The 72,089-nt window shown below is 36.4% G+C and overlaps 2 protein-coding genes across 2 annotated transcripts; both read right to left on the bottom strand.

The window, feature by feature from the left end:
• Window positions 1-40,385: 40,385 nt before the first annotated feature.
• GCK72_015265 (uncharacterized protein) lies at window positions 40,386-46,004 on the bottom strand (the record flags this gene model as incomplete). Its single annotated transcript, XM_053730742.1, has 6 exons — window positions 40,386-40,694; window positions 42,173-42,407; window positions 42,460-42,609; window positions 44,236-44,429; window positions 45,077-45,167; window positions 45,883-46,004. 6 exons carry the CDS (start codon window positions 46,002-46,004, stop codon window positions 40,386-40,388), a joined length of 1,101 nt encoding a protein of 366 aa, XP_053585514.1.
• Window positions 46,005-52,556: 6,552 nt separating this feature from the next.
• Window positions 52,557-61,987, bottom strand: GCK72_015264 (uncharacterized protein; the record flags this gene model as incomplete). Its single annotated transcript, XM_053730741.1, has 7 exons — window positions 52,557-52,824; window positions 53,608-53,685; window positions 53,738-54,043; window positions 54,200-54,289; window positions 54,356-54,574; window positions 55,478-55,600; window positions 61,860-61,987. 7 exons carry the CDS (start codon window positions 61,985-61,987, stop codon window positions 52,557-52,559), a joined length of 1,212 nt encoding a protein of 403 aa, XP_053585513.1.
• Between the last annotated feature and the right edge of the window lie 10,102 nt (window positions 61,988-72,089).

The raw sequence follows: 72,089 nt of genomic DNA, 5'->3' as shown, positions 1-72,089 counted from the left end.
AAAGGACAAACAAAACCGCTTAGATCTCTCCCCTCTCTGTATGCTCTGTATGATTAAACAATGTCTGCGTCTCTCATCATCCACAAACTATTTCCATGGAGATTTCAAAAAAGTTTTCAATTCGAAACGAGCAACAAAAAGAGCCGATCTGTTCAGTTATCGTCGCGTTCTTTTTTGAGAAGAAGTTTTTTTGAAACTCAATGATCAAGATGTCATTTCTTTGGGAAAAGCGCGGGAAAATGTTGTAGGTCAAACTACAGAGTAGGAGAGAGAGAGGGAAGGGGAGTAATATGATCCATTAGTTCAAACCGAATAATTTAATTTTTTGAGAAGTGGAAGTTTGAGGGTGATGTTATGCTTATTCTTAAAATAGAAACTGCATGGTGAAATGGATGACGTTAAGATCGCAGAGAAATGAAATGAATCAGAAATCGAAGAAATGTGAAACAGTAAAAGTTTTTGCGCTTTAAGAGTTCACTTTGAGTTTTTTAGGACTAAAAAATTTTGAAACAGGCAACTTTTATATTAGTGCTGTATGTTACACATTTTCAGAATGTCTTATTGTGATAACTGTGTAAAATAATTCTAGATTTTTGATTAAATTTCTTATAAAAAATAGTACTTGTCATATCCTTATCCACTTTGGAAAAAATGATTTTCTTTTTTTAATTTCAAAATTTATTTGTACAGCCTTAAACTACTTGTAACGGAAGTTAACGATGTTTTGATAGTTAAAGTAACAGATTTTTCTTTTTTTTGTTTTTATCATTATCCCGTGGCTGGAAAATTTCAGATTTGATTAACAGAGAGCCTAGAAATTTGAAATTATTGAACAGTGAAACCTACTCAGATAGAAAAAATTTGAAACAGGAGATTTTTGTTTTCAAAATATTGTTCTATACTTTAAATTTAAAAATTTCGAAATAGATACGATACTTTTCTAAAATTGTGCAAAATAACAAGTTCTGCTTTTCAGTTTTTCGACTCCTGATTAAGAAGATACTGAAACACTAAAAATATTTTCTCTGTTTCAAGAATTTGTCTTGTATTTTTTTATTTTCGAATTTGCTCAAATTATAAGTGGTAATAATATAGACTAATAATTATTAAATTGAATTTGTTTTTTTTAATTCAAGATAAACATAACATTTTTCTGAGATGGTGATAAAAATTCATTCTCAATAATGTTAATCACAAGAAAAAAGGATGTTCTATAAATAGAGAAACAGGAAACATAGCAAAATCTAGAGATCTGGTAATCGTGAAACCGTGAACATTTGAAATGTATTGTTTTTTTAAAAATCATTGGGAGGCCTATTAAAAAAAAATTTTCTAACCCTTTTTATCTTGAATATTTATTACTACTCATAGTCAGACAGCTCATATTTTTCTCCTAACAAAACACAATTTTTGTAAAAAAAAAGTAAATTACCAAAACCGTTATTAAATAAGAATATGAAATCAAAATACTAATTTTTCCTTAGAAACGGAGAAAAAGTCATAGTAAAGAAAAAATACGTGCGTGATCTAATTCATTTTCCTTATTTTTGTTTTTCTCCCCTCTTCTTGGTGACCGTTTATCTTATAAATAGAGGGATCAGCACAAAGAAAACATGATAATGAGGTCAAATATTGTTGAGGAGACAGAGTTGGAACGAGATCAACAGAGAAACCCTTTTAGAATAGGTTATATATTGAGAATATTCTAGAAAGAATGTTATATTTTCAGATAAACACAGACATTCTATTAGCACGACACACGTCTTACAACTGCACTCCACCGAAATGCCCTGGAAAAATGTCCTTCTTTCTAAAAATCTCTCAATTTCGCACACAATTTTCTTCGGTTTCGGTAGAGCGCGGTTTTAAGACGTGTGTCGTGCTAATAGACATTAAAACATTGGTTTTAAGATTGTGCAAAAATTATTATTTGTTTTTGGAAACATTAATTAATTCGTGAAAATTTGATGATGCCTCTTATCAGATTCGCTTGAATCAGAACTGGTCCAAATCAGAAATCTAGCTCTCATATCATTTTCGGTTCTGATTTGTACCAGTTCTGTTTGGGCGAAGTTCTAATCTTTGAAAAAATTTTGAAAATTTTAGAACTAACTTTATATGAGATTTTGAATTAGGCATTATTCTAGAAACAGAAACTATTCAGGATTCACGATACTCAGTGTTCAATGCCAGCATTGATCAAAACAACAGCAAAAGAAGGTGTGAAAAAAACAGCGGACCCTAAATTTAAAAATCATTTAAGAGACCAAAAAGAAGGCGTTGGTTTTTGACACGTTTGAAATATTTATTCAAGGTGTTCAATCTCTAAGAATGAATAGAAACACACTTAACAGCACAAAAATATAGAAAACTGAGAACAGAAAAACAAACGATTTTAGGTGTCTATTTAAGTTCATTGAAACAGTAAAACTAAACACAAATTATGTATTTTTTACTGTTTCGCAAAAAAAACAAAACATGAGTTTGAAGGAGTAACTGTGATACGCTGCTTGTTACTGTGAATCAATTTGACAAAATCATGTTGTTCAAAATACTGTCTACATTTTTAGGTATTTCAGAATAGTAATTCGCTGTGTCGTTACGAAAAAAACCTTCAAAAATGTGTTAATTTCTGAAACAGAAAAAGATTTTTCAAAGTTTTTACGGACCTTAACGAATAGACATATTAATTTCAACGTATACTTGAAAACTATTGAAGTTTATCTGAAACAGTACTTTTCCAAAAAGCAAATGTTATTGAAAAAGTAACTGTTTCAATTAAAAACGACTAATAATTGGGCCACATTTATGGGTCTCTGGTAATTTATTATGATTAATAAACAAAGAAACAGAAAAACAGTCAATAAATATAATTCTAAAAAAGAAAAAAGAGATCACCAAATGGGAAATGTTATAAAGAAAATTATGGGAGGAGGCTCTCAGATAGCAAAAGGAGGACATGTTCATCGTGATACTGAACCGTTTTTCAATTAGATGGGTGATGGATTCATTGGGGAGAAAACAGGTGGTGGAGCAGTAAGAAAAGAGAATCGAGTAAAAAATCAATCAAAAAGAAATCATTTCCTGCGAGGAGCTCTACGATGACGTGCCTTCCCCCTCGTCGTCGTCGATACTTGGAGCCACCTGAAACAGTTTCTATTTTTCAAAATGATTCGAAAACTTTTTTTCAAAAAGGAATCACTTTTATGGGATTTTCGAGTAAGGTCGACCAGACCACGGACACTTTTTATCTCCAAAAAATTAGAGAAAAGGGACCAAAAAGAAGTAGAGGGGTCCAATGGAATATAGTGATTTACATAATTGCAGAGAGAGCATCTTCGGAGCGGAGAAACAAGCGGAAATTGCGTTCTTTTCTTTTTTTTACTGGAAAGAGGATATATGGGAGACAGAGTACTCTGCTGTAGGGCTGTTAAAACAGGCGTTTTACGGCGGCAATCGCCGGTTTCATTTCCGGCGCGGCGGCAATCGCCGGAAATGAAACCGGCGATTGCGGCAAGTACAATTTTAAAAACCGGCGTTTAACGCCTGTTTTTATCATTTTTATTCATTTTCAGTATATTTTCTACTCAAAAAAGCGGCGTTTGACGCCGGTTTGGAAATGAACTTGCTTTTCATGCAATTAACGTGAAAATAAGAGCCTTGCCGGCGATTGCCGCAAGTAACAGCCCTACTCTGCAGTTGACACTACAAACAATTCGGAGACATTAAATGGAGAAAATTGGAATTGTTGAGAAAACAGAGGAAATTAGACATGGGAAAAGTGCAGGAGTGAAATAATGGAAATTTAGAAAATTCTGGAGTCATGTAAATCAAAAAACAGGTGTCAAAGAAAGTGATTGATACAATGAAAAATATTTTTGTAGTAAGTTTAGCGGTTTTTTGAAACGGTATGTTTAGGTCCATCTTCTTAATTTTTATCAAAAAATATGCCGATAAAAAATGAGCTCAATTAACTATTAACTGATTCCTGAATCTAGAGAAAAGATTTTTGAAACAGTATGTTTTTTAAATTTCAAAATCATTCAAAAACCCGAATTAGCATTACAACTAGAAAATTTTCGAAAAATGTTTCCTTCGTGCCAATAATTGTTTCAAAACTTATTTGATACTTCAATACTGGTACATTATTGACACAGTAGGTTTCAGAAACAATATGTCTTGAAAGCACTGATAATACAATTGCTTAGTTTAACCGAATATGATTTTGGTAATTTTTTGAAACAGTAAATGTTTTCAGCTGAAAGGACGAATTTAGAATGAGATTAGGTAATTTGGAAGTTTCATTTATTTCATCCAAAGGAACGAACTAATGTTTAAAACATGCATTTCTAGACCAGATATATTTTTGAAACAGGGAATTTTACATATTTAATAAACTGAATTATTCTCATTATTCATATCACCTTTTTCTGAAAAATGGTAAATTTTAAAAACAACAAGGAAAAATATTCATAAAATCACCCCAAAGAATTTATCAGTGAGCCCACTCAATTGTTTTTGTTGGTAGTTCAAAAACACTGTTTCAAAAATAGTGCATAAAATTGACAACCGTCTTTTTAACATTCACTTTCAATATTCATACCAAAACTATATTTTTTCCTAGGCCTCTAATTGCACTATTATGTCAAACTGACAGAGTTTCCATGAATAAAAAATATGAAACAGTAAAAACTTGCAAAAACTGTCCAAGACATACCAAGAGTTGCTGTAGATTCTCGAAGCGGGCACCTGAAAATAAAAAATTTTAAAAAATTTACTGTTTCAGAGAAACAAGACAAAAATAAGAAAACATTGAAGAGACAATTGGCACAGGGCACTCAAGTGGTGTAGATTTACGGAGGTTTGGGGTGATTTACGAGGTTCAAAATTGTTCAAAAAAGTCACAGTGACCTTATTCTTTTCCTTCTGGACTTTACTTTTTTCCAAATCCGAATGCATTTCAATCAAATTTAGTTCGTTTTATTATTTCCCGTCTCCTTGTTTTTTTCAATGTTTTCCATTCGTTTATGACGTCCCAGAAAGGGCAATCTGGAGAAAGGGGAAATGAAGAAAACCATATATGAGAAGTGGTTGGAAATAGGAAGAAAACAAGAGATTCAGTAGAGTTGATAGGAGTTTGATTAAAGCAAAATGAATTGGAAATTTTGAAACAGTAGAATTAATTTACTGTTTCACTGAAATTTTATAGATCTGGATTAATGAAATACATCGATACTAACGGTTCTAAATGATCGAAATCTATTCCAGAAAACCTTAAAATTGTAGTTTAAGCTTCGGGTAAAACTGCCTCAAACTTTTTGAATTTTTCGAAACAGTTTATTTTTTCACTGTTTCAAATTTTTTTTTTTTCGTTGTCACATGTCCTTTCAATGAATTGGACACTTGATTATCTTAAAATTGGAAATAAATTATATTCAAAACACGACTGTGAAAAAGTTTTTAAAATATTGGTACAGTGATTATTTTTGAAAACTATATGCATTTTTACTGTTTCAATTTTTTTTCTCAAATTAACAATTGGCTCCGTATCAAATGCTAACTAAAAAATGGTACCAGGTTGATTGATAGCTCTCAGAATAGCTATCAATCAACTCGGTACTATTTCAAAGTTAATCGATAAAAACTGTCGACTCGGCTTGCCCGAATGACAATGATATTAGCAGGAAACTTTATTACTGACTGGTTAATGCCATGGGCTCGGTCTGGAGTTATGGAACGTGGCCTATATCATCGGAAAGCTGAGAAAACGCTGATTCCAATGATATATTCTGTTCTTGCTCTCGAGGTCTGGTGTTCGAAAAAAACAAGGTCAAAGTTAGAAAAAATGACTAATTATTGCCTTTCTAACACACGAAAACATTTTTGGAAATTTTCTTGCTATTTTCGCGTGTTAAAAAAGCAATAATTTGTCATTTTTTTCTAACTTTGACCTTGTTTTTTTTGAATACCAGGCTTCGAGGGCAAAAACTGAATATATATTTGGAATCAGCGTTTTCTCAGATTTCCAATGATATAGGCCACGCTCCATAACTCCAGACCGAGTCCATGACCTTCCCAAGTGAGTTATTCAAAATCTCCAATTGTGATTGTTAAATAGTGCAACTTTCAGAAAGTTGGAATTTATTTCTTCTTTCAAATAAGGTGAACTGAGAAACACATTGAAAATAAGCAATTGTTTTGCTATTCAAATTGAAAAATGTTTAAAAATCTCTGATAACGTATAAATGCAAGAAAAAAAATTAAAAATTTACACTGTCTCAGACAATTTTTAACTTCAAATCTCCGGTATATCTGAGATATATGTATGTTTTGACAACAACGAGCAAATGTCAATGAATCGAATTAGATTCTCAAAAAAAATTCTAAGCATCGATAAATCAGCGTTGGATTTTGAAAGAGAACATGAATTTGAAACACAGAAACAGTAACAATTTTTCAAAAGTTCACTGTTTTCTCCTGTTTCAGATCTTACAGTTGATGTATTTGAATGGTAATAATGCTTATTTTGTGTTAGTCTCTCAACATGAAAAATTGGAAAATCGCACTACACGTGACTTTCTGCTCAACAATTTTCGATATATTCCATAAACTACTATAAACAGGTGAAACAGTAAACTTGGTCATAAATATATATATTTCAAAGGAGGTTCGTGGAGTCGGAGAAAATGTTAACAATAGATTCTTGATTTTGAGAAAATTCAGTAATAAATAAAAAAGAAGGGAGACTTCAAGAAATCACGGAATTCAATTACTTTCAGAATCCATTGGAGAACAAGACTTTCTGATACAGAAACAGAAATTATTTTTAAAAATAGTATATTTTTTCTGTTTCAATTCTTGTCAATGTTTTGATAATGATGGGAAGTCGGTGATCTTCCAATTTTTGAAAATTTATATTAAATTAAAAAAAAAATTATTACTAATTAACAAAGAGCGCATTGGAAACAATATGTCGAATGCCACTGTTTCAAGTTAGATAATTCTGTCATGTAGAACATTTTACCACATTAGATGAAGCGAAAAGTATTTCTAAACTTTGGCGTTGTATGTTAATTTGAAATTTCTGTTTCAAAAAATTTTGAATTACAGAGAACATCTGAAAATACAATTCCAGTCTATTACACTATTGCTCCACTAACAAAAAGCACAAAAATATAATAATCTTAGATTTCTTAGATTTTAATCATTCCTTAGTTTGAAAAAATGAAATTAAAATAAATTTGCGACTAACGAAAGTTTACTTAATTTATAGAAAACAATTTATACCAAACAACTTCCGTTCAATTATTTTAGTTCTGAATAAAAAAATTTCTGTTTCAAAAAATTTCTGAACTAAAAACACTGACTCCAAAACGAATCTGCCGGCACTCCCGAGAGCAACCGAGTAGTTCTTTGAGTTCTTATGGAATCGGGATAATTAGGGAGAATAAGAAGCCAAAAAAACACGAGGAAACAGGGGAATAAAAGGTCAAAAAGAAGGAGAAAGGATATTCTGGAAAAGGGAGAATTAGGGAGGATGATGGAGGGTCAAGCTGTGTAAATAGGAGTTGCTACTAGAAGAGAATGAGGTGCAAAAAATGAATCACAGAGGAGGAATGATTAATCAGGTGAAGAAATGGAACAGACATGAAATGGGGATTGTTTTTTGCAAATGCCAATTACGCAACCGGTGTCAATCATACAGTTTCTGATTATAGCTTTGAGAAGGGTGTCAGCTGACCTAATTTCAGTATTTTCGACAGTTGCAAAGCGTAATAGTTGCAAAATGACTAATGGCTAAATGTAGCAGATTCAAGAGGTCTCTAAGCCTGAATAGAAAAGAATTGAAGCATTTGAACCTCACCAATTGAGAAATATTCAAGTGGGAAAAAGAAGGTATTTTAGTGAAACAGTGAAATATTTATTTTTAGTTTTACAGTTTTAGGTTTACAGATCCCAAGATAATTTTATGGATTTCTAGATAAAAAATGTCCTGTTTTTAGGAATTTTAATCATAATTTCAATGGTTTCTAACCCGGAAGGATTCAAACCCGCGTCTACTGAAGATAACCTCAGCCCGGATAAGTATAGACTATTACAGCGCCATGCTCGATCAGTCTAACCGGAACCGACACAGATAAGAATGGTGGGGGAAGTTAATTTCATAAAAAATACCCTGTTTTTAGGAATTTTAATCATAATTTTATTGATTTCTAATTTTTTTTTCTAATTTTTCGATTTCTAAGCGATGAAGTATTTTACTTCTGGGGTTTATAACTCACGTGTATCAAATTGATCGTCTTGTGATTCGTCTCGATCCATTGCTTTCTTGTCCACCGTTTCTTGCACTCGACCGTTCCTTATCTATCACGACTGTTGATTTCCTCTCTATTCGCTGTGCTTCAACACTGAAAAGAAAGCATAAGCTTGTAAACGAACTGAGCAAATGGGGAATATAAGAACGAGATAAATCGTGATTACGTGGATTTTTCAAAGAAAAGAGAAGGTAGAAGAGTCACCATCCGGTACGGTGAGATGGTGAACGACTGAGCCAAGAAGATGATGATGACGAGACTGGGGGGGGGGGGGGTCAGTGGGCGGAGTCTAGTAGGAAACATCCATCTGTTGGTCAAATAGGTCGTAAAAATTGATTTCCCATAGAGATAAGTAAGCTGGTGGTTTTTGTTAACAATAAAGAAACAATAGGCAAGCGTCTATCTATTTTAAGTTGTCTTGGGAAAGGGCACGGGAAATGGAGGAAGGAGGTTGATGAGGTCAAACAAAAACGTGAATATTCAAACGAAAGTGAAGTTGGGTGACAGGAGACGATAGTCATCTGGCAAAGGACAGGTTGGCCCTCTTATCCTACCGTTCAAGGTTCCAAGTTTCCCACAAATTCATCCGTTCGGACCGATTTCCCAAGGAGATAAGGAGGCAGATGGTAAGACGTGAAGAAACGTGTCCAAAACAATATACCGAGAGAGACAATGTGTAAATTAGTTGGCATGTTTACGCTGGAGACGTTATGTTGGAGGGGTCAGGGAAAACGTAAGTTTTGTATGACAGTAACTAAAAAAGAACTAAGAATAGTTGGGTAATTTGATACTTGATTGAAAGTGGGATTGTGACTAGAATAGTAAAACGAACTACTGATTCACGAAGAATGAGTAGCAAGTATTAGCTGAAATAACGAGAAACACACAAAATGTAAGAAAAATGGCGAATATTTGAGAGAAAGTCACTATAAATTATATCAAAACCGAACTTTGACACAAACTAGAACCTCAAAATATAAACCAACGAAACTCAACTTTTTGATGAAATAATTAATTTACTTCAACGCCACGCGACTAAAATCTACAATAAAACAAGAGAAACTATAAATCACTTGAGTTTCCAGACCCACGTCGTATGTCACTGTGTTGCCGCTTTGACCTACGGACACGCGCGCATTTCTCGTCGCTATTTCAGTTGTTTTCCCTTTCAAAATGAAGAATTTCGGCACTCTTGGGCTGGCGGAGGCACGTTTTGTGTTTTAGACCAAATTTATAATTTTTCTTGTATTATTGGAGGTTAGAGTCGCGTGGCGTTGAAGTAAATTAATTATTTCATCAAAAAGTTGAGTTTCGTTGGTTTATATTTTGAGGTTCTAGTTTGTGTCAAAATACGGTTTTGATATAATTTATAGTGACTTTCTCTCAAATATTCGCCATTTTTCTTACATTTTGTGTGTTTCTCGTTATTTAACTAAGACTTGTTACTCATTCTTCGTGAATCAGTAGTTCGTTTTACTATTCTAGTCACAATCCCACTTTCAATCAAGTATCAAATTACCCTGGATGGTGACTTTTCTATCTTCTCTTTTCTTTGAAAAATCCACGTAATCACGATTTATCTCGTTCTCATATTCCCCATTTGCTCAGTTCGTTTACAAGCTTATGCTTTCTTTTTCAGTGTTGAAGCACAGCGAATAGAGAGGAAATCAACAGTCGTGATAGATAAGGAACGGTCGAGTGCAAGAAAAGGTAGACAAGAAAGCAATGGATCGAGACGAATCACAAGACGATCAATTTGATACACTTGAGTTATAAACCCCAGAAGTAAAATACTTCATCGCTTAGAAATCGAAAAATTAGAAAAAAAAATTAGAAATCAATAAAATTATGATTGGTGTCGCGGAATTAATAGGTCTCAATTCACGACCTAACACAGTCTACCAAAGCCACTCCGGCACAAACACACTTACAATGGTCTCCACCGGACTACAACTTCACATGAACAATATACTAACTAATTCACGTGGCCTTTCAACCTTCCTTCCTGGCAAAGCAACTCCTCTCGATTCTATCAAATACCCGTGACCTTGGCCTTCAATCGTGACCGCCCGACGTGCCCTGGAGATAACGATCTGCCCTACTTCCAGTGCATATAAGGAAAGAAAATCAGTCAGAAGATCACTCTCAACCAGCTTCCTGCGAAGCCGCTTACTGCCAGCCTCCCCGCCATCAACATGTCGTTGCCGCCGTCATCCGTCAAGAAGGAGTCGTCTGCGAAAGAAGAGAAGAAGACCGCCCAGGCCGTCCCTATGGAACTTGGACACGCTCCTCCCGTGAAACCGAAGATACCTCTCTCGAATGAACTCGGTTAGTATTTGTATCCTTGTGCAATAAAGTTGTTAAACCTCTTCTTGTTTACCTCGCCAAACTAGTCTGACTTGGGTCCACTCCTATAAGTCAGAACATGGTGCATCGACCTGTGGTACACAACCCAGTGGTGGCGAGTGTGATTCTAAGAGGGGTCCCACAAGAGCAGGAACCGCACCACTAGCGGTCACCGGCACATCCGGGGAGCTAGAGTCAAAAATACATATATGCTCCGCCATTCCATCACGAGGAACACTGCAAGGAGCAGAGCACATTTCACATTTACCCACACTAAAGGTACTATTACAGCAACTCCCCCAACAAAGGAGAAGTCAAAGGACAGAAAACATCCACATCTGAGTAGCGATTTGATCAACAAATTGATCCACAAGTTGGATGCGGTTGAATCTCGTCTCGATCTAATCGACAAGTGTCAGGAAACCAAAAAAAGAAAGTCAACCGGATCATCCGGAGACCCTCCCGCCAAGAAAGACACCCGCTGTGTCTTTTGTTCAGCCAGTCATGCAGCCATCAACTGCAACGAATATGTCACGTCAGGATCACGGTGGGAGCGCCTTACGGTCCTCCGCCTCTGCCCACATTGTGGCAGAGGCGGCCACTCTCCGAAGGAATGTTTCAAAAAGTTGAGGAAATGCTTGCATTGCCAGAAACATCATCTAACGGCACTCTGTACTGAACAAGCATCCGAATCCAACAACACCACCAACCACTGATATCAACTGTCTGACACCCGCCACAACAAAAAAGCTACGTGAATCGATCCTACTCGCACCTCAATGGCTTCTTATAGTACCTTGACAATAAATATTTTATTGATTACCTTCTTGTTCTCACATTTTTACACAGATTACGAAGTCACAAGAATAAAATATCCACTGAACCACCTACAGTTTGCTAGTTACTTACACAATACAGTACACCTTTCAGCAAACCATTCTCGTACTACACCTCGGAACTGCATAGGTACGAGCCCGCAACAAACTCATAAGTCAACAAGACACACTATTCCGTCGGAAGTTACGTAGACTCATATGTCTCTCATCCTGTCAAGGGCCCAACGGCAGCCTGAGCAGGGCATAAGATACCTAGTAATTCGATATTTCTAGACCAATGATAAGAAACGACCAAAGTTCCGTAATACGCACAGATGCGAGCTGTAACACATACTCTCGATCACTACCAGGTCTTATCAGTAAACGTTCCGGGACGTTTATCAGGAATATCGGTCTTTTTGTGACTTGAAAGCCCACGGCTTTCCGGAGATTCCGACACGTCTCTGACCCGTACCACGGAGAAACACCTCCAGGAGACGCTAATACAGTACACGGGATCGAATCAGCAAGATTCGAACAAACAATCCAGACTTCATACTCACGAGACCCTCACATTAATGGACCAATATTTCAGAGCAACCTTCGGGATCCAACCGTCGTGCACGTTCTTCTCGTCGCAACAACACTTCGAAGAAAACCGGTGGAAACCGCAAGAAAAGAAACCATCACGGGTCATCGAAGTCGACCACCGTCAAGCAATGGAAAAACCTTGCTCCGGCAAAATCCATTTTCTCCAAACGAGCCAAGAAAACAGCTCTTATGATCGAAGGAATCCAACTGATCCTCGACAACCCTGACGAGCCGGAGATTGCCTCAATCCTCCAGGCGAGTTACACCAAACTATCCGAGCAGCTCACCAAGCTCGACAATTCTGACAGCGAAGCATTGTCGCTAGTCCTGAAACATCCAGCGTTGTGCTCCAACTCTGAAGTTCGCATAAAAAACGTAGTCGAACTTTGCGATCACCTCAAGGAGCGTGGCTACCCCGCGCTGATCACAAAAGGTAAAGCAATCCTTCAACACATCGAAGTAATGCTTAAAAACCTGGCTGACACCCAGCCACTGGCACCCAGGCGCAAAACATCGGACGAGACAATCATCAATCCACGAGTCCAGTCCGCGCTCCAGGCACTGCCGTCGACCAGCGAGTCGGACAACAGTCAGGATCACGATCACCAGCGCACTCATTCCAATATAACGGAGGAAGAGCATACTTTATCTTCTCCCTCCAACGACAATCAGGACCGCACTCACGTCCGACAACTTCATCAAAAGACGATTACGGTCGGTCCCCCACCAAGGACAACACGGGACACCACTTCTTCCCCAAATCTTCTGAACCAAACGGTCCAATCTTGACTGGCACCCAGCCAAAGAAAGGACATCAACAAGACAAGGATACCCATACCAATTCCAAAACAACTACTACTGCGTTCCCAAACGATAACACTTCCAACCCTGAGGTAACATATGAGGTGTTGGAAACACTATTACGCCGTTTCAGCGAAAAAGTGAAAGTTGAGGTCACCGAGACTATTCACAAAGCGGTTCAAAAAGTAGACAAAAAAGTGGAAACACAGGCCAGAACACAAGGTATATTTCTGCAATCTATGCAAGCCATGAAAACCAATCTGGAGATGGTTCAAGACCAACTTGAACATCAACAACAACAGCAACAATCACGTTGTGCCCACTCACTACAGAGCGTGGACCCTCAATCCACACACGACGCTCATCAGTTATGCCTCAGCAACACACAAAATGCAGGAAACTCCAACGATGTCAGTGGAGCCAACAACACAAAGTCTCCAGAAACTGCCAGTCCGGTGATTCAAAGCCCGAGCCCAGCTCGCGGTTCACCAATCGGCACTCACAGCACACAGTCCGCAGACCTTAACACCATCTTCAACACTTTGAAACCATTCTCTGGAGAAAACGAACAATACTCTCTATTCATCACTCGTTTCAATTCTCTTGTTCACACTAACCCATCGATCGATACCATCATGAAACAGAATATCCTGATATCCCTGCTAGAAGGTGATGCGAAGGACTTTATCACATCTGATGAGTTATCGGAAGGGGCATATGATGAATTACGCACAAACCTTGAAAAGGTATACAACCGCAAAAATGATCGACGCAAACAGTTGATCGAAAGCTACAGAAATTTGCCGTTCCACCAATCGGATTACGAGCAGATGGATAAGGATGTGATGAAACACGTCTGTCTCACCAATTCTCTGCAAAAATGCCAGGTCTCAATAAACGACCCGTTCTTGATCGACACCTTTGTCGACAAGCTACCAATTCGCATAATGCGATCTTTCATCAAGCAGACACGGAACTCGACTCCATCCTTTTTGGAGGCATCCACCCTGGTGCAGACTCTCATTTCAGAAAACCGTGCACTTGACGATGCGGAACAACGAAAGAAAAACCGTACGCAGCTAACCGAGATCTGCACAGCAGAGGTTAATAAGCTTTCGATCTCCGCAAAGTCACCTCGGAACAACGAAAGCCGACACAAGCAATCACGGCCCCCAAAGCCATCAAAATGGAGATCAGCTCCCTGCACATTCTGCCAACAGAATCATCCAACGAACACGTGTCAAATTCCTGCAAAGGAGAAACGCGATTCGATCATGAAACAAAATTTGTGTCTCAATTGTCTTCGCAACGATCATCTCGTTTCGGACTGTCAATCAAGATTTAAATGCAACACGTGCAACCGGAAGCATCATTCAGTGATCTGCCAAGAGAACGAGAAGCTTGAGAAGCTTGACACCTTAGTCAATTGCGTCAACACCAACGAGAATCTCAAAACGTTTTTTCGGAACAACGGAGTTGACCTCTAGACAGAACCACCAAACTGCACGGTACGGTCTCTCACCTCGACCAACACAAACTCCACATATTCATAAACACGTAACACCTGTCACACCAGGTAACACAACACCAGATACCATCATGTCTACACCAGACATACCAACAACAATAGAAGATTCGACACAAAACACCGTCTCTCTTAATCTGCAAACCAACATTACCACAATCACTGTCAATTTGTCTGTAATATCAGACCCACAGTACACATTACCATTCCTCCAGCTACTGACACCATCTGGAGCAAGAATCAACGCCTTAGTTGATAGCGGAGCGACAACTTCTCTCATTGCAAAACCAGCAGTGCTGAGATTACGATGTCCGGTACACTATCAAAAATTAGTTAACTTTCGAGGATTCGTTTCATCCTCAGGACCACAACAAGTCAAATTCTACAAATTAGACATCATGGACAAATCGGGAAAGGCATGGAGCACTATCCTTCCCGAGTACCCCCAACTCCCTACGGTCGTGAAAGCACCAACTTTCTCACAAAAAGACTTGGAGTACCTAATTCAAAAGAATTTTGACCAACAACAACTCACAGGTCTCCAGAAATTCAATGGGAAGCCGATTGATCTCATTATAGGAAACAACGTCCTACCCACCTTACTTTCCACGAGCACAAGACACGTCTTACCGAGCGGTCGGATCGTGGAAGATACACAAGTAGGCGTAATAACCCACCCAAGTCCAGTGCCAGATGCACTCCAACGGGCCACGGAAACACAAGATGACTCTTCAGATCAGAACAATGACTACAACGAGTCATACATTAACACTGTCGACATGTCCGATTATGATCGCCCAGAAGAGTTATCAGTCGAAATCAGTCAGTCACCACAAGTGACAAACGCACGCCTGGATTGGCTTCTTGAACAATCTTGGAAACTCGAAGTCCTCGGAATAGAACCACCAACTGCTATTCTACAAAGAGTACAGCTCAATCAGGATCTCATACTGAAGTACAAAAAGACAGCCATTCTAGACAAAGACAACAAATTATATGTTCTGTTTCCATTTAACGGAAAGGAAGCCACACTTCACAACAACTATTTAGTCGCTGTTAAACGCCTCATATCACTATTAGAAGTACAACTAGCTTCCATGACGGATCGGACAACGTACAACGACATTATTCAACAGCAATTAAATTCTGGCATAATTGAACTAGTTCCAGAAAATGAGCAACACATCGGCCCACATTATTACATCCCACATCGAGTAATTATCAAACCCGACGCTCAAAACACAAAACTACGCATCGTACTCGATGCCTCTTCACACATGAAGAATGAACAGTCACTGAATCAATGCATACACCCAGGCCCATCGATTCTGAAGTCGATTCTGGGTATCCTATTCAGATCACGGACCAAGCCGTTCCTCATGATTGCCGACTTGGAGAAGGCCTTCCACCAGGTCAGACTTCAACCTCAACACAGAAATTGCACCAAATTTCTTTGGTTGAAAGACCACACTAAACCGGCCACGCCAGACAATATCGTCACTTACCGGTTCACACGGCTGCCATTTGGCATAACCGCGTCACCCTTTCTCCTGGCGATCACAATTCTCAGGTACATGGAACTTAACCCACATCCAATCCATGAAAAGATCACACAAAATCTTTATGTGGACAATGTTATGTTCACACCAGAGTCCACAGAAGAACTCCTCAAAAACTACCAAGAATCCGTAGCGACCTTCTCATCGATGCATATGAGACTCAGAGACTTCTTGTGCAATAACAAGACAGTCATGAACGCAATACCTGAAGAAGACAGATCCAAAAGCACGATCTGTAAGCTCCTAGGACATCATTGGGATGCTGATAAGGACACCTTGACCATCAAGATAGCTCAGCCACCAGAAGGCATTCCAACGAAACGTCAACTCGCTTCGTTCATAGCTTCAACATACGATCCTCAAGGACTAATCTCCCCACTCGGAGTGGCAAGTAAATCCTTGATGGCAAAAGTATGGAAGTATAAACTGAAATGGAAGGACCCACTACCAACTACTCTGTTATCTGATTGGGAAAAATAAAAGCAGCAGTAACAGCAAAATCCTACACAGTTCCAAGGAGGATCACACCAGCTCAAGGGTTCACGCACGCATCGCTTATCATGTTTTCCGATGCCTCCAAAGACCACTATGCGACATGCGCATATCTGAGATTCAAGTGTCAAGATAACACTACACAAGTACAGTTACTCTTCTCAAAAACACGGATCAGACCAATGAACAATGAGCACCTCACCATACCACGAATGGAACTCTTAGGAGTGGTTACAGCTGTCAACGCAGCATCCACAATACTTACGGAAGTGAACATCACACTTTCATCAATAACATTTTTTTGCGACAACACCGCGGTACTCAACTGGGTTCAACACAAAAATTCATCCGACAAATGGGTGAGTAACAGAGTACGAGCAATAACTGAACTCGAACAAGAATTCACAAAGAAGAAACTCTCTCCAACATTTCGATATGTTCCAACGGATAAAAATCCAGCGGATATCGCATCACGTGGAGCCACGTTACAGCAAATTAAAGAAAGCAAGCTCTGGCAACACGGCCCAGAATTCCTTCTACAAGATCAAGCTTACTGGCCCAAGTCCTTGGAACAATCTCCAGAAGATCCCAAAGAGTTTCACTTCTTCACTCTTGACACCTCAGCACCACCATTCCCTCCACACCGAGGGCTACCGTCTGAATATCCACCACACCAATATGAATCCATCATACCATACGATAACACCAACAGTTTGGTAAAACTAACAACAATTGTTCAAAAAGTGATGAGATGGATACACATTGTGGTTCGGAAACGCAACGAACGTTATCCACAACACCCATATTTGTGGCAATCCCAAACTTTGAAAACCTTTGATCTAGCTCGAATGAGCAGAAACGAAGTTCAACAACGCATAGTTGCCCACAAGTATATCATTCAAGACCACTACGCAGACTCAAAAAGTCAGCTCAACATCGGGATACCAAAGTCTCAACAAATCCAGAAAACGGAGGATGGACTTTACCTCTACCACAACACATATGTAAACAAACAACACCTTAACATGCCCAAATCGCTCATATACATCATACACAAACATCGTTTGGCAAGACTCATTGCATTGGACTCTCACAAAAGTCTACTTCATCAAGGCCCCAAAGACATGGCAACCGACATCCAACAAAGATATTGGATCAAACGAATCACATCCTTAACACGATCCGTCAGAAAAGGATGCACCACATGCAAACGGCGGCACGGCCTACCATATACATACCCATTTGCCACATCCTTACCAACAGTCCGCACACAATCATGTAGACCATTTCAACACATAGGATTGGACTATTTTGGTCCAATTGGATACAAAACAGAGACCGGGCAAACAGGGAAGTTGTGGTCCATGCTCACAACTTGTCTCGTCACGAGAGCAGTCCATATTGAAGTCGTACCAGACAACACGACAGCAAGCTTCCTTCTGGCAATGAGAAGATTTATTGGCCGCAGAGGGTCCCCTAAAACCATAATTTCTGACAATGCACCAGCATTCACATTGGGATACACTATGATCAATGCTGACATAAACACATTGATTAACTCAAGTCAAACACTCACTTGTTTTCTCGCATCAAAAGCGATAGAAGTCAAACAAATTACACCATTCGCTCCCTGGCAAGGAGGGGTGTACGAAAGAATTGTCGCAATTGTCAAAAACATGTTTTATAAAACCATCGGACGACTCCAACTGTCGTTCCTCGAAGTAGAAACATTGTTAATAGAATGTGAAGGGATTATAAACAGCCGCCCAATAACGGCGAATCCCGTAAGCATCTCGGACACAGAAGCAATACGCCCAGTCGACTTCATCAGTCCACAAGCTGAGTTATCTCTCCCGAACCACTCCGGAGATACCACAACGGCCCACATGGGGTTAACAGAGAAACAAACCAGAGAATACCTCAAACATCTCGACAATATCCGACTCCAATTGTGGGACCAATTTTACAACTCGATGTACACCGGGTACAATGCCCCAACATACAAAAACAAATCACACTGCACAATAGCTCCAGAACCGAACCAAGTAGTTCTGGTCCACACGCCAAATATCCCTCGATACAGATGGCCCCTAGCACGCATCATAGAACTACTCCCATCCAAAGATGGACAGGTACGATCCGTAATCGTAAAGTGCAAGAACAAACTTGTAGAACGCACAATAAACCAACTCATACCGTTGGAACTATCGACGGCAGCAGTCGAAACCACCCCAGACGCCCCACCTGTGGCTTCGGGTCAACCCACCAGTGCTCCGAGCACCTCTTGCGCCCCCCCAGTGTCGCGGAATTAATAGGTCTCAATTCACGACCTAACACAGTCTACCAAAGCCACTCCGGCACAAACACACTTACAATGGTCTCCACCGGACTACAACTTCACATGAACAATATACTAACTAATTCACGTGGCCTTTCAACCTTCCTTCCTGGCAAAGCAACTCCTCTCGATTCTATCAAATACCCGTGACCTTGGCCTTCAATCGTGACCGCCCGACGTGCCCTGGAGATAACGATCTGCCCTACTTCCAGTGCATATAAGGAAAGAAAATCAGTCAGAAGATCACTCTCAACCAGCTTCCTGCGAAGCCGCTTACTGCCAGTCTCCCCGCCATCAACATGTCGTTGCCGCCGTCATCCGTCAAGAAGGAGTCGTCTGCGAAAGAAGAGAAGAAGACCGCCCAGGCCGTCCCTATGGAACTTGGAGACGCTCCTCCCGTGAAACCGAAGATACCTCTCTCGAATGAACTCGGTTAGTATTTGTATCCTTGTGCAATAAAGTTGTTAAACCTCTTCTTGTTTACCTCGCCAAACTAGTCTGACTTGGGTCCACTCCTATAAGTCAGAACAATTGGAATTCTTAAAAAACAGGGTATTTTTTATGAAATTATTAGGTTGATGCATAAGTTTCTTTCTTTTTTGAAGGTGTGACTTTGGTCCCCGGTCTCTAAGCGATGAGGTTGTTTTTCAACCCAAACATTTTTGCATTTTTATGACCTCTTTAGTGGCTAACATATAATGTTTCAAGTTGGTGCCTAGACACTCCGCTCGTGAAAACGATGGCTTTTTTGATCGCCAACCAAATGCCTATTTTGGAAGGTTTTTTGATTTTTGTCGCATTGGTATCAAAATAATAAGATCTTTATAAGAAATTAATTGCAATTTATAAAACAAGACTTGATCTTGTTATCACATTTTAATTTTCAGTCGGAATGTTGAAAACAAAAAAGTTAAGATCAGACTATTGAGAGCAACGAGAAATCATGGTTCAGCTGGGTTCAAACAGATCACAAAAATATTTGAGAGAACATTTGTACCAAACTATTTGTAAAAGTTAGAGGGGAAAATGAGTAAATTATGCCATAAAAAAGTTTATGACACAGCTATCAAATTAAGTGATAAAACTTGGCTGATAAATTTCTTATGATTTTTGCTCTTTCGAGAAATTTTGTGTAGTAGACCTGAGTGGATTCTAGGTCTCTTCTCAACGCTCACAAATAAGTCAGAATTATTTTGTTGTGAGTAGTCAATAGTACATACATTGATCTGAAAATGTGAAAAATATTTAGTGGATTGCTTTAGAGATTGGAGCAGTAGGCCTCATCAAACTCAAAAATCACGTGATTTTGATGATGCTGACTTGGGCCTAACTCCGAAAAAGGACAATTGATGTGAATATCGGAAACAAAGTAAATTTAGAAACATCAATGTCTACTTTACTTAATAATAAACATTTCCACCGATTTCCCTATCTACAGTCAAAGAAATATCAAAAATACTCGCACACTCCTAAATTTCTGTTCCTAACCTTTCGTCAGGGACCCGCACTGAACTATCGTTGCTTAGTTGGAATGCGTTTATTTGTTTTTTATAAATGACCTTTCTTGCTTGTTTTAATTCTCAATAGCTCACCCATTCTTGTCAACATTTTCTAGGAAAAAAATGGAGACGAAAAGTGGTAGCAAAAAAGGGTTACTCAAGTGTTTTGACGTGCCTCCGGCTGAGATTAAACGGATGGTGGACGTCAAGTCACAGGTATAATCACAATGAGTTATAGGTACTAACCAACAATGTTTCTTATTATGTGAACTATTAGTCTTCTAGAAATTTCATACCAAAAATTACCCAAAAAAAGAAAGAAACTTATGCATCAACCTAATAACTTCCCCCACCATTCTTATCTGTGTCGGTTCCGGTTAGACTGATCGAGCATGGCGCTGTAATAGTCTATACTTATCCGGGCTGAGGTTTACTTCAGTAGACGCGGGTTTGAATCCTCCCGATCTAGGAATCAACTAAATTTTATTTAAAACTCCCAAAAACGGGATAATTTCTTCATCATTGACTTCCTCCACCATTTTAAGATAATACGGAATTTCTGATTAACAGGTATACGGTAAACAGGTGTACAGGTGTACTGTAAAAACATGGTAAGTAGGTGTACAGATGTATGGTGGGGGTATGGTGTTACAAAATTTGTATTCAGAGAATTTTTTAATTATAGGTAAACAAGGTTACGGTATACAGCCTTACAGATAAGGTTCTCACGTACCTGGGAATAATGAACAGGGGTATGATAAATCACAGGTAAGCATTACAGGTCTTTTTTCAGAAAATTACAAATACACAGATGTACCTGGTGACGTCACCCTTATTATGTCTCTTTAGAGAAAAGTAAGAAAGTTGAAGATAATTCTATTTTTATTTGGAGGTCATTGGGGTGGTAGTATCCAAACGAAATACGTAAAAAATAAAATAATTGATTTGTTTTGCTTTAAAAGTGAAAAATATCTCATTTTTGATATTAACTCAACGATATGAATAAGAAAAATTAAGACTAAGTTGAATATTAAGTTTAGTGACTTTGATTACAATTGTAATCGGGGAGATGCAATTTCTGACAAAAATTTCCAAGTTTCATCCAATTCTCAACCCTGATATGAAAAAGGTTCCCTTGTTAGGACTAAAAGTAGGATTCGCGTCACAATGTGTTGAAATGTTCTTCATGACAGAATTACCTTACTTGAAACAGTGACATTTGATTTTTAGTGCGCTTTTTGCTAATTACTATATAACTTTTCCTTAATTCAAAATGAATTTTCCATTATTTTGAAAACGTGAAGATCACCGACCTCGCATCATTTTCAAAACATTGACAATAATTGAAACAGCAAAAATATACTATTTAATTTAAACATCAGAATAGTTTTAATTCAAGATTGAGCCAACTGAATTAATGTAAACATTAAAATGTTTGAAGATTTTATGAAACAGTATTTAAAAAATTTCCGAGATTCCGAGAGTTTTTTTTTCCGTAGAAATTTTCGGACTAAAAACTGTTTGTACCCACGCTTTCACTAAAATTTTATATGTTCTATCACTGAAAAAAAAAAACATTGACTCATTAAGATGAAGAATTTATAAGAAGCAAATCAGCACATCGTGTCGAATGTTTTTTGTGATTATTTTTAATTAATCTAATCTACCCAATCTGTATATTCTGCGGATCAGCTAATTCCGAGACAACAGTTTCAATACTATACCTTGAAACAGTTAAAAAAGAAAACATTTCTCTGAAATCGACAAAATATTGTGGAAACCACTGTAGAAACTGCTGATTTGTTCGTGAAGCAACCGTATCTTTGGCACAATTATGTACAGTAAATCAGTTGAAATAATGTAATTTTTTATATTCTTGGCTAAAGATGTGTAAATGAAATCAGATTTTTGATATTTATAGTCTAAAACTGAAACAGTGGAACTTGATTGTTTTCTTAAACAACATATTTTTCGAGCACTTGAAAAATGTCAGTTTTATAGCACTTTCTACCTAGGATTCAAAAATGCTATCAGAATATTTTGAATCAATTCATGCTGAAACAGTATAGTTTCCGTCATTTCACAACGCTTCCAAAGATCTACTTTTGAAAAAGCTTTATCAACCTAACCAGAAGAAAAGTGGTTTGAGAAATATTATATACCAGTCGGTTTACGTCGCCTAACGGCGACTAAACCTCCTTCTCTACACCACCCTTCTCAGTTTTACAGCGCCTGCGGCGCTACTTACTGAGCAGTTCGTTCCGATAAAGCACAAAAATCTCTCCTTTTCAGACTTAAACTCTACAAACTTTCTCAATGACTTTTTCTATCCTGATAGAATATGGAATTTAGAATGAGCTGTTTTTGAATTTACCAATATGAACTTTCTTCCTATGTTTTCCTCATTTCAAAACAATCTCACAGAAGAACGTGAATTTGATAACTTTTATTTCTTCCCTTCTCAATAGGCGAGTGATCATGCCGATATATTTTATATTTTTTGACTGATAGGCGGCAAGGCCGGAATTCTCGGAATATGGTAAACTAAGACGGTGCTTTATCAAATTCTCATCCAAGAATTCATATTTTTTGTAGGCAACCGAGCTACGACGGGTTCTTATTCACATATCAGCTTCTTGAGTAGTGGTCTTCCATTTATTTTAGGCTTCGCTATCAGAAAACATGCTCTCCCGGTTCCTTTAATTCCCATTATGTATGTGAGCGGCAGAGCTGTGCGGAATTCCGACTTCCGACTACCTTCTTTCTTCTTTCCGGCTTTTTTTTTCACTTCCTTCTTCTTTCTTGCGACTTCCCTTTTTAGAAAATTTACTTCCGACTTCCGCTTCAGTCTTCCGTTGAAAATGTTTTGCCACTTCCGACTTTCAAAAAAGTTTACAAACATTTTAGAATTTTTGACTGACTTCCTTCTTCCGTCTTCCTTTTTCAAAAATTTACTTCCCTCTTCCTACTTCCGGCTCCCCTTTTGAAATGTTTAACTCCTTTTTCCTTCTTCCGACTTCCTTTTTCAAAAATTTTACAGCTCTGATGAGCGGTATTCAAATCTCAAATCGAACTTTCGAATCCGAAAATACCGAATGCTATCGGTCTGGGACGTTCATGATCAAATATTAATTTTAAGATTACTGTAGTTTTCCAACGGGAGTTTTCGGGCTCTTGACCAAATTTTCACTCAATTTGCTCTCAAATGCAAGATGCGGAGCAAACTTATTGACAAATTTTTTATCATAGTCACTGTTTTTCCCTCCATTCAAATCCAAAAGCTCCTCAATAAATTACTTTCCCATAACAAAAAAGCAAAAAAAATTCCAATTTGACGGGAACGAACTCGCCATCCCTCGCGTAAGAGTCATCTGTGTGGACCACTACACCACACACGCGCGGCCGGCGCCTCACGAGAGTGCATTCAAGAAACACCGAGCCAGTAGTGTTAGGTTGATATTTTGAGCTTTCTACCACCCTGTCGGGACACACCTATTCTCAATGCTGTTTACCGTTGAAATCAGTATTGTCTCCAGAAGACGTCAAATTTGATTTTTTTGAAAAAAGAAAAGTTCGGGCATCAACTGAGTCGAATTTCCAATCTATACATCCAGGTCTCAAAAAAATCGGCCCAATATGGAGGGAGTTATGGCTGGCGACAAACAAATACACAGACGGAATCTGTTGAATATTATTAGTAACCAGCCTGGCTGCTGCGCCTTCGGCGCTTCATCCGGCTGGCCTCTCCTCATTTACTTGTTCACCTTCTCAGAAATGTGCACAGGTAAAACAGGGATGCCGAGAAATGGGGTGGTCGGCGGCTTGAGAACCGCAAACAGGCGAAGGATGGCCGGTCGGCAGCCGAAAAACCGCGAACAGCTGAAGGGTTGCCGACTGGTGGCCGGCAGACCGCAAACAGTCCAAAAGTGGTCCAAAGTAAAAATTGTTAGAGTTCTATAGAAAACCGCAACTTTTGTGGAAAAAAATTTATGTACGATACCTCAGAATCCTTTCTAGTCTAATGACAGCCTTTATTTCTAAAAATTTAATAATTTTGATAAAGTGGCTGATTGGCGGCTGAACGGCGGCTGAAGGACCGCGGGTTGGTCAGTGGTTGCTTGTTGGCAGGCCAGTGGCGGCCGAATGGTGGTTCAGGGTGTATGTCTATAGTGATTTTAACAAGTTCTTGTAATCAGATTTCCGATAGAGTGAAGAAAAGAGATAAGAAGATAACGTTTTCATAGAATGTAGATTAGGATAACAAGATTAAATACAGTAATACCTATAATATAGGTGCTCCCAGTAGGAAGAGTTTGGAGCTCAATATCTCAACTCCTTCATGAGCTATCACATTTTTTTCAACTGAAGAAATATTTTATAAGTATTCAGCTATGTTTTCTCTGTTGGCAACTTTTTGATATCTCCTTTGAGAAAAAAGATATACCGCGTTGAACATAGTTCTTTGTGAACACCTCATTAGAGGTGTTACGGTAAATTATACACTGTCACTTTCAATTCTTTTTAGCTTTTCCAAATTCCCAATGTTAGAAAGTCTGGGCCAGAGTGCTAAATGACTCATGAATCAACATAACGTTTCCAGTTACACTTCTGAAATCTTGATAAGTGTTAGAACAATGGAACTACTCTATGTTTTCCGACACTTGTAGAAAAGTTTTTTTTTCGAAACAATCTGTTCTTTCTCTGATTTTTTGGTGTTTTCTGTGAAAAATTCGGTTTGAAATCTGTTCTTTAATTACTAATTGACTCATAGCCATGCATGAAGCCTCTACTGGAAAGCGCAACGACACTCCGGTATCCCGGCCGAGCGTGTTGTTTACCGTAAATCCACATCACATTTATTTTATTCGCCGGCAGCCTTTTTTCCCATTTTCAAAGCGTATTTCGCTTAAACTCGAGTTTTTTCACTGAAAACAAGTTACAAAATGTAGAGAAAAGTTAAATGTATCTATTGAAAATTGTCGGAAGCTATTTTCGAAGCAAAATTTGGACTTTGGCAACGAAAATCGGCTTTTCGAAAATCAAAATAGAGCTTCCTTTCGATTTTCATTTCGGAACAGTGTAATATATGATTTCAGGTGGATAAAAAGGTAAGTAAGTAAGTTTGAACTGCTCCGAAATGAAAATCGGTTGAAAATTCTTATTTTTTGGGCCTTGTGGCGGAAGTCGGTTTTCGCTCACTTTAAAATGAAAACGGGGTTGTTTCGCTTATGTTCTTATTGAAACGAAGTTAATATTTTTCAGTTGGAAATGAGGTAAGACGGTAGGCTTTCGTTTCAAATGAAAATTAGTTAAAATCAACTCTGTTTATCAGCCGTAACTTGTTTTCATGTGAAAAAGATTGAGTGAAAATCGGAAAAAAAATCACAAGTCCGGAGAATATGGGAAAATGAACGATGAAGGAATTACAATACTACATTAAAACACATTGATAACTAAATATAGGACTAATTAGGTAGAAATCGTATTCAGAACGAAGTATAATACCAATAATAGGGGGTAGGTGCTGCCCAAATTTTGAACCGCCAGCAGCCCAAAGGCAGGCTGCCGGCAGCCCGGGGTTTGGACTGCCAGTTGTTCCCTGGCAGGTCTCCCCCGGGCTGCCGATCACCCCATTTCTCGGCTTCCCCGTTTTACCTGTGTGTCAGCGTGGCCGAGTGGTCCAAGGCGGTGGTCGGTGCTCAAAGAGCGCAAGCTCGATTTTGGCCCCAGCCGCCTTTCTTTCTTGTTTCTCGAAATTTGCGGACATTGGGACAGATGGACAGACTCCACATGCGTTTTATATATTATTAGTAATCGGAACGAACTGCTCAGTAAGTAACGCCGCAGGCGCTGTAAAACTGAGAAGGGTGGTGTAGAGAAGGAGGTTTAGTCGCCGTTAGGCGACGTAAACCGACTGGTATATTACTATTATGCATAACGTAGTCCTTATTGTGAAAAGAGTGTTGTATTATTTTGAAAACAACTGTTGATGTTAATATTAAAACCTGAAACAGTGAAATCGATTAGTAATTTTTAAAGTTGAGAAAGAGATTGAAATAGGGAATGGTAAACGAATCATTTGAATTAATCAGTGGTCCTGTTATCATTTTCAATAAATTTAATAAGCAAGATTGCCCTAGTCCCCGAATTTGACCCGCCCGGATGGAAGCCCTAGTGAGGAGTTGCTTTAATAAAAAAATCTACTGTTTCAAAGACAAAATTTTAATAGTTTTTTGAAATTTAGGACAGTGACTGAATGTTACGATAAGTGCCACCTGTTTCGACAATTTTCCTCTCAATTTCTTTGAAAACTTACTGTTTCAAGTTCTACTCTTAAAACTTCATTTGGTTCAATTTTTACTTTCTGCAAGATATAATATTTGTTTTGAATATGAAAACTATTCTGAAAACTTTCAGTTTCACAAAGCAACTATTATTCTGTTTCCATTCGATAAATTTCAATGCTTTCAATATCAATAGCAATTTAAAAACCCTCAAAACTTGTATTTGAGATCCTCTTTATTCTGCCAAAAAATACCGTTTCAAAGTTCACTAATGAGATTTTCGATTTTACTAAAAATACAGTTCTTCATTTTTATAGATTTAAAAAAATGAATAGACACCTGCGAACAATTTAAAAGTGTTATCTATCAGTTTTTCTCTAAAATTCACTGTTTCAAATGGAAATATTCAAAATTTCGAACCTGAAATATTCAGTTCTTGCAATAAAAGCTAACAAACCTAAGCATACTACTTCTTCGGGAATGTTGCTAAAAAATACATTACATTTAGTTAGAATAAAATTAAAAGTTACTGTTTCATGTTTTTCTTTCAAAAAATGTTAGTTGGATAATCAATATTAGTTCGCTGATATGTGTCTGTTAGTTCATTTAAAAATGTTTCTCCTGTGTAAATTCACTGTTTCAGATTAAACTTTTAAACCTAAAGTTTTCAGTGTAACTGGCAGATTTGCTGGGGAATTTAAGTTTGTCACAAAATTCTACTGTTTCAGAATTTAAATTTGAAGAAAACGTTGTTTTGAAACATTTGATATTACATCATTAAGATATGATACATACAGTGCGTAACACAAGTATAAGGCCACCCATGAAATTGAGTTTATTGGCTCAGCGGAACATTTTTGGTTAAAACTAATAACGGATTCGGATTCCTCATCCAAAAATACCCTTAAGAAAATGTTTTTGTGACATGACCTCCAAAACTAGGATGGCGACGTTGCAAAATGTGAAAAATGCGCACTTTCAAGCGTAACATAAGTATAAGGCCACCCCCGGAGTTGAGCAAAAAGAGTCGAATAAAAGCAAAGTTGCACTCTAGAATTGCATTTTAGGATTGTACAAGTTACATTCAAGAAGAAAACATCAAAACCATATAGTCCTGGCACTACTGGTCTGCTGGGAACCTGGATTCAAGTCTCTCTCCGTTTTTTCTCTTTCAGGCGCTAAATCTGGGCTCTAAAAGCGGCGTAAGTGGGTAAATTCTTTGAGAAACCATGTCTCCAAATGCTCATTCGTTGATTTCAAAAGTTTAGAAACATATCTTGTACGTTTCTGGGAAGAAATTTGAGGTTGGACTCTACGCACAGTCTGCACTGCTGTCAATATTAGAGAGATTTGAGTCACTAGCTCGTTGAGATCTTGATAATGAGAGCTGGAAATGTTCTGTAATAATGCAGATAGATACTCAGTATCTGCTGGATACAAATACCGTTCAGTTAAAATGATGTAGTCAATTTTCCGAAACCCCATCTGAGTTACTAAAGCCAGGGCAGTACTGTTACTAATGATGTAGCTAGACTGCTCACGAAAAAACCTTTGTTGGCACTTTTCCACTTTAAAAATTTATGTTATTAACATAATAAAACTTAAAAAATGGATGACACAACTCTTTATATCGATCGGAGGAAGACCTTGAGCACCCACGACATAGCCCACTTTTCTTAATGCATAATTATGATATGTCGGCAGTTGGACTCAAGACAATCCATCAGATATCCACAAATTTGAACGGTGTTTGTATCCAGCAGATACTGAGTATCTATCTGCATTATTACAGAACATTTCCAGCTCTCATTATCAAGATCTCAACGAGCTAGTGACTCAAATCTCTCTAATATTGACAGCAGTGCAGACTGTGCGTAGAGTCCAACCTCAAATTTCTTCCCAGAAACGTACAAGATATGTTTCTAAACTTTTGAAATCAACGAATGAGCATTTGGAGACATGGTTTCTCAAAGAATTTACCCACTTACGCCGCTTTTAGAGCCCAGATTTAGCGCCTGAAAGAGAAAAAATGGAGAGAGACTTGAATCCAGGTTCCCAGCAGACCAGTAGTGCCAGGACTATATGGTTTTGATGTTTTCTTCTTGAATGTAACTTGTACAATCCTAAAATGCAATTCTAGAGTGCAACTTTGCTTTTATTCGACTCTTTTTGCTCAACTCCGGGGGTGGCCTTATACTTATGTTACGCTTGAAAGTGCGCATTTTTCACATTTTGCAACGTCGCCATCCTAGTTTTGGAGGTCATGTCACAAAAACATTTTCTTAAGGGTATTTTTGGATGAGGAATCCGAATCCGTTATTAGTTTTAACCAAAAATGTTCCGCTGAGCCAATAAACTCAATTTCATGGGTGGCCTTATACATGTGTTACGCACTGTATTATGTCATTAAGCTATCCAGAATTTTTTTCGAAATTTTTTTGTTTCAGAGAAATCTGAGCAATGGTTCCTATTTCTGTTTTAGAATTTTGATTTCAAATGAAAAAAAATGAAAAAAACGACAATTTGCGTTGAGAAAAATAAGAAGGGAAGAGAGATAGAAATACGAGAATAAGAAGTGATTCTGAAAACATTCACGTAAAGAAAAAAGAAGAAATGCTAGAAAACAGGATGAGATGGAGACAACGACTTCTTGTTCTTGTCTCCTATTAAAATTAGCTTCAACTTTTGCTGAGTGGATCAGCAACTCTTTTTTTATGTCCCATGTATGGAGATTGTGATTTTTCTTAAGCTTATGCGTTATCGTCATGGAGAAAATAAATCACCGAAATTTGCTACTGTTATGATATTATTTCCTTGAAACAGTAACGTTTTTTTTTCAAATTCACACTTTTATTGCTTACTATCAGATATTTACATATTCAGAACGGTTATCATTTTACTCAGAGGCCCTCCCAATTTGTGTCACTCTTGAAACAGTAAAAATTTTCTACTAGTTCAGTGAAAGTTTTTAAAAATTCGGTTTTTTTTTGAAAAGTGTTTGTTTTTTACTGTTATTTTTTCTTCAAACTTTCTGGGCTCCCGAATATACCAAAAACTACAATTTTAAAATAGTTTGCTTTTGAAACAAAAAATATTTTCTTTGACTCTGGTTGAAACGTAAATTTTTGAATAAAAGATTCTAGAATTTTCCAGTGTAGTAACTTTTTCCAAATAAAAGCAGAGAAATTTCTCGAAATAAAGTTTTCCGATTACTCTCATTCCACATCTTTAGCTTTATAAAAGTTTATTGAAACAGTAATACAGTTTCCTACTGTTTCTGTAAACAATTTACATGAAATTTGTTCACAGAACAGATGCTATTTGCTGTTTGAAATATTTCTATTCGTTCATGCTAATAATAATAATAATTGGTTTTTCGAGTTCTTATTGGATAGTTGAAACATACATTTTTGATCAGTCTTGTTTAGAAATAACCAGTTTGAGTGGCTAGAAATAATTTTTAGGAAATTGTTGCAAAGTGGGAAAGACCCAGCATTGTTCTTCCTTAACACTCCACACAATTAGTATTATTTTTGAAACAGTGAGAAAATTTTCTACTTTTTTTCAATGGAATTCATAACGAAGGTGGAATAATGAATGAACTACTTCCAACTTTCATAATTTCACTAAGCGAATATTTTGAAACGGAAAAATTTAATAGCAAAGTTTTGATCTTAACAATGCGTATTTCAGTTTAAAAAACAACAGAATAAGATAATGCACAACTCTGCGCTCTTAAAAAAATCAAATTCTTAGAAACTGTATCTCCAGAAAACGCTAAATTTGATATTTTTGAAAAAAGAAAAGTTCGGACATCATCTTAGTCTAATTTCCAATATATCTATCCAAGCTTCATAAAAATCGGTCCACTACGGACGGAGGTATGATCGGCGACAAATAAACGGGCAGACGGATCTGTTGAATATTATAAGTAAAGATCGGTTTAAATTAAAGATAATACTGTCATTGTATTTTTGAATGTTCTCTGTAATTCAATTTTTTTGAAACAGATCTTTCTATTGTATAGCTACTTGCTATCGGAGAGAGAGACGATTACCCGTGGTTCTTTACTCTTTACTTTATTAAGAACTGAATTCTAAGGGAAATGAATACTTAGAATAACCGGGGCACGTGACTAGGGTTTCACGTAGGCGTTCCTATACAACACCTCCCCCACAATATGAAAAGTTCGCTCTGTTCGACTTTTCTTCCAATATCCAGCGAAGCTTCCGACCCGACATGTAAAACCATCCGTCATTGTCGTGACTCGGCAACCAGTAGTTGTTTCTCATCGAAGGTCCGCGTGGTCTCATTCTCCCGACTCCATATCCAGTATCACGCCAACTTCGATTGCCTGCTGCTGATCTGTTGTTCCAGGCCGAGCCTGGAATATTAACTTTTAGTGGACACACTCCATGAGAGTTCTCTCCGTTAGCTTCTCTTCTCCCGAACTTCTCCTTCTCTTCATGGTTCAGTCGTCCTCTCATTTTCTCATTCCCACCATTCCAGAACATCTTCTCCGACTGACATCTTTTTGCAATGTGTCCTCTCTTTCCGCACTGGTAACATTCTTTCTTTTCAGTCCAACATCTTTCTGGAACGTGTCTTCCACCACAACGAAAACATCCTTTTCTTTCGACTATCTTCGAATTCTTCTCACTCTCGGACATCTCTCTTACTTGATTAACTCTTTGACTCGACTGACTCGTCCACGACGTCTGCTCTCCCTCCTCAACTTCCTCAATCGCACTGTTCGCTATCATGTCCTTAAGTACTGCTTCTATTTCGGGTGACTTACACAACCAACTCATTCCAATCAAATTCATATCGCGATTTGTCACGTACACATAGTCACTGTATGTAACTCCTTTCAACTCAAACTTCACACTCACTCTTCCTTTCACAACCAACTCCGTTCTATTAGCACATGCCACTTTAAAAGGAACCTCGCTCAACGATGGACTTCCCAACTCTTTCCAACTCTTCTCACTAATCAACGTAATCTGACTTCCCGTATCCAAATGGAACTCCAACATCTTATCTTCAACCTTCACCATCATTCTCGGGCGAGTCTGACCCTCCGTAGTCACTCCATCAACTTGTATTGTTTGAATCGTAATCGTGTTCACTTTCCTACTCTCTGGCTCATTCTTATTCACATTTCGATTATCATTCCGCTCACTTGATCTCTTAGGACAGTCATATACAAAGTGTCCAGGTTCTCCGCATCCATAACATGTCAGGACTCGATTTCCAAAATGTTCTCTTCTTCCTCTGAAGCCACCTCTATAACTACTCGTCCTGTGATCACTTCTTCTCTCGTCTCGCTTTTCGATGGCACAAACATTCACTTCCTCGCGAGGGTTCGCGGTGGTGCTTGACACTACCTCAGTTTGCACTTTCAGTTGCATATAGCGACACCACTCATCATGTACATCTGCCAATTTCAACTTCTGACCATTTTTCTCACTTTGTTCCACGAACTGCATCAACCAAACCTTCGCTTTAGCATCACCAGGCATGTCTAATCCACGAAGAAACAGAAAAATCGACCAATCATCACTCGTCATACTCGATAACTTCGCCTCCATAACGGCCTCTCCAACACTATTAGTATATTCCAAAGGGTCTCCATACATTCCACTCGAACGGCTTATCTCCAAGCACTTCTGTCTTCTTATCATCATACTTCTATGTCCTCCAAAAACTTTGTGCAACGCTTTCACAGTGTTCTCATATCCAATATCGAATACATCCGTCTCATCTCTTTGCGCATCTATATATCTCTGGTATGTTGCTTCCTCCAAACATCCAATCAACAATCTCGTACGTTCTCTCTCCGTCAAATCTGCTCCATCTTCCGTAAAAATCAACTCATTTCGCGCAATCCACCTCTTGAAGGAGTCTGGCTCCGACAAGGAATACGAGAATTTTGGAATTCTTTTCGATAACTCGGCCATTAGGCGAGCATTACTCTTCTCACTCGATCTACCTGCTACGGCTCGTTGCTCTGCTCTCAACTCACGATTCTCCTCCATTAACTGTTCTGATCTCTCATTCAACAACGTCAACTGCTGCATTATTCCTCCCAACACATCTTCTGTTTTCACTTCTTTACCTCCACTTGGTTTTCCCATATTGCTCACTGCGTCTTGTTCTTTTGATTCCTGATCGCCAATATTGTATAGCTACTTGCTATCGGAGAGAGAGACGATTACCCGTGGTTCTTTACTCTTTACTTGCTTACGAATGTTATATCGCTAGGTGGCAGGAGAGTGGAGTATAAATAACCATTTATTTACATAAAGAACAACCGAAAACTATTAGTTCTCTCGGCTTATATGGGCAGATCTTCTTGCCACGTATGACCTCAGGGTTAGGCGATCACTAGGCTAGGCCATGCTAGTTCACGCCACAACACCTCCCTTTCTTCAACGAAAGTCCATTTGTCTACTGTCTTCTGAATCGTCATTCTTCCACGACAGCCGCTGCTCAGACTCCACAGCTTTTCCTTCTCTTCCCTCCTGGACATCTGTCCCGACCGCTGTCCTTCTACGGTCCATCGACGACACACGATCTTCAGCACGTCTAACAACACACCTCCACGGTGGTTTCCAGCACGATCCACACCCCATGGTGTATCCCACAGCATCGATGTCTTCCTCACGACATCTTCTACTCTTCCTCACTCTGCTGCATCTCCGATCGGCTTCAAGGGGATCCTCTGATCTCGAGCCCAATGCTCTCCAACCCTTCGACGGCTCTCTCACAACTCAACGATGCCGACATCTCGTCCTACTGCATCGGGGTATCCAAATGTGCCTCCAACACTCTCCCTGCGCACCGACCAAATCCGATTTGGAGTATTCCAGCCTTCCTCGGTGGTCCCTTGATCCTGATCGCCAATATTGTATAGCTACTTGCTATCGGAGAGAGAGACGATTACCCGTGGTTCTTTACTCTTTACTTTATTAAGAACTGAATTCTAAGGGAAATGAATACTTAGAATAACCGGGGCACGTGACTAGGGTTTCACGTAGGCGTTCCTATACAACACTTTCAAATTACAAAGTTTAGAAATACAAACTAGGGTTTACGTCACAGTGTGTTGAAATGTTCTTCATGACAGAATTACCTAACTTGAAACAGTGACATTTGATTTTTAGTGCGCTTTTTGACAATTACTATATAACTTTTCCTTAATTCAAAATGAATTTTCCATTATTTTGAAAACGTGAAGATCATTGACCTTGCATCATTATCAAAACATTGACAATAATTGAAACAGAAAAAATATACTATTTTCAAAAAATAATTAACGTTTCTGTATAAGAAAAAATTGTTACACGATGAATTCTGAAATTGTTTTCACACTGTCATCTATGGTCATTCTATTTCATTTACTCTCACAAAAATAGTTGTATGATCTACAAATTCTTATCATAGAACGGTTGACCTCGACATATTCATTTATTTCATTTATAAATTACATCTCACTGAATCTCTTCTAAACTGAAAATATATTGTTTTGTTCACTGTAGCGACTTTTTTTCCGACTCCGTGAACTTCACTTATATTGTGACACTAACGAAAAATCCCATTAGTTCTATTCAAATACATATGAAACGGGAAAAAAACAGTAAATTTTAGAAAAAGTTTTTCTTTTTTTGTTTCTGTGTTCCAAAATCCTGTTCGCTCTCGAAATCCAATATTGGTTCAGCAATGGGATTTCAAGAATTAAATTCGATTTCTTGGTATTTGCTCTTGGCAATAGGCTCCATATCTCAGATATATCGGACATTTAAAGTTGAAAATTTTCTGAAACAGTGTAAACTTTTATATGTTATCAGAGATTTTTAACATTTTGCAGTTTGAAAAATGAGATGCTAACAATAATATCCATAATAATACTGTTTATTTTCAATGTGTCTCGCAGTTTAATTTTTTTGGAAACAGTAATAAATTCTAGCTTTCTGAATATTGCGAATATTTAACAGTCGCCATCTGAAATTTTGATTACATCGATTAAAAATGATACTGTAGCGAACTTGTCCAGAATATTTCTCGAGTTCATCAGAGGAAAATCATTGAAACAGAGCAAGTTAATTGAAATCGAAACACAAAAAATTCATAATAGCATTAGTTCCATTCAAATACATAATCTATATCTGATAGATCTGAAACAGGAAAAAAACAGTAAATTTTTAAAACATAGTTACTGTTTCAGTGATCCAAAATCTTGTTAGCTCTCAAGATTCAACATTAGTTTATCGAGTGTAGCGAGTAGTTGAATTTGAATTGAATTTATTTATTTTGATTCGAGAAAAAATTCGATTTATCGGCATTTGCTCGCTGTTGACAATAGGATCTATATCTCATCGGTATATCGGACATTTTGAGTTAAAAATCGTTTGAAATGTAAATTATCATATTTTATCAGACTTAAGAAAAACGTTTTCCAGCTTGAATGATAAAATTAATAGAATTACTTGTTTTCAATTCTTTCGGAAACAGAAATATATTCTAACTTTCTGAAAATTTGTATAAATATTAAACAATCACGGTATGAAATTTTACTGATACAATTTGAAAAATTGCTTGTTATCATACTTGTCATTTTTAACGACTAACTTTTATAAAAACTTATTCTTAATTAAATTTGTGCGAATGATACTGTAGTGAACTTGTTTAGTATATTTTCCGAGTATAACAACCAAAGAGCATCAGTGATATGGAGAGTCATTGTCAATTGAGAAAAAAATTGAAACAGTAAAAAATATATTGTTTTCAAAAATAATTACTGTTCCATTGTTTTAAAATCTTGTTCACAGTCGCGTTTTAAATATAATTTATCTCCAGTTTTAAGATAATCGAATATCGAATTTACTGAATGGACTGTAACAACGATGAAAAAAAACAAACATTTGAAACAGAAAAAAAACTGTTTTGATAAATTCTAAAAGTTTGAGACAGTTTTATTCGAAGTTTGGGTATTTCTTCTTAAAAAAAATTCAACTTTTCTATTGAAACTAAAATTCCATGAACTCTAATTTCAGTCAGAATGAGCTAGCAACATAATCGAAGTATGCAATTCATGCACTGCTATAAAATTTCAGTAAAACAGTAAAATAATTCTACTGCTTCAAATTTGTTTTTTTTAATTCATCTCCTATCAACTCCATTAAATCTCTTGTTATTCTTCCCATTTCCAACCACTTCTTATACCTGTTTTGCTCCATTTCCCTCATCTCCAGAATCCCCTTCTGTGACGTCATAAACGAATGGAAAACATAGAAAAAACAAGGAGACGGGAAATAAAGAAACGAACTAAATTTGATTGAAATGTACATCCGTCCAGTTGAATTCCAAGGGAAAAAGGAAATTGTAGTAAGAGACACAAGATTTGCAGAAAGAAATTAAATTATGCAAAGTTTCGTTTTTTTCTTTGCATTCGGACTACTGGTCACATGAACTTTTTTTGAGGAAAAGGTTATAAAGTTTTCGGATTTTTCAAAAATATGAAAGTTCACAAGGAGAAGAATAAGGTCACTGTGACTTTTTGAGAGATTTTTGGGTCTCGTAAATCACCCCAAACCTCCGTAAATCTACACCACTTGAGTGCATTCTGCGTATCGCCTCTTCAATGTTTTCTTATTTTTGTCTTGTTTCTCTGAAACAGTAATACTTAAAAAAAAACTTATTATTTTCAGGTACCCGCTCCGAGAATCTACAACTACTGCTAGACAGTTTTTGCCAGACTTGTCAAAAATCGGGCCGGCCCGGGGCGGGCCGAGATTTTTCCTGATTTCGGCCCCGTCGGGCCGGGCCGGGCCGAAATTTCTCTTGGCCCGGTCTGCCCGGATTCAAAAATGGAACCCGTTTTTACCAAATTTTATTTGAAATTTTTAGAAAAAATAGAGTAAAAATGCTTAAATTATCATACATATTCACATTTTTCAGAAAATTTCAAAAAATTCCAAAAAAAATTCAAAAACTCAAAATGTTTCAAAACGAGCCGAGCGGGCCGGGCCGGGCCGAGATTTTTCTTGACCGGGACGGGCCGGGCCGAGATTTTTCCTGATCTCGGCCCGGCCCGGCCCGTGACAAGTCTGGTTTTTGCAAGTTTTTACTGTTTAATATTTTTTATTCATGTAAACTCTGCCAGACATAATAGTGCAATTAGAACTAACTATAAGACCTGATAAAGAATATAGTTTTGGTATGAATATTGAAAAGCTTCAGTGAATGTTAAAAATACGGTTGTCAATTTTATGCACTATTTTTGAAACAGTGTTTTTGAACTACCAACAAAAACAATTGAGAGGGCTCACAGGGTCTCAGGATGAGTAGTGAAAATAAACGCGCTCCGCTGAAATCAGCTGAAATTTTAGCGCGAAATTCAAAATAAATTTTATATTTAAAAATTTTATCTATTTTTTCAATAGAATTGATCTCGAAAAGACGCGCGACGGTCGAAAAACTGGCCAAAAATGCGGGAAAACTGGCATAAATCGGCTCAAAACTGGTCGATTAAGCTGCGTATCAAAATGCCACAGTGAAACAGCGAATTGCAAAAATTAAAATTTGAATTTGCCGCCAATGTCTACTGGAGCGCAAACGATTTCACTACTCAACCCTAGACCCTGTGAGGGCTCACTGATAAATTTTTTGGGGTGATTTTATGAATATTTCTCCTTGGTGTTTTTAAAAGTTACCATTTTTCAAAAAAAGGTGCTTTGAATAATTAGAATAACTCAGTTTATTCATACTTGTCACTGGCCGGGCCGGGCCGGGCCGATTTCCAAATTTTCAGGGGTGAAGCGACTTTTTTTTCAAAAAACATATTATTTTCAGCAGTAACTTTTCAAAAAGTTGTTTTTGGGGCATTTTCTGCAAAAATTCGACTGAATTGATGATTTTTATTAGTTCTACAGTGAATTTAGTGAAAAAAAGCCCTTGAAAATTATTTTTGGGGTGCAAAATTTTTTTTTAAATTTTCCAGCCGGGCCGGCTAAATTTTTCCTCGGCCCGGCCTGCCTGGCCGGCCCGTCAAATGACAAGTATGGTTACATTCTAATATTTTTGGTTACTAGTTCCGCGAAACTAATTGAACAGTGAAACGAACTCAGATAGAAAATAATTGAAAACGGTAAATATTGTTTCCAAAATACTGTTCTAAACTTCAAGTTGACAAATACTAAATTAGATTTAAAAAAGTTCTAAAATTTTTCTTAATCTCAATCTTGTATTTCAGTTTTTTAGCACCTTTCGACCTGACTACATTTTTTAAATTCCCTATGAATATGACTATTGTTAGATAGAAACATATTTTAGAAAAATATTTATTTCTTTCAGAATTTTTTAAAATTTGAAGTGTGGAACAAGTATTTGAAGCAATAGCTACCGGTTTTAAATGTTTACCTTTGAGAAGATTCTGTAACAGTAACATTTTTTTTCTGCTTCAAAATTTTTTTAGTATTTTCATTGATTAGGATTCAATCATATTATTAGCTCGATAAAGTTTTTACAAGTGCGCTCCACCGAAATTCCATTGAAAAATGTCTCTTTTTCTCCGAATCTCTCAATTTAGCACACAATTTTCTTCGGTTTCGGTAGAGCGCGGTTGTAGGAAGCGTGCCGTGCTAATAAATACAAGGCAAATAACAGAAAATAGTATTTTTCACATAGTTGTCAACGCCCGGCAAGGCCCGGTCTTTCAAAAAATAATCTTTTTTTCCAATTTTTTTGTCGAAATTTTTTCAATTTTTCATCGAAAATGTTACCATTTTGGACTATATTTCAGAATTTCTTCTAATTCTGAATGATAGTCAAAAATTTGACTTTTTTGCAAATTTTTTTTAAAAATTTGACTTTCGCGCCAATTTGCCCGGGCCTTGACAATTATAATACAGTATTTACGGAATTCACAAAGTAGCGAGAATATGTGTTTAGATTGTGCAAAAATGTATATGTTTCTTGAAACAGAGATTTTATAAGATGTATTTGGCAATCGAAGTACTGACTTTATATGAGGTCCACAATAAAGTATTTTTCATGAAACAGAAAAAATACTAAATTTGAACTTTCATTTGAAAAAAAGTTACTGTTTCAAAGATTCACCAACCAAAAGTTCTAGATGTTTGAAGGTGTATTAAGGTAGTTTCTTCTGTTTTCATATTGAAAAGTATTTTTTTAATTTTCATACTTCAAGAATGCTTTAATTCCGTCCAGGACTCGCGGGGAGCGAGTGGCATTAAGTTTGGTTAGTGAAATGGCCGAGAAATTTAGCTCGATGGCCTAGAAATTCGACTTCGGTCTTATTGATGTTATAAACATATTTTCATTCATATTTATTGTTTTCTTTCGATAAATTCGATGGAAAACGACAAACATTGGTAGAACAACACCAAAAGTGGTGCGAAATCAGAAATCTAGCTCTTCTCAAATCATTTTCGGTTCTGATGTGTATCAGTTCTGTTCGGGTGAAGTTCTAATCAGAAGCAGCGCCTTTCAATAGCAGTATTGAAAAATTTTCCGGCACACTGACATCATATGAGATTTTGAATTAAGCATTTTTCATGAAACAGAAACTATTCTGAATCAGGATTCCTGATACTCAGTGTTCAATGCCAGCATTGATCAAAATAACAACGAAAAAGGTGTCAAAAACAATGGTTTCACATTTAAAAACCATTTAGGAAACCAAGCTGGTTTCTGACACGTTTGAAATATTTATTCAAGGTGTTCAATCTATAAAAATGAATAGAAACATACTAGACAGGAACATAAGACTAGGAAAGAACTGATGTTAGTTTTCTATTAAATTTCCTTGAAACAGTAAAATTAAACACAATTTTTTAATTTTTCACTGTTTCACAAAAAACAAAACATGAATCTGAAGGAATAACTGTAATCCCTGGCTAGAATTCGTGTGAACCAACTTGGAAAAAAACATTTTCACTGTTTCAAAATCCTGTCGAAATTTTAAAGGAATTTCAGAATAGTAATTTGCTGTGTCGGTACCAAAAACCTTTAAAATGTGTAAAACTATCGTAACTCGTCCAGATCTATTCTAAAATTTTCAAACCAACGATTTTCAGATTCAGCTTATTCTCAGCTTTCAGAAAAGTACCCACAAGCGTATTTTCTGAGAAATTTGGGTCTCGACGGGATTAATGGGGTTACTGTAGTTTTCGTGGTGGGACCCAAAGTCGTCAGATTCGGGGCTTGTGGGTACTTTTCTGAAAGCTGAGAACAAAATAAATCTGAATATCACAATGAGATCTAGAAATTTTTAAGTTTCAGATGGAAAATTTCAGAAAAACTCATTTTTCTAAAAACAAAATTTGTACAACTAGGAATACTATAGAGAAACTGAAACTGTTCATAATGATTCTTCGAGACAGTAAGTGAAGAACTAATTTTACTTCAAATTTGAAAACTATTAATGTTTCACTGAAACAGTACTTTTCCAAAAAAACAAATTTTGTTGAAAAAGTAACTGTTTCACTTAAAAATTACTAATAATTGGGCCATATTTATGGGTCTCTGGTAGTTTATTAGGATTAAAAAACAAAGAAACAGAAAAACAGTCAATAAATATCATTCTAAAAAGAGAAAAAAAAGAGATCACCAAATGGGAAATGTTATAAAGAAAATGATGGGGAGGCTATCGGATAGCAAAAGGAGGACATGTTCATCGTGATACAGAACCGTTTTTCAATTAGATGGGTGATGGATTCATTGGGGAGAGAGCAGGTGGTAGAGCGAAAAGAGTGGGAAGAAAAAGAATCTAGTAGAAATCAATCAATTGAAATGAATCATTCCCTGCGAGGAGCTCTACGATGACGTGCCTTCCCGTCATTCTTCGCTTCTTCCTCCTCTTCATCGTCGTCGTCGGTACTTGGAGACACCTTATTCTTCTTCTTCTTCTTAAGAAGTCTTCTCTTCTCTCTTCTCGCCATTTCCTCTTCATCGTAATCTGAATCTGAATCCGATCTGACGTCCTTCGCTTGTCCTCCAGTAGTGGTACGGTAGGCGATACGAAGAATGATGAATGTCCAGAAAATGTGAAGGAAGAAGAGGGCGATGAGGGCGAACACGATGAGACGAGGAGCGTATGGAGGGCTCTGGAAATGAGGAATTTATGGAGAGAGGCTGTAAATTCTTTTGGGTTTTCCATGAAAATCACTGTTTCAGAATGAATGGATAGAAAAAAACAGTTTTCCCAGATTTTTTCATCGAATGAAATTTTCAAGTGAAACAGTATAAAAATTAGCAGAAAATAAAGTTTCTAACACGATTTTCAAGAATATTTATAAGTTTATAAGCACGATTCTTACAACCGCGCTCTACCGAAACCAAAGAAAATTGTGTGTGAAATTGAGAGACTCAGAGAAAAAGAGACATTTTTCAACGGTATTTCGGTGGCGCGCAGTTGTTAGAATTGTGTCCAGCTAATAGAATGAAATATAAAAATTTAGAGTTATTCTGATTAAAATTTCAATTTTTAATGAAAATGTATGTATTCTCAGTTGAAACTGTTTGAAATTACTCTGGAAAACCTCAAATTTAATGATTTGAGAGCAAAACAACTGAAAACTTCAGAAATTTGAGTAGAAACAGTGGAAACTCCGTTTTAAAGCCATACGTGTTTTTTGTCTCGAATTGCAGACTTGTTTAGATTGAAACTTTTTTGAGAAGTTTAGGTCGGAAAAATTGCTTACAACGGGTTTTAGGTTGTAAAATCCTATTTCACGGTGTCTAGGCCGAAAAAAACTGACTTGTCACGGACCGGGCCGTTGTGAAACATGTTTTGAATTTTTGGAAATTTTTTGAAAAATATAGTTTTCGGTAGAGTAACGTGTCGACCAAATTTTCGATGATTTTTTAATCGAAAATTGATGGATCACAGTCGATAGGCGGTCGAGTCGATGACCAGAAAATGAATCGCGACTCGACGATAAACAAAAAGTCATGATTATCATCTCAAAATTATCGATGACTATCGACGATTATGATCACTCATGATTATCGATAATTTATCGACCGGCGATTATCGATAGTCGGTCGACGATTATCGATAATCGTCGATCGTCGCGGCGACCGGCGATTATCGACGATTAATCGTCGATAATCGTCGATAATGAGAAAAATTAAAAGGCTCCGGAAATGGCTTTGAATGGCTCAAACTGGTCAAAATTGGTGTTTTCATTGACTTCTGAAGACCCACTATCAATTTATACCAAGATACACATTTTTTAAGCAAAAAAATTTTCTTCATTTTTTGAAAATTTTGAAAATTTTTTTTTTCAATTTTTTCAAATATTTTTTGATGGAATCAATAGAGGACTCTTACTAGACTATCAAAACACTATTTTTTACCAGTTTGAGTCGCTCTAGTTTGGGTCGCTCTACCGAAATTCCCTTGAAAAATGTGTTTTTTTTTCTCCGAGTCTCTCAATTTCGCACACAATTTTCTTCAGTTTCGGTAGAGCGCGGTTGTAAGAACTGTGTTAATATCTCTATCACGTTTCAGCGCTAAAACTATAAATTTTGACACCATTTTTCCAAATTATCAACCAAAAAAAGTCCTTGAAAAACTCACCAATCCGAGATCCCAAATGACATAATCGGGTTGAATCAATGCGGCTGCTTCAGTGACAGCCGATCGAATCACAATGAATGGATAGTAGATCAAACGAGTGAGAACCCACGAAGTGAAGAAGAGAACGAACATGAAATTGGTCATATTCTTGTTGTGAGCATCGTATCGAACCAGTTTTCCACCCTCCAAGAAGACGTCCGAGATATCGTGAGATAGGAGAATCAGGGTTCCCACTCTGGAGACATTTAATTGTTTGATTATATTTTCAGCTATTTTTTCCCAATTACCTAACAAAGTTTATAGTCCAACTGGAAGAGAGAAGGAAGATTGTTATAACATGATGAACCATTAATTGCCAGAAATCTGAACGACGGACATCGAATGAAGAAGCGATGAGAAGGGAGTAGTAGAATCCAGTTTCGATCATGTAATACCACCTGAAAAAAGAGAGAAAATGAATAATAGCGGATATTTTTGAGTCAATTTGAGTATTTTAGAATAAAAAATTTTTGTTGTTTAATTCCATTGTTTAATGATGAATTCCAGATTTTGGTCATTTCAAAATGTTTTTGAAACAGTAACCTTAGTTTACTCTAATAAAACGGCGCCATCTTTCATTTTTATCAGACTTGCTAAATATCGGCTCGGAGTCAAAAAAGTTGCACAATTTTTTCACAAAATTGCTGAAAATCTTTATCAAAATTAGTCAAAATCCTTATTTGTTGGAAATCGCAAGTTTTTGCTCACAATTGTCTGAAAATTATTGAACATTGGGAAAAACGCCATATTTTTGATTAGAAAAATGGATTTTCTCCATCGAAAACTCAAATTTTTGTTGATTACTCTTGGCCTTCTGAATATTTGAATCTTGTATTTTAACCATTCTGAGATCTCTTATTGACCGGCATGCTGTTGTGTTATGGTTTTACCGCATTAAAATAACCGAAAAATCTAAATTTTTCAGCCAAACTTACAGTTCCAGCGAGTTCTGATTTCCCTTAATTTTCCCACTCTCAACACCAACATATTGAAAATGCAGGAATTTTTATTGTTTTTAGCAGGGATGTGCCCATGGAGGCGCTTTGGGCGCTGATAGATTTCAAAGTGGGCGAAAATGCCACGAGAGAGAGTGTGTAAAATCGAGAGAGTGTGTCTGCGTCTCTCCATTTCGCACACTCTTTCTCGTCGCATTTTCAAATTTCGGCTGAAAATGCGAGGCGCTCAACGCCACCCGGGCACATACCTGGTTTTTAGTTTCGATTTAATGATTTCCATCAAATCCTTAGTAACTTTTACTCATTTTCCCGGAGCCAAACTCTCTTAGTTTTTCTATTAAAAACCGTGTCTCTTCTCCGTGATTTGTGCCAATTTTCCCCTCCATTCTGTGTACATTTCGGGGCTCTTTTGTTCCTGAGAGTCTGAGTCCAAATATTCAAAACTTGACACATTTCTCTTTCGATTGATTCAAATCAACTGATAAGACTCTCTAATTCTCTCTTCTCTCTAATAGTGTGCTCACTCTCTAATTCTCTCTTCTCTCTCTCTCTCTCTCTCTCTCTCTCTGATATCACAATTATGCGGTGACGTGGCAAACAGAATAATCAGTGATAAGAAATAGTGATAAGAGTGATCATTTTTGAACATTATACGTAATTAAGGGTGACTAAGAAGGAGAAATTGATGAAAATGAGCTGAAAATCGGGAATGTCTGAGAATTTGAGAGGAAAACTAGTAAAAAGAGAATTAACAAAAAAAATTGAATTTTTATGTCGATTTACGCGCCTCCGTGTCGATTTACGGCCTTTCATATAGCGATTAACGAAGTTTCAGGGGAAATTTACGTGACTCTAAAGTAGATTTACGCCCAGTGTTCCTTCTATTTTGCTTCAGCGAATATTTACATCGATTTACGGAGGTTACTGTGTGTTGATTTACGGCGCTTTAGTGTCATTTTACAACGCGTTATCGATTTACGATGGTCTGTATCATTGACAAGATATTCCGACTGGTTTTCATCATTTTTCCACCTAAAACCCCCATTTTTCCTTATAAAAACCGCTCACCAAATTGTATCCGGCACGGGATGGAAAGGATAACCTATCCAACACTGTTTGACATCATACAACCATGAAGCATCAATCATTACATACAATCCGTAGAGAAATGCGAATGTATAATAACTGAATCTCCAGAAACATTCGAGAATCTTCTTCGCACGAGAGAGACTTGCGAATCCTCCGGTCAAGTGTTCCCACATCTGGAAATTGAATGGTGAAAATTGAAAGAAATCGCTGTTTCTTGCCCGAAACCCGGAAATATGAGACAAATGAAGAAAAACTTGTGTTGAAAATGTGAAAAATAAAGTAATTTCACAGTTTTTATACAGAAACAGCGAAAAAATCGTTTTTCTGTGCAGAAAAGTTCGAAAATAGATAATTTTGAACTCATGGAGCTGAAAATACTCGAAATTTGTCTTTTTTGTCAAGCAAAACGCATCTAATTCGACAAAAATATGTTTTAAAATCAAAAATTAACTGAATTTCACATTTAGAACAGCGAAAATTGTTTTTTTCTTGACTAAAAAACATTTTATAGCGAGTTTAGCCAAATTCGGCTGTTGTCGATGAAATTTTAGTGAAAAAATCTTGAAATCTGAAATTTTTGAATAAAAATGATAATTTCTATATAATTTTCATACGAAATGATTTTTCAAACGGAAAAAAAACAGTTTTTTGTGACATTTTCAAGTTTTCATAATTTCAAACTAGGACTTATTCAACTTTTGATGTATTCCAACATTTCAGCTATAAAAACTACAACTTCCAAGCGAATTTTCAGTCAAAAAACACGATTTTTCTTTTGAAATTCAGTTTTTTAAGACATGAAATTGTTCTGAAAACTTACACATCCGAGAAGAGTGATATTCTTTCGTGAGGCGTATGCATTCGTTCGGAAATAGAGATACGTCACACCGACTGTCGATTCCCAGATTATTCTGAAAAACTTGGACGACGGTTAGTCTGTTTTATCTCTAAATTTAGGTATAAGCACGGCTCGCTGTTTACAACGGCGCTCTACCGAAACCAAAGAAAATTGTGTGTGAAATTGAGACTCAGAGAAAAACAGACATTTTTCAAGAGGATTTTGGTGGAGCGCAATTGCAAGCTAATATCTCTGAATTTAGAGGTATTGTACCTCAAATTTCCCATTTTTCTCGTTTCTTTTCGTCATTTTCCGCATAAAAATGCTCATTTTCCTTTCTTGCGTTCCTGCAGAATATAAAACAAACAAAAGTGTACACTTTTGAGTCTGTTCTTCTTCTTTTCCTTTTTCCGTTCCACCCGGTTTTGACTCTCTTTTCGAGACTCAATGCACACATGAAACGGAAAATGAGAGAGAACAGAGAGAGAGAAAGGGCACAAATCATACTATTACCAAATGAGTAAATTCGGCCTTTTTTGAGACAAAATGTCAGAAAAATCCACACTTGTCAAGGCCCGGGTACTTGGCGCCAAAATTCGAATTTTCTCGCATTTTTTTTGCGAAAAAGTCAAATTTGAAATTTCGACTATCATTCAGAATTAGAAGAAATTCTATAAAATAAATTGAAAAAATCTGAAAAAATTGGTTCATTTTCAGAAGCCGGGCCTTGACAAGTATGGAAAAATCCCAAATTTTTCAGTGTCTTCTGAAAAATTTCAAGTTTTTACCTGATAATAACCAATGGAATTGCCAGATAAATGGGGACGAGAAGATCGGCGAATTTCGATGGAATCTCTGGCCAAGTGACGTTACGAGGCAACCAGTATGGCTCGTGCCAGAAGTATGACATCTGGAATAGAGAGAGATTGTTGAATTTCAGAATTTTTCGTTGAGATTTTTGCATTTTTTCGATTGAAAAACTTATAAGTATTCAATTTTGAGCTAAAATACATTGTTTTAAATTTTAATATAAATTTTTAGAGATTTCAGCTGATCTCTCACATTTTGACCGCTTCACATTTCCAGACTTGTCAAAAATCGGCCCGGCCGGGCCGAAATTTTTCTTGATTTCAAAAAATGGGAACCCGTTTTTACCAAATTTTATTTGAAATTTTTTGGAAAAATAGAGTAAAAATGCTTAAATTATCATACATATTCACATTTTTCCTAAAATTTCCAAAAAAAAATCAAAAACTCAAAATGTTTCAAAAGAGCCGGGCCGAGATTTTTCCTGAGTTTGGCCCGGCGGGCCGGGCCGGGCCAAAATTTTTCCTGATTTCGGCCCGGCCCGGCCCGTGACAAGTCTGCACATTTCTTATTTCGTGGAAAATTGGACAACTTCGTCGCAAATTTTAAGTATTTTTGGCGGTTTTTGATAGAAAAAGTATTTTCGCTAATTTTAATCTGATTTCAAGTGCGATCGGTAAATTTTACAGTTTCAAAACTGACTTAGTCTTGAATTTAACGGAAAATCGCTACTTTTCAGCGGTTTTGAGATGAAAAAAGCTGAAATTTACATTTCCATACTTCTCAGGGGAAAATTTGATGGAAACTGTAATTTTTAGGCAAATTTTGCGGATTTTGAGCCAAAAAAAGATTTTTCACCGGAAAATCCTACAAGAAATCAGCTATTCCAGTTGAAATTTAGATTTCATGAAAAAGAATTCCAGTTTCAGCTAGGCTAAGAACACACATGATTGAAGAGTTTCGTTAGAATTTTCTAATTTAGATCTAGAATTTTTTTGAGCTGAAAAATTCTGAATTTTCAGACTTTAAAGAATTTTAAAGTTTCCACTCAACAATTCTATCCAAATGCACTTTTAATCCCAATCCCTCAATCTTCAAACTTTCAAAAATCACGAAACCCTACACAACGTCTCTTCACATAAATGAACGTATCTATATAAATTATATATTTCCGAAAAGACGAGAGGAGAAGCTCTTCAAGAGATGCACAAAGTGCACATTTTGTCTTCTTTTTCGGGGGGACCATAGCAACATGGTTTGTGCTCTCAAGTCTTGGGGCTCAAGACACGGAAATTGTGTCTTTTTTGTGGGAAAATACGCCCAAAACTTCAATTTTTTCAACTTACCCGCCACAACTTCATCTTTTCAACTTCTTCTTCTTCTCCTACACCAAGCTGAAACACGCTCCTATATTATCAATAAATGAGAAGAAAAGAGCAAAATCGGAGATGAAAAGGGAGAGAAAGTTCGATTTCCACTACATACACAGTACACTGTATAGAATGGGAAGAATGAGACAGAGAGAGAGGTTTGTATAAAAAGAGACACTTTCTAGCCGAGAGAGACGACGGAGAGAGAGAAGGTGCTCTTTGGAAATGAGACTAGAGAGAGAGAGAGGGAGGGAGAGACGCAGAAAGAAGCTCCGCCCCCTGAATAGTACAGAGGAAGGGAGGGGGATGAATTATAATTTGAATGGGGTTAGGTAATTAACAGGGTAATTAAAAATGCAATAAATTTCGGAGAGGTCAATGATGGAAGTTCCTAGCCAACACGGTCTAATAGCTTAAGTTTCAGTTTCAGATTTGGAATTTCAGCTAGATTTTTGAAAATCGAAAAATCTTCAAGGGCGCGCCAGACCGTCAAAAGGTAGAAAACGCGCCAAGGACGCGCCAGATGGTCTACAAATCGTCAAAAAAGAATTTTCGGTCATAATAGCGTCAAAGGCGCGCCAGACAGTCAATGTAGCTCTAAAAACGCGTCACAGGCGCGCCAGACCGTAAAGAGGTAGATTTTTGGAGATAGTCACTGAAATTTCTACCCCGAAAATTCAACTTTCCCCTTTCACTTTTACAAGTACATATGACCGTTCGGCATCACACCACCCATTGAGCAAACACGGGCGAAACTAGATTGAGAAGAGACTCAGAACATTCTACTATCTATCACTTCCCACGTGGTTTGATTGTGTTGCACTCATGAGAGCATACTAACTATATTATGTTGTAGGGGGGCATTTTGAATAGATGCGAATGTGGAACTATGATGGTTCATTTTTTTCGAAATAATACAAAAAAACAAGAATATTAAATATATCAAAATCTCACCTAAAACTCAGAGAATACATGAAAACTGACGAATCTATTAGCAGTCCACCCCTCTTACAACTGCGCCCCACCGCAAACGAGAGAGTATCGGCGAGAGACGCAGAGTTTTTTTCTCGCGCCAATACCAAGTTTCACAGTTTTTACATATTCTCGCATTTTTTCAAAAAATATTTTTTAATTGTTATGAAAAAATGCGAAAGTAGGTTAAAAACTATGAAAATTAGTGTCGGTTCGAGAAACAACTCTGCGTCTCTCGCCGATGCTCTCTCGTTTGCGATGGGGCGCAATTGCAAGAGAGGTGGAGTGCTAATTGATGAAAATCTGTGGAATCTATTGGAAACTACAGTTAAAAATGCACCGTTTTGCCAAAAAACAGTGAAAAACTCTAACTTTCGCACTGAAAGACACCTACTAACTGATAAAAAGTATTTCATAAGTGCACCGCCCGTAACTTTATATAAACTTCTCTCTTCATTGAGAAGCAATAAAGTTAGTGACTCATGACATAGTTTTGACGAGAGAAATGATAAGAAACTATGCTTGGGGCACAGAATGATTCGGACATAAACTCTGGAAAAACAAGAAATGAGTAATTGTCTGAAAATTAGGTTCAAAATTACGAAATTTCACCATGAAAAAACGAGAAACTGGCCCTACAAATAATCTTTTATTCTTGGAGCAACAAAACAAAGATTCGAACGTTTTCCGATGAGCAGCCATTAATCTATGTCAGTGCTCAATGAGCCAGACGACATAAAACCCATTTTTTATGCCAGTTGAGATGCTCACGGAGCTCAAATCTATATAGTGAGCCATAAATCCATCTCATTTCGCTGATGGACGGGTGTGAGAATAAATGGAAGAATTGGTTCTTCGAGGAGACAAAAGAACGCGAAAACTCGAGTTTCATCATCTTTATGAAAATCTAATTTCCGTTGATATCCGGATCAGAGAATTTGTGATTTGAAAGCCGACTTTGTACCGATAATCTAGGTTCAGCAGGAAATTAGGTGGACAGAATGTGCAGAGAATATGATGGGTATATATGAGAAGCCTGTTAGTCAAAAATTAAAAACTACAGTATCTAATCGGTATTCAGGAAAAGCCTAGAAAATCCAGACTTGCAATATCTCCTACAGAAATTTGATTTTTTTTTTCAAAAGTCGAATTTTCGACTATGTTTGTATATCGATAAAAACTGAAGCGTATGAGAAAATTTTGGCTAATTTCATGAAAATTTCAAAAATTTCGAAAAAACTTAAGAAAAATTGTGCACACTTTTTGAATCCGGGTCGGCTGGGCCTTTTGAGAGCCCGGAATTTCCCATCGAATGTTTTTTCTTTCAAAAATTCTATGTACGCTCGAGTTTTTATCGATATTTAAAAACATAGTCGAGAATTCGACTTTTTCCCAAAAAATTTCAATTTTTGTACTGAGACCATGTCCGATCGGACCGACCGGGCCGGTGAAGTCGATTCTCCGAGGGATAAATGCAAAAAAATCTCAATTTTTATATTGGAATTAGGTTTTTCAGATATAAAATCTTCCGAAAAGCACAGTTTTTGTTGAAAAACAAATTATGAGTGGAAAATAAGAAAGCTAGCGCTGAAAAAAGATAAATGAGTACTTCATTTGGTTTTCGTCCAGATTTTTTAAGAAAATCAAGTAGATAACCGAATTTTGTAGCTAAAATCGGGAAGAATGTAACGCTTCGAAAGTAAAGTACCTTTTGGATTGATTTTGTCAATTTTCCCACAAAAACTTAAAATCCGTCGCCGGTTTGAGCCAAAACTCGGTAGGTTCTATATTTTTTCACTGAAAACTATTTTTTCGGCACTTTACATGTAAAAACTTCCGAAAAACAATTGAGTTTACCGATTTTCGCAAATTTTTGAAGCACAAGTTCGGGGAAAGCGTAGAAAATTCGGAAAAAAATCAGGTAACAGTCGATTTTTATAAACTTTTGAGGAGAAAATCGTATTTCAATAGTCGATTTATGCTAAAAATCGTCGAATTTTCCATTTTTTAGTTTCAAAAAGCGACGAGAAAACATATTTGACAAAGAAAACTCCTGAAAATATATTTTCTTCGTGTTTTAAAATTTTTTATGTAAAAACCGAATTCGCGTTTAAATTATGCAAAAAAGTCAGCGATTCTTCTGTTTCGAGGCTAAAAAGTTGATTTACAGTCATTTTTGCAGGGGAATTTCAGCCGACTCCGCCGAAAAACCATTTTTTTTTGGTTTTTTTCGTTCAAAATCCCTTATTTTTACTTTTTTTTGCTTCTAAATTTTCGCATTCTCAAGAATGATTTCATTCACTATTTTTTGTGTTCTAATACGTTCTCAATCACCTTTTGACGTCACTCATCTTTCCGGTCGATGACCGATTCTTCCGTCAATAGAAACATTTTGATTTTCGGTTTTTTATTTTGTTATTTTGACTATTTTTTGTCTGTCTGGCCGATCCGATCACATTTCAGATCTTTATTTTACAAACGAAAAGAGGAAGTTATTTTAGAAAATAAAACTCACGATCCACCCATAAATGTCCATTGTTCTTGTCTGGTGTGTCCCTATTTTATGACTTCTGAAAATTTTTATTTTTCTTTGTCTGGGAACGGCCGAAAAAGAGTGAAATAACAAGAGAAAGGTCAAGAATTGAGGTTCCAACCTTCATTTCGTGGCAATTCTGAAAGTGCCAACTCGTTGCGGACAATGCATTTTAATTGACGAGCAAAATGTGGTACAGTAACCTAAATTCACTGAAAAAAATGGAAAAACTTTATTTTTCGCAGATTATTTGTATTGAAAAAGGATTAAAATCTTGGAAAAGTTCATCTTTCAAATGAACAACTATTAACAAATCACCAAAAACAAAAATTTCTGGTTGCAAGCTTAAAATGCGTACAATGCATTTTAATTGACGAGCAAGTTTGGTACAGTAACCTGCAGTCAATAAAAATAGAGGATTTAAGCATTTTCTGCAGTGGTTTTTTATGCGAAAATGGTAAACAGCGATATTAGTGAGAAAATTTTTCAGAAAAAATTACAAAAATTGCTGAAAATCACAATTTCGGCCAAGAAATCTAAATTGCGTACAATGCATTTAATTTGACGAGCAAAATTTATTACAGTAGACTAAAACTTTTTAAAAAGTGGAAAATACATCGAAAAACACAATAGTTAGCAATAAACGAATAAGAGAACAACTTTTATTTTTGCATATGATCATTGAAACATCAACGGAAACCTGCAAATCGGATTAGAATTCGAAGAACTTGAATTTGAATATATTTTGTACAATGCATTTAATTTGACGCCCAAGTTGGTTACTGTAACGGATGCTATGCTGAAAATTTCATGAAAATTAAGAAAATTGTGGGAAACAATCTGTAATTTTTGTGAAAATGAGGCATAAATTAATTGAAAACACAAGAAAAATTTATTTCGAAGAATCGCTAAAAAAAATCGGCGTGAATGATGAATTCTGCAGGGCAATTCTGTTCTGAAAAACACTTGAAAATCTGCCCAATATGTTATTTTTGTTTATTTTCTGCGCTTTTCAGCTGAATTTTGTCTGTTTTTTGACTGAAAACCGCCCAAATTCTTCAATTTTACCTGTGGCGTACAATGTACCAAACCTCACGCGCAACTTTGCCCACAGTAACCCAAAGCAGCTGAAAATCGCTGAAACCGGTGCTGTTATTCTCTCGAATTCGTTAGAATGGCTGAGCATTTTGCTAAACATATTTTCCCTGAACTCATCAAGCTCCGTAATTTTTTTTTGTGTACAAAAAAATTGATTCTCCGTGATTCGTAATCTCTGAAACTCTGAAAATAACCTGTGGCACGTTAACTGATAAAACTTGAATCGTCATGAGCAGAACAAACATATTTGTTCAAAGTTTTAATGTCTATTTTCAACCTTTTTCTCTCTGTTTGTTGCAAACACGCTCTATTGATAATCATGCTTTTATTACGGGGTTACGTGGGAGATTTGTACAGTTTAAATTGAACGAAAACTGAAGAATTTCAGAGGGGGGGACTGAGTTCTAGAATCTACAATTATGAGTGAGTGGGGGGAAAAGGGGGAAGGGAAAGCTATGTACAAAAGGAAGAAACCCGGCGGAAAATTAAAATTTTGGTGGGGTTAAGCTGCTGATGAAAAATCGATTTTTGGCCGCTCTCTTGGAGAGGCTGAGTATCTCGAAAAAGCTGTTCATATATATGGTGTATGCACATTTTAAAAACGGGAGGAAAGGGGCTCAAAATACAAAAAAAAACAATATACACATATGGAATGTGGTGAAACTGAAAAACAATTGAGTTTTTAGAATTCCTCATCCCATCCACTTTCATCGACTCCTGACGAGAAATTATCGAAAGCTGGGAACGTGTCGAAATTCGAAGTGTCCACTTCATTCGATACCGATGGAATGTATGGGGGACGGATACGGTGGGCACGGAATCCGACGAAATCAAAGTTGTCGAACCAGATGTAATGACGGATCTCTCCGATGTCACCGAATCCGAGCCGTTCGGTTGGTTCGTACTTGCAGAGGGATAGCATCATGTCGATAGCCTCTTTTGTGACGAATCTGGAAAATTGGGTGGTTAGAAATTATCGGATATATTTTTCTAAGCTAGAAGAAAATCTACCGGTCATTTTGAGCCTAAAATCTAGTTTCTAGGTGTTAAATTCAAAAAGTTACAGATTTTCGAAAATTTTCGAAAATCTGAAAATCACTCTTTTGCTTATAACACAACAGGTTTTGAACCAATCCTCATGATATTTATATTTTCAGAATCAGCAAGAAAAGACGGTCCAGAAAAGTATAATCATGACTATATTTGAAAAATCTGAAAATTTTCAGTTTTTACTGTTTCAAACTAGTTCCAAGTAATTTTCAAGGAATAACCCGATAATTGGAAAATCTCTCATGCTTCAGTAGCACAAAAACTTCAAAAGTAGCAGATTTTCGAACATTTTCGAAAATCTGAAAATCACTCTTTCATTCATAACTCAACAGGTTTCGTACCAATTTTCAAGATAATTAGATTTTCAGAATCAACAAAATAAGACGGTTCAGAAAAGTATAATCATGACTATATTTGAAAAATCTGAAATTTTTCAGTTTTTTTGTTTTTTTAAAAAGAATAATGCGACAATTTGTATGTTGCTCATCTTTTAGTAGCACGAAGACTTCAAAAGTTACAGAATTTCAAAAATTGTCGAAAATCTGAAAATCCACGTTTCAGTCATAACTTGCTCTTTTTCGGTTCAAATTCTTAATAACACAAGATTTTCAGAATCAGCAAAACTAAGCTGTATACTCATGACCTGATAACCCTCTTATCATCTCTACAGTAACCCTTCTTACCTTGGCCACGCCCACTTTTCCAATCCCTTCAAAATCGCATTATACGTCACCATTGGATCGGTACTGGAGAATGGAGGTCTGAAAATTTGAACTTATTGATTCGCCCCCTCTTAAATCTTGAATCACTTACGATCCAGTCAACAATTCGCACATGAAAATTCCGAGTGCCCAAATGTCGACAGACAAATCGTGTCCCTTATTCAACACAATTTCCGGTGCCACGTACTCGGCTGTTCCACAGAATGTCCACGTCCTTCCACCGTTTCTCAGCTTCTTCGCGAACCCGAAATCGACCAATTTAGGCCATCCGTTACGGTCCAAAAGCATGTTCTCCGGTTTCAGATCTCGATAGACAATGTTTTTTCGGTGGAGGTACTCGAGGGCTTCCATCGCTCCGGCACAGTAGAAACGAGTCAAATCGTTGTCGAAACGACCCCTGGAACAGTGAAAATTAGTACTCGATAATTGGAGGATGCTTTTAATTACTCTTAATTACTTCGTCATCTATCTCAAATAAAAAATATAAAAGAAAAACGTACTCTGTTAGTAAAAGCCTAAAGTAATACAGTAACCCTAAAGGAGAAGTACGAACTTTTTGCGGAGAATCGTCCAGATCTCTCCACCAATTAATGGCTCCATCAACATGTAGATCTTCTCGCTGTCACGATACGTTTTGTAGAGTCTGAAAATTATTTATTTATTTTTTTGTCCACTAGGTCTGTAAGTATGCAAATGTGCTCCAACTCACCCAACAATATAATCACAATCACAATTCATCAATATCCGGCGTTCGGAGACAACGTGACTCTCTTGTTTCGTCTCCACAATATGTGCCTTATTCATTATTTTCAATGCGTACGTTCTCTCGGCTGACCGTACCAATTCGACGCGTCCGAATCCTCCCATTCCGAGTGTTGAGACACGTTGAAGGTCCTCTAACTCAATATCGGACTCTTCGAGTGCATGACTGAAACACAGTAATGTTGATCGACGTGACGGCATTATTATCACAAAACTAGATGTCTTAATTTTAGGGCCTACTGTCTGCGCGGCGGAGCAGGAGCAAGAAGAACAAAAAATCGTACACATGTTTGTGTGACTAAGGAGAAGAAAAACAAAAAGGAGAACAAAGTCTGTGCATGCTTGAGACACGTGGACAGTGTCCTCGGGTTCTTTGTGTTTCACTGGTTCATCAGTGAGTGTAATGTGTAATGTGAGTGAGAGCAAAAGGTTTTTGTTGCGAAAATAACTTTTAGCAGAGAACAGATTTTGGGAACTTTTGACTTATGGAGTTGTGCCGCTTAACTAGAAAATTTTCGAAAAAAATCTGAAAATCTTACAACGCTTATAACTAAGTGTGCATTAGCACTTGTAATTTGAAATTACTACTAATCGAAAGCCCTTGAAATTCTCTATAAAAGCATTGGACGGATTTTTGATAGCTTCCAATATCAGCGTTGTACAGGCGGTGCAAACTTAGTACACTGTATCCTTATTAACTTAGCGCTTACTGTAGGTAGGGAGGTCAAACTTATACCGTTGGAAAGCCCTTGAAATTCTCCACAAAATCATCGGACGGATTTTTGGTACCGCTTGAAATAATACTAAAATGGCATTTCTTGTACGGGCGGTGCAAAAACCTCGAAAAAACTCATTGCCTACTGTAGCTATCTAGGTCAAGCGTGTACCATAAGAAAGCCCAGAAAATTCTCTGCAAAAGTATCGGACGGATATTCGGTATTGCTTGTACGGGCGGTGCAAAAAACTTTGCTAACTCATTTCCTACTATAGCTATCTAGGTCAAACCTGTACCATTCAAAAGCCCTTGAAATTCTCTACAAAATAATAAAAAGGTATCCCATATACTCACCTCGCTTTCGGTCGTATTTCATCGTCCAAATCGGTGGTGTCAAGAGCTTTACACAATTGTTCGACGTGCATTTTGATCAGTAGTGCTGGTCCTTCGAGGACAAAGAATCGTTCGAAACGACCTCTGAAATGGACACAATGGAATGTGGAGGACACGTGGCATATAGTGGAGAATAATTTATGATATTTCAATGAAGAGAGAGCATGATGTGTGTATGTGGCTGGGTATGGGAGCTCATGCGTTGTGGGAAAAGAAGGGAGAAATGAAATGAAAAAAGGCAAATATTTGGTTTCGAGGGAGAAGAAAAGGAGAGAGAGAGTGGGGTAGACGAATTGGCGGCAAGATGGTTCACAAACCGTAATCGTTCCGGAAAAGCTGGATCCACTAAGCACAACGTCACAGAATAGAAATGGCGCGGAGGAGAAGCTACGTGAAGATGATTAGTGAGAGAGAGAGGTGTGGAGTGCACTTATTAACTTTTTTGAGAGTACTGTAGTTGGGGAGGGGTCAAATTTATATAGTTTGAGAGAGGAAATTAAGAAAAGCTGAAGATCTTATAACTAAGTTTACATTAGCACTAGCAATTTGAAATTACTACCAATCAAAAGCCCAGAAAATTCTCTACAAAAGCATCGAACCGATTTTTGGTAACTTCCAAAATCAGGGTTGTACGGGCGGTGCAAACTGAGTACACTGTAACCTTATTAGCTCAGTGCTTACTGTAGGTAGGGAGGTCAAACCTGTACCGCTGGAAAGCTCAGAAAATTCTCTACAAAAGCATTAAACAAAATTTCGTGCTGAAAATCGTAGAACGCTTATAACTATGTCTGCATTAGCGCTAACAATTTGAAATTACTACCAATCCAAGAGCTTTACACCATGGAAATTCTCTACAAAAGTATCGGACGAATTTTTGACATTTTCCAAAATCACCGTTGTACGGGCGGTGCAAACCAAATAGGTCAAACTTGTACCCTTAGAACGCCCAGGAAATTTGCTACATATTCATGAATACAGTAACCTCAGTAAACAAGACAACAAATAATGAAAAGTGAAAATAAATGTCAAGAACATCTATATATATATACTAGACATAATTGCCGCTTGTTTGAGATGTGTCTGACTGAAAAAATCGCCCCGCCACCTCGAGATAGCAGAGGGGGAGAAGTGGGGCGTGGCCTGGGTGCCTGGGGGCGGGATGAGAAATATAGAGAATTGAGAGAAGAGAGAATGACAGAGAAGATGGGCGTGGCTTTCAGCAAAAGAGACGACAGAGAAGACAGAGGGCACGTGGACCATCAGAGGATGGTAACTGGATGACCAAACTACGAGACGTCGATTATGGAAGAAAACAATCAACATCTTAATAGAGATTGACTGTCTAGAAGAGGAGGGATACTGTAGTTTTGTATTCTATAAACTTTATGAAAAAATAAAAAAATCTGAAAAATTTGCACCTAACTTTTTACACTTCGGGTCAAATATTTGCACCTAAAAACTGAACATTTTTGAACCCAAAATTTTTTTCAGCAATTTTTTTCTACAGTTTCAGTGTAAATGCTTATTTGTATAGCCTAAGTTAAAATAGTTAATTTTCCTAGTAAGTAGAAAATATAATATTTTACACATAAATCAGCTAAAAATGTTAAAATTTGACAAAGTTATGAGAGTTAGAATATTGAAAAAAAAATCAAAAATTGTTTTTTTGAAATGTTTTTTTTTTCAACTTTCAAAAAACCAATATCCCAATCGATTTTTGAAAATTTTCAGAGATTTTATACTTAAAATATAGGAAAGTTCAAGGGCTACAGTGTGGTATATGAATCAATTGAAAATATAGAAATTTGACAAAGTTATGAAAGTTTGAAAATTAAAAAAAAACACACTTCTTGGAATTTTTTGAAGGTTTTTTTTTTCAATTTTCAAGGTACCGTATCTCAGCCAGTTTTGAAGTTAATTAAACGTAATTTAGCTTAAAATATAGCAAATTTTAAGTGCAACAATTCGGTATAAATTTTACTATACCTAACTTTCCACCAGGGTTAGTAAACGCGCTCTAACGACAGTAGCTCAGAATTTTTATTTGTTTGGTTCAATCAACATTACATTAGTGCGCTTATTCCCTTTGTCTTACTATGAAATATTGAAACAGTACAATTTTGTTCATATCACTCCAAAAAACACGCGACCGCTCGTTTTCTGATTTCTAGATGCGTCAGCAGTTTCAGCCTCTCTTTCCATAAAATTTGAATTTTGATCCGAATCTGATACTAAAATAATTCTCGGAAGAGAGAATGCACCACCCGCGTGCCCTTGTTTTAACCCTCTTAACATCATATAATCACATTTTGATACGAGGGGGTACTGTAGGCTTAAACTGGTCAAAAAGTTCATGGAAGTTTGATCTGCAGGTGTCTGTAGATAATTACAGTAGTCCCACCTGTCAGACTGTCATCTCAAAAAAAGAATTGGAGACAATGAAGTAGCAGTCTTATCACTTCGTTTTCTATTTCTATTATCAGAGAATTTGCAGCATGAATGTCACCCCACTCCCCCCTTTTTTTCACAATTCCGCCTTAAAATTCCTGTTTCTACAAGAAAATGCTGGAAATTTTTAATTTTTTCGCTGGGGGGGAGAATTTGGTCCCCCAACTAGCAAAAAGGAGGGTCTGTGTGGAAATCACGTGATGAGTAAAGAACAGAAAAGATATGAGGAGAGAGTGTGGAAAAACAAGAGACGCAGAGAGAAATGAAAATTGATTTGATTGGAGAAGAAGAGAGTGTTCTTCTGCTGAAAATGAGGGGGATTTTTCCCATTTTTCAATGAAAAGTGAGTCAGGATGGATGAGAAACCGTGAAAAAATCATAACAAAATCTGATGAAACAATATGAAATTTGTTCAGAAAAAAGGCAATACCTAAAAATTAAAGAAAATTAAATTTAGATTCTTTGAAACAGTAATTTTTTGTGAAGAACGACACGCTTCTTACAATCGCGCTCTACAGAAACCTACCAAAATAGTGTGCAAAATTTAGAGGCTCAGAGAAAAAAGGCATTTTGGTGGAGCGCAGTTGTATGAACCGTAGATCAAAAAATTCTGTACATTTTGAGCTACCTTACAGATTGAAAGCTCTTATAGCGATTTTAATTTAGAATTTTTTTTTCGGTTTCAAAAAATTTTGATCTACATAACTGAATATGTATTCCTAGTTGGTGTATCATACATGTTGGACAGATTTTTTTTTACTGTTTCAAGTTTCAAACTAATATTTCTAGCCAACGTGCAGCTTCAATAAATACGGAGCACACGTTTCAATTAACAAGAAATCATTTATTACAAAAAACCTAATCTGACGTAACCCTCCTCAAAAAAAGAAAAGTTGAAACAAAATACATAGAAATTCCAAGAAGTGTCATTTTCAGACATGTCTGTGTCATAAAAGGGGAGGCGGGAAACAATGTGTGTATAGAAAAATGGGGGGGGGGGGGGGTTGAAAAAGGGAAACAAATGAAATCAAACCATCAGAAACTAGAACAGAAATGTCTAGGGAACGCGCTCCATCAGAACTCAAAAAGTCCGGTAGAGCGCGGTTGCTTACTTGTTAAGGAACATCGCTCTATTTGAGTTGTGGAAGTTCAAAAAGTTCAGTAGAGCGCGTTTGCAATACTGGGAGGAGAAGGCCAAGTGCTTAGCCTATACAAGCGAAGAGTCTATTAGCTCGGCACAGTTCTTACAACTGCGCTCCACCGAAATGCCCTTGAGAAATGTTCCTTTTTCTCTGAGTCTCTCAATTTCGCGCACAATTTTCTTCGGTTTCGGTAGAGCGCGGTTGTAGGAAATGCCGTGTTAGTAGAGAAGTTCAGAATGCTCGACAGAGCGCATTTACCAAAAATTGGAGACCAAATACTTAGCATACCTAGTCTGCACTATGACAAATTTACTACAATCAACACCTATTTATACTCCTCAGATACACAAACAATCGAAACCAAACAACCAAAATAGAAACAATATCAAAATGTCTCTCCTCTTTGAATCAAAGTTTTAATGTTTCTGATCATAAACTGATGCACACACCGGGGTGGTCCATCAGCTGTTGTCATTAGAGACTAGAGGCGTCTAGAGAGAATTAGACGCGTCGCGTGTTACCGAGATCAAACAATGTGTTTTCCGCGCGTAGACACCTTCCGCACGTATTAATATGCACGGAGGAATAATTATTGAGAGGTGCGGTCGGTGATCGGTTGACGGTTTGATCTCTGTCTTTGAAGGAGAGCGACGAAATGATTTTTAAGGGTGTCTCTTTTGTTTAATATGGCTTGTTAATTGCGCTCTATTGATGTAAACAACGGTCGTGGGAAGATTGCGTAGGTCAAAACTTTTTTGAAAAATTTGAAGAATTTTAGAAACAATTTTTTACTGTTTCAATAGAAAATTATTTTGGAACCTGGCAGAAATGTGTAATGGGAATCGCATATTTGGTGGATAATACTAAAACAATCAAGTTCACAAAACATGTCCATGAAGCGCATTTACTGACTTGCTAGTTTTGAATATGGAATTCAGAGATATGAGAGTTCCCGGCGAAAATTTTTTTTCACTGTTTCAATTGAATATTGTAATATTGTATTGGAAGCTAGCTAGAATGTTACCATTTTTTTCGCCACTTTGTTAATTTTTTGATATTTTTTGTTTTTTGCAAGATTTTTTCACTGTTTCAAAAAAAAATTCGTGAGACTTTCTAGATGTGTGCTAATTGCTTTCAATTACTCAGCTATCAGCAGAAGTTAAATTTTTTATTTTGTCATTGGAGCGCATTTACAGACCGTATCTTTTTGAAAAACTTTGAAAATGTGACAATATCTTTTATTTTTGAAGTTTTCGCAAAAACTGTTACTGTTTCAGACAAAATTTATTCCAAGAAGATTTCGAAAAGAATGTTTAGATTCTACCTTTTTTCACCGATACGAACTGGTTTTAAGAATTTTATCACTGGAGCGCGTTTGCAACATTTCAAAGTTTGAAAACACTTATAACCGTTTTCAATGGTTTTCCTACCACAATGTGCATCGTCTACAACACTGTAGCAGAACTTTTTTTTTTCACTGTTTCAAAAATTTTCAAATAAAATTGAAATGAAAAGCGGCTAATTATTTTAAGGAACGCGCTGTTATTCTTGAATCCTTTTCCCCTAATTCAAATATTTTTTGTATTTTTCTATTATCAATCTTCAAGTCAACTCGAATGCAAGACAAAAGCCGATTATGTATCATTTAGTGCCAGGGTAAAAAGTGAAAGTTAAAGAACATACACACGTGTCCTCTCTCAATTCAAAATATTTGATTGATAGTTGAAGAGCAAAGGTCATTTGGAGACACAGACAGTGTACTTTCGGTGGCAAATAAAAATTTTTTGATCTACGTCATTTTTTCCGCGAATCTGACTCATTTATTGTGTTCTGTGACCCCTGTTAGTATATAGTTTAGAGTTATGAGTAGGCTGTGGGGCCACCTATGACGGAAATTCGAGACCTCACAGAGAGAACAATAATATAAACAGATCACTCTTTCCTCGCTTTACGATTTTTGACATGATTCAGGAGTCAGAGAGGGATCAGGATCAAAGGGGAGCAGGAGTAAAGTGCATGGGGTCAGGTGTTATTAGTAGTTCTCAGGAGGACTCAAAGAAGAAGAAAAAGAAGAGAATAAGAAGAGTTCAAAGTGCGTTTAGAATTAGTCTGGGGTTGCAAGGAGGGTGCAGTTTAAAAACTACAAAGTGTTACAAAAAATTTGATCTACCTGGAATTTAGGTTAGTAGAAGGAATTGTTGGGGAGATATAGAAAAACAGGGAGATGTAAGGCTTGTTAAAACGCTTGTCCCTCAAAAACTACAACCGCTACAAAAAAGTTGTCAATTAGCAAAATAATCAGCGCAAAATTTTCTATGTTTTACATGTTGATCACTTCTTTGTAGCTACTTTAGATTTTGAGATACATCCGTTTCAAGTTTGAAAGCAATTTAGTTTATTAAAACGTTTCTATCTCAAAAATTACGCTAGCTACAAAAAATTTACCAACTAACAAAATGATCTCCATAAAATTTCAAACATTTTGTTAGTTGACAACTTTTTTGTGCCTACTCTTGTTTTTGAGGTACATCCGCTTTAAGTTCGCATGCAAGAGGAAGCAGACAGCTAGACTCTCGAGCTTCTCTGCGCCCTCTCTCTCTCTCTCTACTCCGTTCCAATGTAGTTCTCCACTACAAAAATAGTACAAGACATCATAGTTCATGCCTCCATCATGCTCTCTTTTTATCACAAATGCACACTGTGCATGTGCCTACGATTCGTACAACTTTCACTTTTTTGCTCTTAAAACTCACTTCCTTCCACCGCGGAGTTCAAAGTCTTGACCGGCGACAATCTTGCTGACTTCTCCCTGATCGTCGCATATTATCTGGAATAAGGGGAAATTAATATAGAGTGGAGGGATGGAAATCGATGATGACATAGCAACAAGAGCTATCACTAATAAATCTCATAATTTTTGTGAAACAGTGAAAATTTTCACTGTTTCAAAAAGTTATGTTTTTGGGAATTCTAGTGATGGATTATTTAGTTTCTCAATGAATGTGGATTGCAATTTCAAATTTTTCACAGTTTCAGACAAGTCTTTTTTAGAAAAACAGAGAGACCATGAAGACGCAGAGAAACAAGGGATCTTCTCTGCGCCCTCTCTTTATGTGAGGCTTGTTAAAACGCTTGTATCTCAAGAACTATGCTAGCTACAAAAAAGCTTTTAACTAACAAAATAATATGCGTAAAATTTCAAACATATTGATAGTTGACAACTTTTTTGTAGCTACTATTGGTTTTGAGGTATAGCCGCTTTAAGTTTCAGAAGACGCATTTTCCTCTTCTGCGCTCCATTCCACGCTCGACTCCCTTTCGTTTCCATTAATTTCTTCTAGTAACCGTTCTATTTTAAACCCAATTCAGTAACCTTCTGGCGTGTCATAATCATCCCTTCCAAAACGAAAAAGAAGACAAAGAAAAGCGAGAACCGGTCGAAAGTGTACACTCATTTCTCTCTGACAAACTTCTCGCTATTTTTTGACTTCCGATGGGATGATATGATTAGAGAAGAGGGGGGTTAAGTGACTGTTTCATGAGAAGATTCAGAGATCAAATGGAAAAAAGAATATCGAATAAAACGGTTCTTAAAAAGTTTTTTGATTGTTTTGACTTTCAAAAAACAGAGGACACAAAGAACGGTGACTAATAGAAGGTGACAGAACATCATAAAATGAATGTTGAGAATGGAGAAATAAAAATCTGTTTAGGGAACAGCATCACAGTTTTTTGATTTGAAGAAACTTCTTGGGGATTTAGAATTCAAATGATACAATTGCATAATGAAAACTTCCTTTATAGACCTTTCAAAAAGTAAAAAATTATTGAAACAGTATAATTAGTTTTTTACTGTTTCAGTGTATTTACAATTTGTGGAGTGTATAAAACGGATAGTCTCTTTTTCCAGAAAAAAAGGTTTAAAAAATTATTGGTCCGTTTTATGGTTTGCAGTAAGCAGCGCTCGGTTCATAACTTCATGAAAAATATTTTTCTTGAAACAGTAAACATTTTCTCACTGTTTCAGAATAGACTATCTCAGTAACCGGTACAACTATTATTGAATTCCAAAGACTGTTTCAAAACTAAAAACCAAAAATTTACTGTTTCAGGGAAATAAGTTCTAGTTTGCTTTCAGAGTTCCAATATTATACGTTTTACAATTTTGTGAATTTAATTTTCATTTTCCTCTACTTTTTTTTTACTGTTTCACTCCACAGTATTCTATTCTCTTCTTGATCCCAGTACAATTCCATTCTCCTCTTTATTTTCTCTATTAATTACAAAACTTTATCAATTCCATTCGCCCAATCAATCATTATCACACTATCCCCTTCTTTTTCTATCTTTGTATCCGTGTGTCCACGCAATCAGTGAGATAGTGTTTGTAGAAGAGAGACGCAGACATTTCAAGTGTTCTTCGAATCACAACATTTTCTCTTTTCTCTTCTTATCAAAAAGTGCCACAATAGACAAAATGACGTCTTCTTCTTCTTCGAGAGAAGAACATGTCATGCTTTGATTTTTTGGCTTATCGATCGATCGATTATTACTGTTTCAAAAAGAAACATTTTGATGCAAAAGGGGAAGTGAGGGACCAGCTGATCGTACTGTGATTTGACGGAGACTAATTGAAAAGGACAACGGAACTTTTTACTAATTGGACATGATTTGATTAAGGAGATGATGTGACCAGTGCCGATGGGTTCAACAATTTGATGAGAAAGGATCAGGGAATAAATAAAAACTCCAAAAATTGGGGAACGACTATAATTCAAAAAATAGTTTTGCGCTGAAACAGTAAAATTTTGAATAAAAATTTATTATTTCAGATATTGTAGCAGACAACTTATTAAGAAAGTCGTTCAGGCACGTGGACATCGATTCAAATTTTTGCAAAAAAAGTTTTGACCTTTGCTTGAAACAGTAAACTTTTTTCCAGACTGTAGGAACGCGATTTCAAAATGTTTTTCGATTTTCAGGAGATGAATTTTTGATACTGATACTATTCAGGGTAAACCTTTCTGAGTTCAAAATTTTATGAAACAGTAAATTTTTTAGTTCAAACTACAAAATTTACTGTTTCAGTTCTTCGGGAAAAACAGTCTAAATTGAGTCATTTTGTTTAGAATTGTGAACCTTTTTTTTTTTGAAAGTTCAATTTTCAGGTTCGAGGTTAGGCTGAAACAGTAAATAAAACTGGTCAGAAAAAGTTACTGTTTCAGATGGAGGCAATGTCTTAAACTGAGTTCAGTACTGTGATTGATGAAGCTTTTTTTAGCAAAAAAGTTTTGATATTTTCTTGAAACAATAAAAATAAAATTAAAAGCTTTTTGAAACAGTAAACTGCTTTTTAATTTTTACACTTTCAACGTCAAGAAAACTTGTACAACATTGTCTCTACTGTCTGCAACACATATGTTGTAAATTTTCTGAAACAGTAAAAATTTTCATTTCAAAATGCATTTTTTCAGCTGTAATCTCTGCTCATTCCCTGAAGTCAATCAACAACATTTTATTTTTCCAAATGGTCATTAACGCCCTACAGTACCCCCTCCCATCTGTCCATTCCAATTTCTGTCACTTTTTGAACCCAATGATTCGTTTTAATCAATTAGGAAATAAACTAATTTGTGTTTTGTTTCACTATAGTTTTTTCTGTTCCTGTTTCACTATTCAGGGGGTCGGAGTCCAGAGTGTAAACTAGGAGCAAGAGTCAGCACATGTGCTCCGTGTGCTCTTAAGACCAAACTATGAGATCAAACACTCTTTTTTTTCCTCTTCCAGCCCCAACAAGTTCATCATTTACCGACAAAATATTGATGACCCCTAATTGATGATAGAAAACAATGAATGATAGAGAATGAGAAATTGATGAAGAAGACGTCACAGAGAATCCGGTTTTTCTGCAGAAGGATCGAAAGAAAGTCATGTGATTGGCCACATGATTTCCCAAAAAAAAGTACCGGGCACACGTATCTTACTCCCTTTTTTGTATCTGGTAGGAGTGGATATTGGTCAATTAGATTTGTAAAGGTTTGAAGGAAAATAGAAAACAAGATGATAATGAAATTGAAAATTGTAGGGAACTAGGAAATTGTAACAAATATGGACTATAGTCGAAAAATCATAGTAGGGAGCTGAGAAGTTACAGTACTTCTAGTTTTTCTTGGAACAGTAAATTTCGAGAAATTTTGATATATGATTCTCGAATTGTTACGAAAATGTTGTAACCAATGAATTGCATCCGGAGAATAAGACCGAAATTTGTGATTTTTGTGAAACAGTGAACATTTTTTACGGTTTCAGCCAGTGTTGTAATGTTCAGTTAAATAGGATTCTTTTGATTCAGTTCAAGAATTAATTTTAAAAATCGTGAAAACTAAAAGTTGTGTCTGAAACAGTAATTTATGGAATTTTAAGTTTTGACATGATTTCAACTGCTCTCCACCAAAATCCTTTTGAAAAATTTCTTTTTTTCTCTGAGTCTCTCAATTTCGCACACAATTTTCTTCGGATTCGGTAGAGCGTTGTAAGAAACGTGTCGTGCTAATAACTGAATTTTATTCTTGAAACAGTACAACTTTGTACTGTTTCATCCTTTCACTTTCATCTCATCAAAGTTCATCGTGTACCAGGAACAAATGTCACGAACGCATCCAATATATTTGTGTACGTGTGAAAAATTTGACCAGTTTTTTGGTTTTATCACTTTTCACCCTTCACTTTGCAGAAACCATAGTTCTTAGTACACTGTTTTTGGAGGAGAAAGCATGTGGACAGTTTGGGGAAAAGGAGAGAGAAATGAAGAGAGCGTGAGAGATGGAGAGAGAAATGAGAACATGTGCTTTTTGGGTGAAATGAACTTTTGATTCTCTTTTCTCTCGTGCTGTTTCAACTATACGATTGGTCAGGAAGACAACATTAAACTGGTCAATTAAAAGAAGCATCACAAGGTTTTGTTTGCAGGAAGAGGGGTCAAAGTGCGCCCTATTAGCACGGTACGTTTCTAACCACCGCGCTCCTCCGAAACCAAAGAAAATAGTGTATGAAATTGAGAGACTCAGAGAAAAAGAGACATTTTTCAAGAGGATTTTGGTGGAGCGCAGTTGTAAGGCCTTGTTAATATTGCAACATTGGAAGAAAAATAGATAATGTACTATCGATTAAAAAACAATTTTCAAAATAAGAATTTTTTGAAACAGTAAGATTTTTTCAGAACTTCTGTGTAAACACCAAGTCGAAACTGCACATCAAAGTGGAATTTCAAAAAATCAGAATTTTGAAACAGTAACTTTTTTGCGACTAGAAGAGAATTTGAACCTATGGATACTGAAAAGAACGATTTGATGACAGGAACAAAAAATTCTGAATTGACAAAATTTTTGGAAAAAACAAAGTTGGAACTATTGCAAGTTGCATCACAAGGTTAACATCAAATTTTTGTGAAACAGTAATTTTTCTCAGGAAAACCCTACACATTTAGGAAGCAAAGCTCATACCGAGTAAAAACAAGTAAACATTAAGAAAAATTTAAATTGTACTCAACTTTTTTTTCTGAAACATCGATTTGTGAAAAAAAAGTGGAGCTATATGACTAAACTTTCCAAACCAACACTGATTTTTAAAAAAAGTTTGAAACAGTAAATAATCTGTATTTGGGACGATATTAAGCAATTTTTCTAAAAATTTGAGCCATTAATCAAAAAGTGATCTGGCGTGCCTGCGACGCTTTTGATAGCTAATTACTTTTTTAGCTACTCTTAGACAAAAATTTATGATTTTTGTGAAACAGTGAAAGTTTTTTACTGTTTCAACTAATGTTGTGAAGTGTAGTTGAGTAGATTTTTTTCGATTTTTCAATGTAAATATTTCAACTAAAAATCACATGGATAGGGTTCAATTCTGGCGCACCTGTGACGCGTATTTCAATTGTTCTCTGGACCCCCTTGCGGATCAACAAACCAGATGTAAACAACTTCTCCCATCAAATTCACATGTTCTTTTTCCTCTTATCAATCGGACAGATCACGTGACTCTCACTTCTCTGCGCTCTCTTCAGATTCCACACTCTCTCACCTCCTCCCTCTCTCTATTCACACAATCAAATACATTCTCTGGAACCTAACGCCCTGGCACTCGAATTGCAAGAAGAAGTACAACGTGACATTATCAGACAAAGTGAGAGAGTGAGAGACGCAGAGAATGTGTTGCAGAGAGAGAGAGTGTGTGGTGATTGGAGAGGGACGAAAGATGCTGACACTTTATGAGAGATTAGAGAGAGAAAGAGACGCAGAGGATCTGAGTGACAATCAATTGAATTGTGATAAGAAAAGAAAATGGATTGGCAAGGGACCGAATTTGAATCAACTAATTCGATTATAGTGACCATTCGGATCGGGGTACTGTACACTAATTGGAGACAGTTCCAAACCGAACATCAGTTGTTTGCGAATTAGCGGAAGAAGAAAAAAGGAGACTAGAAAATGTTGCGGTTTACTGGGAGAATCGCGACATTGGAGGAATGGTGAGGGACCGAGAATTTGAGTCTTTGGTGAAACAGTAATTTTCAAATTTTCAATAAACCTTCAGATGATGAATCGTGGAGTAAATGGCAAAAATACTTCTGTGACATTTTTGAAACAGTATTTTTTTCATGAAATTACTGTTTCGGGAAATCGAGGAATTAAACGAAGGGTGAGGGAACTAGAATTGTTTTGTTAATTTAAAAACGCTCGAGAAGACAAATAATGGAACAAACGACAATTGTAATTTCGGGAATACCAATAAAACTTTCAAGTTTGATTGAAAATTCAAATTTTTCTGAAACAGTAATTTGTTACATTTCAATTAATTAGTGTTTCAGGAAATCTTGAAAAACACTAATGAGATTATTAGAAAATGTTTTCGAAATCAGAAAAACCCTTTCCATTTTTTTACTGTTTCAAATAATTGTGCCTAAATTTATTTAGCAGACATGAAATCAACTGTTCGTATAATGCATTTAGATATCAATTTTTCTGAAACAGTGATTTTTTTAACTTTTCAAAAAATTACTGTTTCAGGAAATCTTGAGTTTTTGGAGATAGGGTAAAACTCTAATAAATACCACAACAATATTTTTGAAATCAGAAAAACCTTTCCATTTTTTTACTGTTTTAAATAATTGTTTCAAAATTTATTCAAGCCAATTTAGTAGAAAAGGAATCAACTGTTCTTAAAATGCATTTGGATCTTAATTTTCTCTGAAACAGTAATTTTTTTTTGAAGATTCGAAACATTTTTGATATTCTGCCTATGATTCCATGATCACTACTTATTCCTAAAGACTTCGAAAATCTTAGTTTTTGAAACAGTAAAAAATTTCAAACATTTTTTACTGTTTCAAAAATATTATCTTAGTACTCAATAATAAGCAATAGTTGATTCGTCTAACTTCAATGTCCTAATAAGATTAACAATTTCAGTCCCTCATCTCCCCGTTTTCCATGTTTACCCAAAAAAATTGTTTTCTCCCAAAAAAAAACGGCCACGTCATAACTTGTTATGGTGTTTTTCCCACAACTTTTATTGGTCTTTTTCTATTTGTCGGCGGACTATTTCAGACTATTTCGTGCCTGAAAGTGACGTTTTTTACTGTTTCAGATCAAAAACAAAACCTTTTTTCTGCTATTTATGTATAACAGATGATCTTGATTAGTAGAACACGTGATTCTGAGAAATGATCTAATTGAATGATATCAACTATACAATTCAAAGAACATCCGACTACAGTAACCCACGGGTGGTTCACGTGGAATCCACGTGGAGACACAACGGATCTCGATCACCGCGTTCTGCTTCCTCCTTTTCTCATTTCCAGCTCACTTTGTGTTGCGACGGATGGCGCCAGGCGCCCACTGATAACAAGAAGTTTAGGAGGGAGAGAGAGAAAACGTAACGTGGATGTGTCTGCGTCTCTTCTCTTGCTACACTCTCTTGATATGAAAACTGATGGGAGAGAGGTTATCAGTCAGGGGAGATGATGGAAGAGCTTTGAAACTTTGTGTATAGTGAGAAGAAGAGGAAAGGGATCTGAGGAAAAAATTACTGTTTCAAAATGTTTATTTTTTCAAACAGTAAGTTGTCATGTTGGTAATTTCGTAATATTGTTTCTTTGGAAAAACTACTTTTCGAAATTCACTATTTCATGGGTAATTATTCTGAAACAGTATATTTTCAGAATATTTCATTGTTTCATTGTAGTCGGTAAAAGTTTTCTCCCTGATGAGATTTATTAGATCTCTGCAGTCAAATTGCATTATAATAGTGAGCGAAACCCAAAAAACTTACAAATATTGAAATTTTTTCTGTTTCAAAAAAAAAAACTTTTTGAAACAGGGAAGATTTTAAAGCAGTTACCGACGTTGCAGACTCCGAAAAACAGAGGAAACGGGGATATTAAGGGGAACACAAGTTTACTGTTTCAAAGTTTTGGTTTTTCGAAACAAAAAATGTTTTCATGTTGGTTGCATTTGAAGTAATCCCTCAGAGCGAAGTCAAAAAATATTGAAATAACTACTTCTCCAAATGTACTGTTCTATGTGTAATTATTCTGAAACAGTGAGTAATTAAAATACTTCTTGAGGTGATTAAGCGTCCTAATGAGTTCCATTAGATCTCTGCTGTAAACTTGCATTCTAAACCAAACCAAACAACTAACAGTTTTAAATGCAATTTTTGTGAAACGGTGTTGTTTTTAGATTACTAATCTTTCTATAAAAAACATGTCAGAGGATTACAAGTATTGCAATTTTTACTGTTCCAAAAAACTTTTTTCTGAAATCTGGAAATTTTTCAAGTAGTCTTCGATAGAATTAAAATTTACTATTTTACAAGAAAACGTTTTTGAAAAAATGTTTAGAGTAGTTGTGGATATACACCCTTTACAAACATAAACTAAATGAGTATTTTACATTTTACACAGGAAGGCTTTACAGTATTCAGAAAATTGTATTGTTTCGAATAAGACTAGCTCTGAAACAGTAAAATAGTTTAGTCCGTTCAGATTGAAGTTTTACTGTTTCAAACTGGTTTCAATGCTGCCATTTTTCTTTCTAACAATTTCCAATTAATTGTTTTCAGCTATCTTCAAACATTTCAGGCAATGATGTTTGGTTTTTTAATGGTGTTTTTAACCCCATTGGGGTATTAAATGAATACTAGTACGGTACTGATTCCCAGAAAAAAGACAGTATTGAACATCAAAATTTACTGTTTCACAAATAACTTTTTTGAAATAGTAAAATTTTAAAAGTAGTTACGGACAAGCTGTGCAAAAACAGGTAATTTCGAATATACGAAAACTGTACTAACATTTGTACGTTTTACTGGTTTAGAATAAAATTGTTTTGAAACAGTTAAATTTGAAACTTACTGTTTCATCAGTGATTTTATTGAAACTGTATATTTGACCTTTCGGTAGATGTATCGTGATCTTTTCCAAAATTCGGAATTCAGAAAACTTAGTGATTTCAAGTAAGACGAGTTTTGAAACAGTAAAATTGTTTAGTCCGTTTAGTTTACTGTTTAGTACTAAAGTTTTTTTTACTGACTAGTACTAAAATAATAACTACACCGTAAATGATAATCGGAACGTCCTATTCATGAGATTTTACTGTTTCAATATTTTTCAAAGTTTTCAGTCGGCCGTTGTGCCGTTGTGCCAATCTATTGTCTTTTTTCAATATATTTCTACTGTTTCATCAATTTTCTAAACTTCCCCAAGCGTTGCAATTTTAGTGTTTCTTTCAACAGTAGCCCGGCACAGTTCTTACAATTGCGCTCCACCGAAATCCACAGAAAATCTTTCTCTCTGAGTCTCTCAATTTCGTACACTATTTTCTTCTGTTCCGGTAGAGCGCGGTTGAGAGAAGCGTGCCGTGCTAAGACATCTTGTAAAAATTTCACTAATTTTCCTTCCTCCTTCCACCTATACCATCCAGTACCCACTTTCATACATATGCATCTGATTTTATGACTCATAAAATGGTATATGTATGTATACATTCCCTCGTTTTTCTGAAAACAAAAAGAGCAATCAAAACTGTACGATTTGTGAGAAGAGAAATGTACTTTTATTGTCCCTAATTGCCAAAGTTTTGAAACGTTTTTCAGATGGAAAAATGACAGAATATTAGCTAGAATTATGGGGACCAATATAGATAAGAAAAAATAATAATGTATCCATAAAGGGAGCACAGTGACTACCGAGACTGGTAGGGGTTGAGAATATGAAAATGAGTTGAAACGGTAGAAAATTATTAATTTTAAAAAAGTCAGTTCTAATCAATAGACTTTTGACAAGAATCGGTTTTTTTTTGCAATTTCTATTCAAAAACTTACTGTTTCAATTTTTCAGGAAAAATTCACAAAATACTAGCAAAAGTTTCTTAGTATCCCTTATAAAATAAATTTATGAAACAGTAAGTTAGCTTTAATTGAATCTATACTAATCCAGATGAGTCGATACATCAACTTTAAATTTCTGAAACAGTACAATTTTAAAAATTTTGATTTATGGATTTGCAAATTATTATTTATTGTGGATAAAGTCAATTAGATTTTTGAATTGTTTCAATGGAGTCATAGCATTGAATTTTTATCAAAATATACTGTTTCAGAATTTTAATGAAATCTTTCTCATTATGAAGAAGGTAATTGACTTCAAAATTTATTTTTTTTTAAGTTTTCTAAAACAGAAAGTTAGTTTTGATCGAACACATACTGTTTTAGACAGGAATAAATCAGCTTTGATATCTGAAACTCTTCAATAATAACTTTTGAAACAGTACAATTTTTGAATTTTTAAATTTATGAAATTTATGAATTAAATTTATGAAGATTTACTGAAGACCGGACTATCGAACTCCTTCAATCTACTCTTTCAGATTTTTGTGAAACAGTAACACTTGGTAAAATGCGATAATGAAATTTCACATAGC

The sequence above is a fragment of the Caenorhabditis remanei genome, chromosome IV, assembly GCF_010183535.1.
Source record: "Caenorhabditis remanei strain PX506 chromosome IV, whole genome shotgun sequence".
NCBI classification, from domain to species: Eukaryota; Metazoa; Nematoda; class Chromadorea; order Rhabditida; family Rhabditidae; genus Caenorhabditis; species Caenorhabditis remanei.
This window is presented reverse-complemented; position numbering and strand designations above follow the sequence as displayed.